Source organism: Primulina eburnea, chromosome 18 (genome assembly GCF_022965805.1).
Source record: "Primulina eburnea isolate SZY01 chromosome 18, ASM2296580v1, whole genome shotgun sequence".
Lineage (NCBI taxonomy): Eukaryota > Viridiplantae > Streptophyta > Magnoliopsida > Lamiales > Gesneriaceae > Primulina > Primulina eburnea.
The window spans coordinates 29,166,403-29,229,869 of NC_133118.1; the positions used below are offsets into that span (position 1 = coordinate 29,166,403).

Consider the following 63,467-nt stretch of genomic DNA (forward strand, 5'->3'; position numbering starts at 1 on the left):
CCGGAAGAACACCTGGCCAGGTTCGAGAATATGGCTATGCTGCACTGTTACACAGATAGGATCAAGTGTAAAGTGTTTTTAACCACGCTGGTGGACTCAGCTCAGAGATGGTTTGACGGATTGGCTCCATTGAGTATTAAATCATTTGAGGATTTTCAGAAAGCCTTCTTACTCCATTTCAGCAGCAGTAAGAAATATAAGAAAACTGCTTTCAGTTTGTTCGAAGTGAGACAGGGACCAGAGGAAAGTTTGAGGATGTATATCAAGAGGTTTAACAAAGTGGCCTTGGATGTGCCAACTTGTGCGGCAGAGACAAAAACTACTGCCTTCACTCAAGGCCTAAAAGAGAGTGAGTTCTTCAAGTCATTAACGAAAAAAGTGCCTGAAGATTTTGAGGATTTGCTGTCTAGGGCAGAGAAGTATATCAATATGGAAGAAGCCCAGAAACAAAAGAGGGAAGCCATCAGGAAGGAAAGAGGGGACCGGGCACCTAAGCCCGAGGAGAGGGGACCACGGCGGGGTAATCCAGGGCACTTTTCCCCGCATGTGCCTTTGAAAATTATCCGAGAAAGAGAAGTGCAGAAATGCAGTAGGGATTCGATTCCCAGTCATCAGCTGTCCCAACCCGGGAAAAGTGGATTTTGCACCAGGCATGGTGTGTGTCAGCATAACACCGAGAATTGTAAGGCTTTGAAAAGAAGTTATGTCCCACCCACCAACCAGGGGCATGACCAGTACACCAAAAGGTCTAGAGGTCCACCTTGGACCCCCCGGCCGCCAGTATCTCATGCTCGAGTAGACTCCAGAAACAACCCGGGAAATCATATGGGTAGGAGGAGGGAGCCGGAACCTGAGAAGAGGAGCCCTTCGTCCCCTGTTGCTGGAGTGATTAAGATGATATCGGGAGGATCCACCGATGGAGATTCAAATCGGGCCAGGAAATCAAGAAGTAGGCGGGAGTGTCTGGAGGTGGAGGGATCTAGAAGGAACGAGGCCGTGATCAGTTTTGGCCCGGAGGACCTGAAGGGAATAAACATGCCCCACAATGACGCTTTGGTTATCCAAGCCCGGGTGGCCAATTACGACATCCTGAGAGTCTTCGTGGATTCCGGCAGTTCAGTCAATGTGATTTTCAAAGATGCCTTAGTGCAGATGGATTTGCAAGGGTTTAAGTTGGAAGTTGTGGAGACTGCCCTTTTTGGTTTTGCGGGACATGCAGTTTATCCGGAGGGAGAAATTGTTCTGCCACTCACTCTAGGCTCCCGGGACATCAAGAAAACGGTCATGACCACCTTCACAGTGGTGGATTCCCCATCATCTTACAATATCATTCTGGGAAGGCCGGCCATGAATGAGTTGAGGGCAGTAGCATCCACTTATCATCAAAAGATCAAATTTCCAGTGGGGAACCAGGTGGGAGAAGTTCGTGGAGATCAGCCCTCTTCCCGAAAATGTTATGTGGAAGGTATCCGGGCAGATCAGGGCAAATCAAAAAAGGAGGGGAAGAAACCCAGGGTGGAGGAAGTTTGGAAGGATGGAGTGGAGAAAGGAGAAGTCCACTTTGTGGCAGAGGAAGAACAGGAAGCTGTGGAGATAGGACCAGGCCGACAGATCCGGGTGGCCCGAGACCTCGATATATCCACCCGGGTCAGTTTACTTAACTGTTTAAAGACTAATATTCATGTGTTTGCCTGGTCCCAGCAGGAACTAACATGGATTTCACCCCTGATATCTGAGCATCAATTAAACATTCTCCCAGGAGCTCACCCGATCAAACAGAAGAAGAGACAATTTGGTCCCGAGAAAGACAAAGTTATTGAGGAGCAGGTGAAAGAGTTGCTGCAAGCCGGCCACATCCGGGAGGTACAATTTCCTACATGGCTCTCGAATGTGGTGCTGGTACCCAAAGCTGCCGGGAAATGGAGGATGTGTGTTGATTTTCGGGACCTCAATAAGGCTTGTCCCAAGGATCATTACCCATTGCCCCGGATTGACCAGTTGGTGGATTCCACCTCGGGCTTCGAGCTGTTCAGTTTCATGGACGCCTATAAGGGATATCATCAAATTCCCTTAGCAAAAAATGATCAAGATAAGGCCAGTTTCATCACCTCGGGAGGTACATTTTGTTATGTTGTGATGCCTTTCGGGTTGAAAAATGCAGGGGCCACATATCAGCGTTTAATGGATAAAGTCTTTGAGAAGCAGCTGGGAAGGAATCTGGAGGTTTATGTGGACGATATTTTGGGAAAGTTAAAAGAGGTGATGAATTTTATCGATGATTTGGAAGAAACCTTTACCACTCTGACATCTTATGGGATCAAGCTCAATCCCGCTAAATGTATTTTCGGAGTCAAGAGTGGTAAGTTCTTGGGCTTTATAGTGACAGAGCGGGGGATCGAGGTCAACCAAGAAAAAGTGAAGTCCGTCTTATGTATGCCTTCTCCCCGATCTGTCAAAGAAGTGCAGAAGCTGACCGGGAGGATTGCCTCCCTATCTCGATTTATATCTCGGTCAGCCCACAGAAGTTATCCTTTCTTTCAGGTTCTCAGAAAAGCCCAAAAATTCGGATGGGATGACAAGTGCGAGCAGGCTTTCCAAGATCTTAAAAAGCATCTAGCTGAACTTCCAGTTCTGGTAAAGCCTGAGCCCGGGGATAAATTGTTTGTCTATTTATCCACTACTGAATATGCTGTCAGCTCTGTCCTAATAAAGAAAGAAGGCTCGGATCAAAAGCCTGTCTATTATGTCAGTCACGCCCTAAGAGGTCCCGAGCTGCGGTATAGTGAAGTGGAGAAGATGGCCTTGGCCTTAGTTGTGACTGCCCGGAAATTGCGGCCTTATTTTCTATCGCATCCTATTATCGTTCTTACTAACAGCCCGCTTGGAAGAATTATGACACATTCTGAAGTATCCGGGCGGATGATCAAATGGAATGTGGAATTGGGGGAATACGATATTGAGTATAAGCCCCGGTTGGCCATAAAAGCGCAGGCTTTATCCGATTTCTTATCTGAGATGATCCAACCTGCTGAGGAAGAAAGATGGAGGGTGTTTGTAGACGGGGCTTCTTGTCTGGTTGGATGTGGAGTAGGAGTCGTGATAATCTCCCCATCGGGAGAGAAGATTAAATTGGCAGTCAAAATTGGTTCCAGGGTAACAAATAATGAGGCAGAATATGAGGCTGTTCTAGCCGGCGTCCGGGCTGCCCGAGAAATTGGAGCGGCTAGGATTATATTGTATTCCGATTCACAGTTGATTACTCAGCAGATCAAGGGCACGTATGAGGTCAAGGACGACAAAATGCTCAAATATTTGCATCTCATCAAAGCCCAGGCAGTAGTGTTTGTGGATTGGAGCATCGAACAGATACCCCGAGAAGAAAATGGAGAGGCTGATGCCCTAGCAAAAATGGCTGCTTCTTTGTCGGAAGACAGCACCCGGGAGGTTTTATTTGTTTCCCGAGCAGTTTTAACTATTGAAGAAGAAGATATGTTGACAATACCCGAGGATTCTTGGATGACCCCTCTGATCAAATTCATCCGGGACAATGAATTGCCCGAGGAGAGAGCTCGAGCACAGAAAATAAAAAGACAAGCCCCCATGTTTGTTCTCTTAAATAATATCTTATACAGGAGATCATTCCAGGGACCATTATTGAAGTGTTTGAGCGGGAAGGAAGAGATTTATGTTCTTCAAGAGATTCATGAAGGATGCTGTGGTGAGCATTTGGGGGGGACATCTTTAGCTCGGAAAGCGATGCTAGCCGGGTTCTGGTGGCCGACTCTTCACCATGACTCAGCTCGAGTGGTCCGGACTTGTGAAAGCTGTCAACATCATTCCAACTTTCAGCACAGCCCAGCCACTCCTATGAAGCCTATTTGGGCGTCTTGTCCTTTTGATCAGTGGGGTATGGATATAGTCGGCCCATTGCCAGTTGCTCGGGCCCAGAAAAAATTCCTGTTGGTGGCTGTGGATTACTTCTCCAAATGGGTGGAAGCCGAGCCCTTGGCTAAAATCACCGAGCAAGAGGTTTTGAAATTCTTATGGAAGAATATAGTATGTCGCTTCGGCATACCCCGGCGATTGATCTCGGATAATGGGAGACAGTTTCAAGGAAAAGAAATAACGTCTTGGTGCCAGGAAATGAAGATCACCCAGTCCTTCACTTCCGTTGCGTACCCTCAGGCCAATGGGCAGACAGAAGTTGTAAACAGAATCATTGTGCAGGCTTTAAAGACCAGACTGCAAAGCAAAGGGAAGGACTGGGTAGAAGAATTACCCAGTGTACTATGGGCATACAGGACTACTCCTCGGGCACCCACCCAAGAAACTCCATTCAGCTTGGTGTATGGATCTGAGGCCATCCTTCCTGTTGAGATCGGTCAAACATCTGCCCGGGTAGAATCTTACCCGAGCAACAATGAGGGTAGCCGTGCATTAGAACTGGATCTATTAGAAGAAAAGAGAGACCAAGCCATGATCCGGATGGAGGCATATCGAAACCGGGTCATGAAATCCTACAACAAAAAGGTCCGAGTTCGAGACTTGCAGATAGGGGACTTGGTGATGAAGAAGGTTAATCCAGCTGGGGACGTGGGCAAGCTCGAAGCTCGATGGGAGGGGCCTTACAAAATCATTAAGAGAGTCAGTTCAGGATCCTTTTACCTAGAAGATGCTCAGGGTAAACTTCTTAAGAGACCTTGGAATGTACTTCATTTGAAGAAATATTACGCTTAGCCAATGTACAGCTGTAATTTTCACTTTGAAGAAATAATAAAGGATCGTTTTCCTCAATCTTTTGCCTACTATAAGTGATATTGTGTAAAACTGAGTTCTACATAAGCCCAGGGTTCTACTCCCTGGCTCGGGGCTCCGTACCTCGACCATTCCAAAGTCCCGGGACCTGTTCCCCGGCCTAAGGTTCCGTACCTTAGTTCTACATAAGCCCAGGGTTCTACTCCCTGGCTCGGGGCTCCGTACCTCGACCATTCCAAAGTCCCGGGACCTGTTCCCCGGCCTAAGGTTCCGTACCTTAGTTCTACATAAGCCCAGGGTTCTACTCCCTGGCTCGGGGCTCCGTACCTCGACCATTCCAAAGTCCCGGGACCTGTTCCCCGGCCTAAGGTTCCATACCTTAGTTCTACATAAGCCCAGGGTTCTACTCCCTGGCTCGGGGCTCCGTACCTCGACCATTCCAAAGTCCCGGGACCTGTTCCCCGGCCTAAGGTTCCGTACCTTAGTTCTACATAAGCCCAGGGTTCTACTCCCTGGCTCGGGGCTCCGTACCTCGACCATTCCAAAGTCCCGGGACCTATTCCCCGGCCTAAGGTTCCGTACCTTAGTTCTACGTAAGCCCAGGGTTCTACTCCCTGGCTCGGGGCTCCGTACCTCGACCATTCCAAAGCCCCGGGACCTGTTCCCCGGCTTAAAGTTCCGCACCTTGGCTCCTCATAAACCCAGAGCACTACATCCTGTTAAGTGTCTGTTCGTTCCAGGCATTCACATCACAGATATCCATTTAAAGTGCGGAAGGCTAATACCCGTTCACATGATTTGGTATCTTAGTTAGTTCTCAACACTTGGAAAATTGTTAGATTTGTTAGAACGAGAATGTCCTGATCATATAAGGAACGAGTACTAAATTTTTGTAAATATTGCGAAGAAGGATAAAAGGAAAGAAAATATTCCATTACTACAAAGCCCGAAGGCAGGGAGTGAACTTGAAAATGAAAAGAGGACAAGCCTATTCTATATCAGCAGAGGGCTGTTTTCTGGCTCTTTCGCCTCCTCTGTCGGCTTCTCTATTTGCCCTGCTTCTCCCTCTCCAGGTTCTTCTTCTTCCTCCCCCTCTACGGACTCCTCCTGTTTCTCCTCCTCTACCGGTTCCTCTCCGTCCTCCTCTTCGGATGTACCCTCGTTGCCTCCCACCCCGGCTCCTGCAAGAGATGCAATGGCTAGCCCGAAGTCTGGAAAGTTGGTTCTATCCTTGGGGATAAGCTCGGCTTCCTGGAATTGTCGAAGGCATCTTTTGAAGCCAGTCTTAAAGAAAGGATAAGCTCGATTCTCAACGGCCGCCTTGAATTCTGAGGATTCCAGGAAGGAAGTCCGCAGTTGCTCTTTTTGGCGCTCAGACTCGGCTAGAGCCTTCTCGGCTCTTTCAGCCCGGGACATTTGTTCTTCTATGGCATCTATCAGGGAGGCGTTCTTGCGATCAAGAATCGACTGATGCCTTTGAAGAGTTTCTTCCCTGATGTGACTTTCATTTAATTCCTCCCGGGCTTTGGCCAGCTCCGCCTGAGCAGACTCCACAGAGCCTTGAAGGGTTGCCACTGTCTCCGAATGGAATCCCTTCAATTGAGCAAGCTCCGCTTGAATAAGCTCGTTCGTCTCTTGGAAGACCCGGAGTTGGGGAGCCTGGTGGTTGGCTAAGGAGGACACCTCCTCATAGGCTGACATTAACATGTGTGCACCCTATTTTTCAGAGAGAAGGCAGGGTTGGCAAGGTCATATAAAAAAAAAAAAAAAAAAAAAAGAGCGGGGAGAGAAGATAGGGGAAGAAAGAAGCTTACAGCCAGAAGTTTGTTCAGGCCACCCAGGCATCGAGGGGTTGGCGGCATGCTCTTCAGGAAGGCCTGGTCAGTAGGAAGGAGCATTCGCTTGAGGAAGTCTGCCCCAACCCGGGAGGCTCCTTCGGTGGAGAAGACAGACCCGCTGGGCTGCGAAGGGAGGAAGGGCCCCTGGAAAAATTCTGGGAGAGGCCCCTGGAAGGATTCTGGGAGAGACCCTTGGAGAGGTTCCTGTGAAGGTTCTTGGAGGGGTGCCTGGTCATCGCGCATAAGGGGAGGCGTGTCTGACTGAATCGCTTGAAAGGAAGCCTGGCCTCCCGCTTGATCATCCTCGCTGAGAGTCAACACCGGGATGGTCGTAACTCTTCTTGGCCTTTGGCTAAGGGGGAGGAGGTCCTCATCATCCTCCCTGGATTCAGGCGCCGTTCTCTTAAGTTCAAATTGCACCCGGGCCGTCTCCTTCGCCCGGGCAGCCACATCCTCCGCTCTCTTTTCAGCAGCGGCCTTTCGGGCTGCCCTTTTCTTCTCATTGGCCGCCTTCTCGGCTGCCCATCTTTTGGCAAAAGCCTCTTCCATTAAATCTGCATAAGGAGCAGGCAAGGGTAAAATCCAAATGCAAATACAAATTCAGGGAGCAATCGCACAACATGTAAAGGAAAGTTACCAGGTTGATGGCCCGAGCCAGCAACTTCATCAATCACTTGCTCAATCGGGTCCTCAACCCGGGCACTTAAACGATAAGCAACCAGTTGTTCTTGGGCGATAAGGACGGAGGAAGAAAACTTTCTACCCTCTACCAGGGCGAGGCTTCGGATGTAAAATTCTTCAGACTTGTACGCCTGAGGAAGTTCTGGCTGTTGAGGAAGAGAAGGGAGGAACTCGGTTGAACAATCAAGAGAACCCGGGAGACGAATGAAAAAATATCTTCCTTTCCACCCCTTTTGAGAGGAAGGGATGTCATCAAGAAAGCGGGCATTAAGCCGAGCAGAAAGGGAAAAGGCATTATCTCCTAATCTACAAATAAAGAAATAATGCAGAACTTTGGAATTTATTACCAGATCATGCGTACGGAAGAGAACAAAAACCGAAGCCATGATCCGGAAAGAGTTGGGATGAAATTGATTGATAGCTACACCAAAAAATTTGGCAACCTCGATGAAGAACGGAGCAATGGGAAATCGAAGACCGTTGCGGAGTTGGTCTCGAAAAAAGGTAATATAACCCGAGGGGGGTTGATCAGCCCTGTCAGAAGGTCCGGGTATAAGAATAGGATAAGAAGAAGGAATGACCCCTAGGGTTCGAAGTTCTTTTTCTGCTCCGGGTCGCAGGGAGCTTTTCAGAGAAGAGAACCATGGAATCTCGGGGGCCTCGGTTAAAGGGTGGTCGGAAGCCCGGGCTTTACCCTTACCCTTATCCTTTTTTGGGATCCGGGATATGCCCGAAGAAGAAGGTTTAGAAGGTCTCGAGGAAGATTGGGGTTTTAAGATTATAGGTTTTTGGACAGTCTGGGTAGAAGGGCGACGAGAAGTAGGAGAAGGAGACGAATCAGAACGAAGGGCGGCGGATTCATACCCTGACGAACCTCGAGCATTGGCCCCGGAAGTAGAAGAAGTAGAATTAGACATAAGGAAAAGAAAAAACTTACAAATGCGGTGGAAGATCGTCGGAGCAAGGAAACTTTGAATGCCGGAACTGCGAGAAGAGAATTTGCAAGGGCTTCGCCGAGAATACTGATTTGAAAGTGATTTTTGGGAAAACCTAGGGTCGCTATATATAGGAAATGGGGAATGATCGGAACCGTCGATTGAGTGAACGCGTGTGCGGTTTCGATGCGCCTCGAAAGTTGCGACGGGCAGAACGAAAAGACAGTTACACAGATCGAGATGTCATCATGTTTTATCTCCTCGGAATACGAAACATTACTAGCCGTCGGGATAGATGAACACGTGTCGTTGTAGTAACGTGTGGATAGGCCGGGAGGTTTAGGAGAACTCGGTAAGTTCGTTTCATAGCTCGGGAACCTAGAGACCCAGGACGGAAATTTCTAAGTCCGAATAATCCGAGACCCCGGCATCTTGTTATAGTCAAAAGGTTCGATGGCCCGGGATTATATTTTAAGTTCGGGGGGATCATGTTATTACAAATAACTGTAAGTCTATTGATTCGGTCCGCATAAATTTGCACAAGATTCATTTGCAGAAGAGTAAAGCGATAGAAGTCGATAAAATTTCCATTACATAAAATAGCGGCGAAAAGTTATGGGATCCATTATGTTAGATACAGAATCCTGTCACTCCGTTATCCAATTAGTTAATTCGTGAATGCGGAGGTCAATGAAGAATTCATTCTTCATTATCTTGTCCAGGGCATGCCACTCTTTCCACAGCATCATGTGCAGCAGAACTTCATCGTCAACTAGATCGGTCACCCGGTCTACTACGAATTCTCGGATATACTTCCTCGCTCTGGCTCTTTGCGCTCGAGTAGTGGCCAAGCGATTGCGATAGGTATAATCCAAGTCATGAACCTTGTCCCGCACGGCCATGACCTTCGCCCATATATGTTCCTCGATTTCCCTCTTCAATTCCTCCACATGAGGACGCATCTCCGGGGTCACCAGGACATGTGTACTGCTGCAGGCACTGGAACCGCTTGAATTCGACATTTTGAATTGAGAGTCACTTTACATCTATCCCCCCTTATTTATAGGTGAACGTTTTTAAATGTGGAGGAAATACAAGGGTCTCAGCCAGCGGAAGCGTCCCCTCTAGGAGTCAAAGGAAAAAGTTAATCGAAGCCATCGAATCTAAACACGTGGGCGGTCAGGATATTCCTTGAAAATTGTGCTCAGAAGGTGAAGGGGCATTGACGGTTACCAAGGCGCCCGACTGATACAGCTGGGAATACGGAACGTTCTCATTCGGTGAGAGTTTTAATGATGAGCTGTATATCATCCGGATACCACGTGAATAGTCCGGGAGGTTTGAGGCCCCGGCATATGAGAGGTTTGAGGCCCCGGCATATCATTCTAAGTCCGGGAGGTTTGAGGCCCCGGCATTTTCTCTTGAGTCCGGGAGGTTTAAGGCCTCGACATTTTATCTTAAGACCGGGAGATTCGAGGTCCCAGCATATTGTTGTAAACCCGAGAAATGCGGAGCTCGGGCGCCCTTTTAGTTTTATTAGTACGAAATCCTCACGTCTCCGTTCGTTACTTATTAGTAGTTAATCTTGTCAGTCGAGTCAGACAGTCCGTGGGATATGCATCAGATAAAATGGTAAAAGACAGTAAACTCGGATAATAATTTTATTTAACGAAATTACTTCGAATTACATCGAAATATGCCTCCTCTACGAAGGCTTTCCACAGGAACATCCAACGTCTCACTTCTCGTGTAGCCCTTCCTTCATAGCCCTTGGCGTCAGTGATATCGTTGAGAGTGTTCCTCTCTTTTCGAAGCATCAGTTCGTACATGCGGTCCTCTTCAAAAGGATCCCCCAACTCGGAAATATTTAGATATTCCCGATACTTCTCCAATTTCGCCAGAAGCCGAGGAGTATTAGCCTCACCGCAGTAGTAGAGAAGCTGTAACTCCTGCAGTGCCTCCCAGAAGGCGAGAATTTTGTGAAAGACCTCCTCCTCTATTTCCGTCTTATGCTTCTCTGAGGATGCATTCATGAACTCTTCCGCCAGATCAGGGACGCTGGGATTGCTAGCACCTGCCATTGTATCTTCCTAACAACACTTTGCTGGTATGATGACGGATCAGTAAGGCCCTATTTATAATAAGAACAAATTAATAATGACCGTTGATCTTCAAGATGCCTGAACGGTTGAGATAAGTTTTGGAAATTGTGCCGGGAGGGGAAAAGACGTGCACAGTTGTCGAGGTGTCAGACTTATCCATTTCTCGAGATGTGGAGCGTTTTCTAGTAGGAATTAATTGTGGGTGCATCTCATTATAACAAATACAACATCCAGAGGGGCTGGATAACAATTCATTAGGGTCCGGGAGACAAATCATCCAGGCGTGACATCTCTTCTACGGGATATTTAAAGGATCCGATGCTATTATACACCGTGAATTATTTCACACCAATCGGGACAGCGAGTGAGACTCTAGCCCGACTATTTTAGGGATGGGTGGTGATACCCCTATAAGGGCTCGGGTCCTGGAGGACCCGGGAAATGTCAATGAGTAGCCCCTATAGAAACCGGGAGGACGATTGTTACCCACGTGACTGGGCGCTTCGTGCATGATCGGGTATTTACTTACCTCCCGAGCAACTAGGGACCGGGTTTTCATGCTGAAGCCGAGGGCTCAATACTCGAGTAACTTACTTAGAGGATCTTACAGATTGTAAGGCAGAAAGCGACTGGGCGGGAAGTCAACGTCTTCCGCCTGAACGTATCCCCGAAAATATGGAGAAGAAAGGGACTGGACATGCAGTCAACGTCCCTTATTCTTGGAGTACCCACGAAGCTATCGGGTAGAAAGGGACCCGACAGGCCGTCAACGTCCGAGGGTACAGGTAGTAGGTGAGCACGCGCATCAAGGTAGCCCTAGCTTCTCTTCAAATAGCAGGTATCGTTGACATCACAGACAGGTCTGAAATTTCTTCACTTTCAAGCATCCATACATATTCCTTTAAGTTCCCTCTCGACAATCCGGCTGACTTAAGCATCGGAGTGGTCACGCCGGACACCCTTCCGGCGCCCATTCACGAGTTCCTTTCATTGTTTGCAGGTCACGATCGAAGCCATCTACCTTGCTCATTTTCCTAAACAACATTATAAATTCTTGATTTGATCCGGTGGAGCACCCGACCCTGCTCATCCATTTTACCCGGATCACATCAGATATAAAACTTGCCAGAGATGTATTAGTATTTCAGACGAGTTTCGTTGTTTCTTAGTTTGGCTTCGATAAATATAAGAAGTTTATGTAGTGTAATTACTTACGAGTAGGTATCTTGTGAGACGGTCTCGCGAATTTTTATCTGTGAGATGAGTCAATCTTACCGATATTCACAATAATACCCCTACCGATATTCACAATAATACTCATACCGATATTCATAATAAAAAGTAATACTCTTAGCAGAAAAAATAATATTTTTTCATGGATGACCCAAATAAGAGACCCGTCTCACGAAATACGACCCGTGAGACCGTCTCACACAAGTTTTTACCATTACTTATTGTATGATGTTTGGTGTGAATAGATTGTCAGTTTAAAAAAATCACAAGTATCTTATCAATCAAACCAGACGATAAGTTCTAACTCGGTCACGAAAATGATCATAGTTTCGATTGGAGAAAAACACAAAAAACGATTAATCGTGGGTGTATAGTGCGATTATATATCTCTGTATAATTTTTTTTAAAAAAATAAAAGATGCTGATGATAACTAATGTGGCAAAAAAAGGCGAAAAAATGAGTGACGAAAACTTCACAGGCGACAATCAATCATTGCTTTTAGTTTGTGGAACCTTTGCATGCTCTTAGATTTGCACGAGTAATTCTTTTGGGCCCCTAAAAAAATTTAATTTGATCCCCAAAGTTTCATTTTTTGATTTAATAATCCTAAAGAAGATTTCTATATTTGTGATGATTTATGACCAAATTTATAGTTTCAGATCAAGACTCATAAATTCAACTAGACTTATAGAAACATAAACCCGTAAAAATATCCGAAAATCTATAAATAAATAATGGTCTTCCATTGTCAAGATAAGCTAATCTTATTATCCCTGGGGAAGATGATCAAGTTAGCCTCGTCCGGGTCATCGCACGGAAAAATATAACCAAAATCTTTTTTATCTGACATTAACTTCATCACTTCGTATTATTTGGATCTAAAGAACCAGATAAAATATGATAAAATTGTCATATCTTATTATCAGTAAATTATACTAGTTCTTTGAGATATTTACCGAGGACTGCTAACTCGAGAGTTTATGATATATTAGCAATTTAATATTTTAAATCATAGACACTCTGTGTATCATGTTATTATTAAAATAAAAAAGAGTTTCTTAAAAATGACTAAAATACGATAATATTTATTTTACTATATATATTTTTCCAAGAAATCAAAACAAAAAAATATACCCAAAAATAAAATATTTCATCTTCCACATTTTTAGGAGTGTTTTTTTTTGGTGATTTTAGCCGAAAAAAATAGTGACAACTGAGCACTACTAATTAATTTTATGAGATGAATATATTATTTGATTCGAGTTATGAAAAAATATTATTTTTTATGTAAAAAATATTACTTATTATTTAAAGTATGAATCAAATCGACTTATCTCATAAATATAGACTCGTGAACATGTACTCTTTTATCATTTTGTGAAGAAGTAAGATCAAATCAAAAGTCACTCACTATGAGATTCTTAATAGGTTTTTGGCAAAAATTTGTGTGAAACAGTCTCACAGGTCTTATTTTGTGAGACATATATTTTATTTAGATCATTCATAAAAAAATATTACTTTTTATGCTAAGAATATTACTTTTTTATTGTGAATATCGGTCAGATTGACCCGTCTTACAGATAAAAATTCGTGAGACCGTATCACAAAAACCTCCTTTAGGTTTTTTATTTCAAAAGAAATCATTAGTTTATATAATTATTTTTTTAATGTCATATTTATTCTAATATAATAATATCAAAAAATTTAATTGTGATTCGAATGTAATTTTAAAACTCTGTTGCAGTTTAAATTTTAAAAAAAATTGATTTAAAAAATATCGAAAACATTGCTTAAACACGAATCAAATCGCAATATAAATCGATCTAATTTTTAACATCAATTTATGAACTAATCTAATCCGATTCAAAATTTAAATTTTTTAAAAATTAAATAATGCCTATTTAATAATAATAATGATTAAAACCACAATTTAAATTAATTTAATATCCATTTTTTTTAAAAAAACTTCAAAATTAAAACCCCACCAATCAAATCGCGCATTTCACCTATTTAACTTGGAACATCCTAAAGTAAAAAGACATTACTTAGCGTATAAAAATTAGTATTTTTTTTATAAATTGAGTCGAACATGATATTTATCTCACAAAACTGATTTGTAATAACATTTCATAGTAGTTTATGTGTGTACACTCTACATTTCTAGAAATAAATGTTTGCCGTTATATCAAAATCTATTATTGATGATAATAATACGATTCAAATATTGTAAACAGTTCTTCAAAACATAACGTTTCGATTGTTCTGTCGAGACAAATCATTATTATATAAGAGTAGGTTTTTTGTGAGACGGTCTCACGAATCTTTATCTGTGAGAAAACTCAACCCTACCGATATTCAAAATAAAAAGTAATATTCTTAACATAAAAAGTAATATTTTTTCATGGATGACGCAAATAAGAGATCTGTCTCATAAAATACGATCAATGAAACCGTCTCACACAAATTTTTACCCTTATATAATTTTATATTTCTCTCATGAGACTCAGGACCAGAGTAGGATGTTGTAAGTCATTAGAGTTATGACATCATACCCAGAATAGCTCACCCCATTGGGTGTGGACCTGTATCTATTACTCCCACACCACATTCCTCCGAATAAATCCTTCGTCTCCTTCGTATTCCTCTCCATCTTCTTCCACACACACACGCAAATCCGGACAAATTTGCAGATGGGAAACTGCCAAGCCATAGATAATGCCACTCTGGTAATCCAGCACCCCTCCGGCAAAGTCGATCACCTCTTCAATCCTGTCACGGTCGGCGAAATCATGAAGATGAATCCCGGTCATTACGTCGCTATCCTCCTCGCCACCACCTTGTATTCCTCCGCCTCCGCGGCCGGTTCACTGGCTGCAGGTTCTGTAAAGGACTACGCAAGTAGAGCGAGCAACAGCAACGTCCCACTTCGTGTCACGCGGATTAAGCTCCTCCGGCCGACGGATACTCTGGTTCTCGGCCATGTGTACCGACTCGTCACCACCCAAGGTTTCCACCATTTTCACTAAGGATCTTGTTTTTTTTTTCCCAGGAAGGAAATGAATTCGATTCTTGTTCTGTTTTCTTGGTTTCCGAGTTTTTGTTGATGAATTTTTTGCAATCTTTTGGGCAGAGGTGATGAAAGGGTTGGGAGCCAAGAAGTTAGCCAAGATGAAACAGGATCAGCAGCAGAAGATTACAGGGAAACAGAGTTCAGATTTTGATGCAGTTGTTCGGAGAATTGATGTGGAGAAGACAAAGCAGGTTATTCTTTTCTTTATTTTCTTTTAATTTAATAATCTATCATAAAGTTTGGAGATTGATTAATTAAATAATTGTACTGTTAAGATCCTCTCTGTTTCTTGTTTAAAAGAATATTAATAATTGGGAATTTTTTTTTTTTTGACCTTTATTCTGTGCTAATTTGTGGTTGGATTTAGATCTAGAGATCTTGAAATCTTCCATTAAGTCTTTCTGCTACTAAATAATTGATCAAGGCAGAAGCTACTGTTTTAACGAGTAAAAATTTGATCTTTTTTCCACACACCTTTTTTGCTGTCAGTTTTCAAAATTTGAATAATTTTTGAGATATAAGTTATTGTTTTAGAACACAAGAAATACATGAACAGATCATACTTCCAATAATTATCTGTTCCAACTCAAACAATTTTATTTTATTTCTAAAAAAATGTGTCTTTTTTCTTTGTGTGGTTTTATTTATAGCAGGTGAACCATGGCAGGCAAAAATCAAGAAACAACTCATCCGTAAATGCTGCATCAAGACACAGAACATGGCAGCCAGCATTAAACAGCATCTCTGAATCCGCAAGCTGATTCTGTCTTTTATATATATATATATATATAATATAAAATTTTTCCCTTTTTTTTTCCTTCATGTTTTCTGCTCTTTCTGTCTCTGTATTCAGATTCTGAAGATTAGTTAACTTACCCCCAACCCCACAAAAAAACTAAAAGAAAGAGAGATTAATTGTTGCTGATGTATCAGATAAGTTTCTGTAATAGAAATCTTCATTTGCAATCTTCTCTGGCTCTTCTTGTTGTTTTATAACCATAAATACCTTATTTTACCGTATCGACAGTTGAAAAATGATTGACACAAGTTGTTACATAAGTTCGATAAGATATATAATGCATATGATTAATTACATGTGGACAAGCGAAATCTTGAGTGGTTATTGTTAATCATTTGTACAAGTATCAATCATATATACATGGAAAACGTTCAATTATAAGGCAGTAGGAGTAAGACATTTGAAGAGTATGACTTTGTGGAACTCTCTAAATCGAAACCAAAACAGAGGGTTTACTGTCAGATGATCTCACGAATCGAGTCGTTGTTTCTTCTTGGTCATTAAACCGAGCGACTTGATTCTGATCTCATGTTCTATTAAACCAATCTTGATGGCAAGAGTTGAGCATATTCCATAGCTACCTTAATTTGACTCCAAACCAAAACTTAGTTCTCAACTAAGCTAATGAGAACAAATTGAATAGCATTCACCGATTAGTGAGATAACGTGTTCTGAAGGATTCCTAACCTTGATTAGGACATAGTTCTTAGTGTTTTTTATTTTTAAATTATGCTCCTTCTATGCTCGAATAACTTTAGTCTATCGTCAATCGTATCTCAACACCATTAAATCATATATTGTCGGGTTCTTTTTTAAATCCCCTTCACCGGGTGTAACATTGAAAAGAAAATAACAAACTCTCACACGTCTTTCTTTCTTCCTTCTACCACGATCTCTCTCAAATTCGAGACGATGTATCAAATTCGAGACACTCTTTTAAATAAGTTTTGACTTGGAAAACCTGTGATGGGAAAATAAGGCCAATATACTTTTCAAAATATCAAGAAAAATATATATCCATAATAAATGATTGTGCAGATACAGAAAAAAGTGGGGGAAGAAGGCAATAAATTTGAAATTAATAGTCTGATTTCTTATTACGTGTTGGAAACGCACTGATACCTTGTGGCCAATAAGCAAATATTAAAGAATGATATATGATGTCAGAAAAAGACGTTGTAATAATTTCCCAATTAAATTCAATCTTTATGCAAATGCAGAAGGTAAAATTATTTTGACCACAAAATTTTTCTGTGTTTTCTCACCAACAATTTGAAAGTAAACCAACCAACAAGACAAAGCCTTCCTCAAATGCCATAGTCGAAATATTGTTCATTCGGTTCGGTTCGATTCGGTTCCGTTATGTTCGATTTGAGTTGGTTTGGTCTTAGTTGATATCACAATATCATATGATATCATAAGATTGCCTAATCTATAGAAGAATGTCCTGCATGCACATGGAATGATTATTTTTTTTCAATTCTCAAGAAATTGGTCAACAAAATAGAAAAAAGGGAAGCCAATATAAATAAACTCACTCATCATTCTATGTGCATCTTTGACTTTGAGCAATAATTCTCCACCACACCATTTGAAAAAAAATTATGCAACAATTCATATACTATCTTTTTTTAATTATATCTAGCTGATTGTCATATGTCTAATTTAACGTGTTTAAAAAACTACAACACTGATAAAAACTTAACGGCAAAAATTTTTGTGAGACGGTCTCACATGTCGTATTTTGTGATACATATATCTTATTTGGGTTATCCATGAAAAATTATTACTTTTTATGCTAAGAGTATTACTTTTTATTGTGAATATCGGTAGAGTTGACCCGTTTCACATATAAAGATTCGTGATACTGTCTTACAATAAACCTACTCAAACTTAACACATGACGATTAATTGCTAATGTAATAGATAATAGATAATGATACATCAATTGATACATACACTATGTAAACTCTTCGAAAGAAGGAGCTCTTTGTTTCGTTAAAGATTCATCACATTTTTCGCATTCGACATAAGTTAATGGTTTTTTATACAATCCTTCACTATAAATTTTGTAACACAATCTTAGATATGAATCGACACGATCTAAAGTTGCACGATCGAGATTGAATTTTGTGGGAGATTGACTCTTATATCAATTATCATGTTTTCATATGTGAGTTTAAATGTCATAGAATAATGTGTATATGATTTTCTTGACGAAAATTTATAATGAATATTTCATTTTATGTCAATTGAGAGAACCCGAGATCTCGTTCCAAACTTAAAAATAGTCATCGGCCTCGTATTTAAGTTTTGAGTTGTCTACTATGACAAAACCTTTTATTAGAAAGGAGACCAACGATCCTCGCAAAATTCATATTGATTATAGATGGACCACGTATTTATTTCTTTTAAAAAGGTATTTTTAGTTAAAATTTAAAACCAGTAATCAGTGAATAAGTTGTGTACAATTAATTTTTTTGAGTAGATTATTTCTTATTGATAAATAATTTTTGTACAAAAAATTTGGAAATTAACTTGCAGGTGATTTTAATCAGATTTTTGATAATTAATCCAAATAGAAACAGGGAAATTTTTTTATTGCTTTTTATAGTATTTATTTTTTTTAGATTTGAAGTAAAACAAATTATAATATTTGTTTGTAATATTGTAACATGACATTTATTTGTAAAACATAACATGACATTATTTGTGGTTTAGTTTCATCCATTATAATATTATAATATTGATATTCACGGGAAATTTAGGGTCCGCTCCCAGCAAGTGTCACTAGTACAGACGCAGGGTTTTGAAATGATACTGGGCCTGAAATCACGAAAAAGACCGTTAAGAGGGGGCCAGGAAGGTGTCCTGGCGTAGCCCCTCCGACGCTCAAGTCAGTGACTGGGGATATAAGGGGAGCAGCTAAGGGTGCTGCTGAAAACAATATAGTGAATTTTTTATCATACGCTCAAATCTGGTATTTATAGGAGAATATCTAGGCCTTTGATGGGCCTGTCTTCCTCTTGAGCTTGGGATGGGCCAGGGGATGAGCCAGAGGTAGTGAGCCCATTCCTGAGGTATCAAATATATATAAAAACTAATGTGACACGATTTTACGAGTCTATAATATAATATACATAAAAACTTATTTGTGGCAGTTTTACGAGTAAATTTTGTGTGACAAATATTTTATTTGAGTCACTGATGAAAAAAATTATTTTTTTATATAAATATTGAGAACGTTGATATTTCACACAAATAAAAATCAATGAAATCGTCTCACGAACAGATGCGTTATGATGCATTATTATTATTATTATTCAATTTATTTAAGGGAAAAAATATGCAAAAGATGTGGGCAATTTCCAGCCAAATGTGAGCAGGCTGGACCGATGCTGCTGGCTTTGCCACGTTCGGATACCGTCGTTTCATAACAGAATAAACCTTAAGATTCACAAAAGAAGAGAAAAACGCAGGCAAAATTTGCTATGACTTTCAGAGGAGCAATCTACGTCGGGAAACAAACGAACACATGTTTGCTATCGCTTCCTCGGTATCTCCGAACCACGTGTAATGTCTCTTCTTCGAGCCGTTTTCACCAATCAAGCGTATACCCTTTGTCTCAGACAGGTATGGGGCATTTGGTTCACCGAGTGATGTTGCACGAAAATTGAGTTTCTTGTATTTCATTTCTAGCTTTTCTTGATTTTTCCCCGGCCTCACAAAGTTGTGGGTTTGATCAATTTAAGGTGTGTTAGATATTATATTTGAATTTTTTTTATGTACGAGTTTCATGAGTATTGAAGTGTAATAAGTTCATTTTCAAGCGTAAAACCGATACAATTAAAGAAAAGTTTATTTCACGTTTAAGGTTGTGTGATAAGTTTTCATGTGTTATAAGTGCATCCTCAAAGTACGATGAAATCAAGGTTTTCCGGCCTACTAGTATGTTTTGAATGTTGAGATTCCATCTGTGAGTTCATTTGTTTACATTTATGGGATTGAGGATATGGTCGTGAAGGTATGTTTGGTATCAATCTGGGAAATGTGTTGATCTCTTGTAAATGTTCAGGAGAGAACTGTCGAATTCGGGCTGTAAGTGGGGTGACAGTTGATCCGGTGGCTCCCAAGAAAGAAACAGAGGAGCCATCTAAAGAGAATTGGAAGATTAAGATGCTTTATGATGGAGAATGCCCACTATGTATGCGAGAGGTCGGTCTTGGATTTTGATAATTTAATTGTAAGACCGAGGTAATTGTATCTGTGGTACAAATCTGGTAACTTGTGGAAAATTAGAAGCGAAACTTGAAAATTTTTCTATGACATGCGCTTGGAAGTCAAATATACTAGCTTTGTTGATTTCGAAGTAGTATGTGCATATATTTCATGATTTATCGCTCTTATCTTTAGGTTGAAGCGATTTTTTTGTCCTCATAGGTTAACATGCTACTTGAGAGGAATAGAAGTTATGGAGCTATAAAATTTGTGGACATAAGTTCGGATACATATCGTGCGGAGGATAATCAAGGCCTTGATTACAAAACTGTATGTTCCCTTAAATTCTTGCGAGTTGCGACAATATTTTCTGTGATTTGACATTTGTCTTGTGATGTTTTGAAATGTGTGGATCTTTATTGACGATTTACGTCCTGCTTAGTGGGTTGCATATGTCTAATTTGCTTCTCCATTCCTCTACAACTGACATATGACAGTAATAAAATTAAAATTTTTAAATCTAGACAAATTAGTATATCTTATTAAATGCCGGATCTCCTCAATGACTCTTAAGGATTTTTCGAAAAAATAAGTTGTAAAAGGCTGTTACGAGAATGATGCAGTAGTGTATTGTACACTTAAATCACATGCATTGGTGCGCACATTTCATTGATGGTAGCTGAGTTTTTTTTTTTTTTATTTTCAAAATTCAGGCAATGGGACGTATTCATGCAATTCTATCTGACAACACTGTGGTAACAGATGTTGAGGTATACCCCCATCTATATTTCTATTTCAAAGCTATGAATTATATTGCCTTTTGTGGTAGTTTTTCTGTATCTTTTTCTCCTGTTTTGTGTGTTATAATTGAGTTCCTTGCATTGTTTGCTGGTATTTCTCATCAAATTTACTTGTTCACATAGATAGTCTTACTTCAAATGTTCTGTATCGTGCATTTATTGATAATTTGTTGCGTATTGCCTTCTTGAAACACCGATTATTTCTGAACTTTTTTAAGAAAACATTTGAAGCTGTTAAGTCCTGAGTCAGTTAATGTTGTTTATGCTGCAATCACGAACATTAGGAATGATCTGATATCAAGCAAAATCGTGGTGACTTTTATTGTTAGCTCTACGTAAAATGTAAATTGAGAAAATTTACCACGACCTTAAAGTAAAATGTCCCAAAGAAGTGTCTCCATCTCGAGGTCATTGGATTCGGAGTTTGTCGCCTGTGTACAGGAACCTGAACCACAAAATTGCCATTTCCTTCCAGGTAGCAATACTTTTCGAGATTCAAGCAAGATCATATTATATAATTTAGCTGTACGACTAGGTAGGAAGTATCACAACTTCACTGGATTCTAAAACCACACATGATGTGTCGGCCCTCGGGCCCTTTCTGAGACCGTTAGACATTATAATTTCATCGAATCTTACCAAGTGCAGCTTGATTCCGTCATTCTCAGTAAATGGATGATTGCAGGCATTCAGAAAACTTTATGAAGCTGTTGGCTTGGGATGGGTGTATGCCATTACTAAATATGAACCTGTATGTCCACCTTCAATATAGTCCAACATTTTATATCCTATCGCCATTTTTTGTCTCTTTCTTACATGGAAGGTTCCTTAAGTTCTCAGCTGTGGGCATGTATTTGACACTTCGCAGATTGCAAGTATCGCGGATGCTATTTATGGTGTTTGGGCTAAGTATCGTCTTCCTATTACAGGTCAGTACAGCTCTTGTTTGAACTTGATTCCAGTCTTGATATTTTGATGCACAGAAGTAACTTCATTTGTTCAGAGCCGGAGAACATGAATTGAATTTATCATCTGTTAGGCCATAAATTTGAAAGAAGATTCATACCTAAGCAACTAGTTTTCTGGGTGAGAGAGCCTCCCAATAGTATAAGCCACTCGAACAATTGCTTTCTGAAACCATGTGTTAGCACATTTCGTCGCCAATGTCTTCATGTTTGGTTTATGCTGCCACTGGCTTCCATAAACATTTAAGGGCAATTCCCTTGTTTATCCTTTACGGTTTGGCATTATTTTAGACAGTAATCGTAAAGAAATTACGCGTGATGTTTCAGGTCGACCGCCTCTAGAACAAGTTTTAGAAGCAAGGAAGAAAAAGGTCTGCAATTTATTCGCATTCAAGATGATAACCATTTTCGTTTTCGTTTGCTGTTGCGTAATGTAATGGCACCATTCTTATTGCTCTCTTCAAAATTTTACTCCTCTCGTGTTGCAGAATGAGTTATGTGGAGACAGCAAGGTTTGTAAGACGTAGATGTTTTCGGCGCTGCGAGGATCCCGGAAATGGTTATTGAAGAGCAAATTAAGGCAATGCTGAATAGAGGAAAATATTGTAAAATATATCCTTTGGAGGAAAACAAAGGTGTTTGTTGATACATTTTTTTTTTCAATAAATAAAAATACATCACTCAATCAAAGAAGATAGGTGTTTTTTTGTAAATATGTGAATGATGGTGTTATTTTAGAACTTAAACACATATATTATTTAATAAAAATAGACTTGAGATCACATAAAAAAAAGTTTAAAATAAATTCTTTATTTATTTAAATATGTAATGGTTTAGCTTTCAAAAAAAGAAAAAGAAAAATGTATATATTAACTTATTTTTTTTTATATTTACTACTAATATTATTGATAAAAAAGTTGGAATATGAAAATTTTGAATTTTCCTATACAAAATTCTTGATTTTGTGTTTTATTTTATTTTTTAAAATTTTAAAATTTATTATTATTATTATTATTATTATTATTATTATTATTATTTAATCATAGTAAAAATATGATAAAACGAAATAAACTTATACACATAATTTCTTTATTTTTTAAAAATTATATCAATATATATTAAAATAAATAATAGAATTTGTTTAAATTAATTAGAAGGGTAAAATATTTTCCGAAATTTTTCATTTTTCAAAGCAGTCCACATATCGGTCAACCAATTTTTTTTTATATTTTTGTGTGATATGTGGACTAATTTGATAAAAAGGAAATTTCGAAAAAAAATTGTTCCATTTTAATTTTTGTAAAATGTTTATTTATTTATTTATTCTAACATACATTGATATAATTTTCGAAAAAAAAATGAAATTATGTGTTTAGGTTTACTTATTTTTTATTTTATTTTTATTTGTAATATGATTAATAAATAACGATCATAATATTAATAAATATTTTTTTTAAAAAAGAACACAAATTAAAGAATTTTGCACAAAAAATTCATATTCCAATTATTATTATTATTATTATTATTATTATTATTATTATTATTAATTATTAGTAGTAAAAATAAAATAAAAAATAAGTAAATCGATACACGTATACATTTTTTTTCCGAAAACTAAAACTCTCGTTTTTCTCATATAGTCTCAAGTCCTATTTTAGTTATGACAAAAACTTGTATGAGACGATCTCACAGATCGTATTTTATGAGACAGATCTTTTATTTGGATCATCCATGAAAAAATATTAATTTTTATGTTAAAAGTATTATTTTTTATTGTGAATATCGGTATAGTTGACTAGTCTCACAGATAAAAATCCGTGAGACCATCTCACAAAAACCTACTCTTTTATTAAATAAGATATGTGCCCAAAATTAGCAACGTTGGCTGCCTTTTGACAGCAGATGCTACAATATATGGTAGCCGCGCCTATGCCATTTGAAGGTAGAATTTTATCTTAATTTAGCAAAATTTCACCATTCACTTATTTTTTAAAATTAATTTTAGGAAAACCCCAGAAGATATAAAGTACTCTGGACATACTAAGATAAATACCGTCCACAACCATTAATAGCTAATATAAATAAAACAAATTATTATTTATTATTTCAAAAAATAAATAAAAAAAAACAAAACTAATATAGAACCATATCATCCAACATAATTTGGTACACTGGATAAAAGATTGATAAATAATCATTTTTATCCTACGTTTGATACTTTTTTAGAAAGCCATTGATAATACCACGGGTATGTGATAAATAATTTTATACAAAGATAAAATATCTCTTTTATGAGATGTGATGATTTTAATTTATTGATAAAAAAACACCTCAGATGAGTTAATTGTCCTCAATATATAAAAATCCTAAACCCTATCGTTCTCTCATTTCACCATCCTATCAAATAAATATTTTTATTTATTTTTATATATTATATAATATGATAATTATATAAATGAACTCGAGATAATTATATAAATGATTTTTATAAATATCAATAAAATTACTAGTATCACTCGATTAACCTTAAAAATTGATATTTGACTTGACTCACAAAATCAATGGCTCAATTATCATATTATATAATGTATAAAATTAGATAAAAATAAATAAATCATGCAAATACTGTAACACATAAACAAATAAAAAATATGAATTCAAACAACAACTTTGAAATTATAAAATTTATTATGATAAAGTTAATTTTGTCATTACAATCTAATATATAAATTTAATCACTCTTATTAAAATCATATCAAACATTAAATATAATATCATTCATCATATTTATCCTTCACTTATCCTTATATTATATATCACATGTTTATCGTATCGTACGTACCAAACTATGCTCAAATGTACATTCCATCCAAGGATATAGATTAAACATACATTGGAAAACTGAAAACATGCATTTTAATGCAGAAAAACATTATATTTAAATCAACAATAACTCCTTCAAAGATCATGGCGTTCCCAGTAGACCAACTGATGTAATAAACAGTAGCCGATAAAGCAAGCAATCTGGCTTTTGTAATCTTGGCTTCTTGAACCACTTCAATGCGCGACGACTATAAGGCTTTAGTCGTCGCGGAATAACTTAGGAAATCACAAACTCTCCCCCATAAGCATTTGCTAAAAACACACTCAAAGAAGAGATGATCCAAGCTATGAATACCTGAATCGCAAAGATGCAACCCTTTTCTAAGACAGAGGGAAGCCGATCCAGAGTGGCAAGACGTCCCTGCACACATAACCATCGTGTGAAGGCATGCTTGGGTAAAATATAGGGGGCCTGAAATACTGATAAGCACGATTAGCTCTAGGAGAGGCGTTCAAGAACAAAGAATCTAGAGTCGTTGCCGCATGAGATGGAGAATCAGCTTTCACCAAAATTTCATCTCAAATAAGAAGAACCCGCATAATTAGAGGAGAGTCCAAATGTTTCGTAGTCCCAGTCCAAATGTCGCATCTCGACAAGTGAAGATGGTGGATCCACTTGATCCAAAGAGATTGTCTATTGAATATCCCAAAGAACTTTGGAGACTAAAGATTTGTTCCAACTTCTAAGATCACGAACCTCAACACCTCCTTTCGTCTCTTTTGTGATCCACGTCCTTGATGCTTCCGTGTGAATTCAATTGCAGTAGACACATGACGTTCGAACTACTTCCTGACTTCAGGATTATTTAGTGAGTTCCAAAGATCCATTTCCTACTGTTTGCCACAGACTCAACCCTTTCAATTGCATGTTTTTGCTCTCAACTCCCCCCTCAAATATTACCCAAATCAACCTGTATCTATGCACCAGTTAGAACATGGCATACTTGATATGCACAGAAGGATTGGTAACTGGATTACTCCTACGATGGCAAACATATCTCGAAGACAGCCAAATTGCTTCAAACCTGGCACAGTCATAAACCAGTCGGCCACCACAGCTAAGCATTCTGTCTTCAATTCACCAACGGCGCCATGCAACCTCGACCGTTCTATTGATAGTGTTTCAACAATTGTTTGCTTGTGGCAATGCATCCTCAGGATTACTACAACTGTGTTGTGCTCTCTACATAAGAAAACAATATCAGACAACTAAATGAATTTAAAGGGAAAAGAAGTTAGAAAGTTTTACTGTTCACTCATGAAACACATATATAACATCCAATAATTGACTCCAAGTTACAACTAGATACAAGTGACATTTCTATAGCATACCAGAAATACCGTAAGAAACACAATATCAGCAGCTTGTTAACAGATCCTCTGCCTCTTCTGAACATCAAAATCGCAAGAACCCATAACCCTCTTTCTTACTCGAGATACCCACATCGTGAGACCCACAGCCGCAAAGAATCGGATACTGCCGGCATTACATCGTTGAACAGAATGTGATTTAGTGTGAGTTTTAGAATTTTTATTGTTATGATGGTAAAATAGAGATATCAGCTCATTGTCATCAGAATGTTCAAATAAATCATTTAGATCAGTTAATCGGTCACTTGAGGCCTGTTCAGGGACTGTCAAAGATGGGTCACTTGAGGCCTGATAAGAACCAAGAGCAATCACTGAAGAACTTGGTCCCTGATCATGGAGAGACAAAGATGCATCATGCAAGGCATGTTTAGAACCAAGAGCAAATAGTGAAGAACTCTGGCCTTGATCCCAGACAGTCGAATATGGATTGCATGAGGCTTGATAAGAACCAAGAGCAATCAATGAGTAAATTGGGCCTTGATCAGGGACAGTAAAAGATGGATCACATAAGGCCTGATTCGAACCAAGATCGTTCAGAGGATAAATTGGCCCCTGATCAGGGAGAGTCAAAGTTGAATGATATAAGGCCTGGTACAAGCCAAGATCAATTGGTGAATAAATTGGCTGATCAGGGGCAATCACAGATGGATCACATAAGGCCTGACAAGAACCAGGAGGAATCAGTGAATAACTTGGACCATTATAAGGGACAATCAAAGATGGATCACAAAACCTCTGATTAGAACCAAGAGGAATCAGTGAAGAACTTGTGCCCTGATAAGGGACAATCAAAGATGGATCGCACAACGCCTGATTAGAACCAAGAGGAATCAGCGAAGAACTTGGGCCCTGATCAGGGACAGCCAAAGATGGATCACATAAGGCTTGATTAAAACCAAGAGCAAACGGTAAAGAACTTGGGCCCTGATGAGGGACAGTCAAAGATGGATCACCTAAGGCTTGATTATAACCAAGAGCACTCGTTGAAGAACTAGGGCCCTGATCAGGCACTGGCAAAGATGGATCACATATTTGTTGCATTCTTTCTGAGACAATCAAGCTAACTTTGTTTGAAGGACACATAGAAGGACCGGTATCCGGTTCTATCGGAGCATATTCATCATTACGTACAGAATCTGTGGCAACACAAATGTCACAGGATTCATAAGGAAATTGTTGCAAGAGAGAAGTTTCATCATCAACAGAAGTTATGTCCTTTCGATTTTCAAGTGCAAGTAAAAACAACTCCCTTGCATTTGCCTATTAGAAAACAAATATAAGCAAATTAATAAAACATGACCACTTTCCTCATTTAATAAAACCTTTTAAGTAAGACGAAAGATTATATATCATAAAAGAATACCTGTTCGACTTCACACAGATTGTCAAGACGAACATAATGAGAGTCGCGGACTATCCCCAGCAGTTGGGGCACAACATCAAAAGCCACAATATAATTAAATTTAGTAGGAGAGCGATATAAAGAAATCTTTTTATCATCAATATTGCACGTTCGAGCATGTTCCACTGTGGCCTTCCACTCCTTAGAACATCCGAAAACCTGTAGATATTGCACAAGATTTATGCGGATCATGCTAAGCAATGTAGACAGTTCAGATGCACAAAACTTCCTTTTAAAAGGAAAACGAGAGAGAATAAAGACACCGACTTTATGAACTCAAAATGTCATGTATTTTCCTTTTCCATAAATCATGATTGCAAGTTATAGAAGACTAAACTGCAAAAAGGAGTATTAATGGAGTACTGATTGTTAGACTACATTTAGCTGACTAATACCTAGGAGTCTTTACTCGATAATGTACAACAACAGGCAAAAGGAAATGCATTTATAATTTATTTATTCTAGAAAGTATGACGAAGAAAAGGATAGTACAGAGCCACAGAGGTACTTACTCGTTTTAGCTTCTGAGGATCAGCAGAGAGTGAAAACAGAAAATCTCGTACTGTCTTAATGTTTTCCTCGGACAGGCGCTTACAGCGTTCCTTGCCAATTTTTTCCAATCTCCAAACCTCATCTGAAAGAAATGGTGGATGATGCTTTCCATACACTGAAAACAGGACACAGGAGTTATACTATGTTCCAACAGCTATCTTCTTTAAATGTGGCCTGCTACGGTTGATAGTGTTTGTAATTGGACAACTGTCTAAAATACAATTCAATTACTGCAGGGGACCATAACAGAATACTGGTAACACAAATCATACAGAAGTTGCGAAAAGGAATGCCCATCAAGAGAAAACGATTGTTAGCCAAACTAACAATATATTGTTTCTTCATATTCAACTTACCCGTGACACAGGGCTTTCAATATAACATAAAAATTGAGGATCGAGAAAATAAATGGAAAAAAGCGGAAGTGACTAAAGGGAAATAGAAAGAAAACTGGGAAAAAAAAGACACAGATCATGTTGGCAATAACTCCCGACGCCCATTATAAAACTTTCGATCCCTCCAACATATCTGATTATGACCTGGTGAGCTCACCCAACATACATTCTAAAAATGTCTGTTACTGGAAACAGTACTTAATAACATATGAGGAATTTCAGGAAAATCAGGGACAACAAGAAAGCCATAAAGAACAACAAACTGACAAGCAAAGCATATATGCCGCGTTGATAAACCTCTACTTGCCGGAAATCCTAATAAATGGGGTAGGGATAGGAATCATATCAGCTTCTGCATCCATTTGCCAACTACACTTTCATTTTGCGTAACAGTATTGCTATTACCTCCATATGGTTCTAATGTGAAAACATGTAAACCACCCTAAACATCCAGATTGAGCCTGCAACTCACAAATATGCAATACGAAATTCTTAAAATGAAAAGAGAATGCAAGAAAATAAAGTGAGAGCGACTTACATTTTCCTCGGCGGTCTTCGACTGTAAATGACTCCGTCCATGCTTGCTTCACCTTACTCCCATTAGAATTATCTACAAATCTTGCTCCAAGTCGGCAAGAACAGCGCTTCTTCCAGATAGAGCCATGTCCCAACTTGACATCAGATAAGATGGCCACCCCTTCCTTGAGACGCACATACATACCTTTAGCAACATGTGGTTTCTCTTCATCACTTTCCCTAATGATCTTATTATCGAAGTCTTCGGTGCTCCAATTGTGTTCATTGTCATCATCATCTGCCTGAAGAAGTAGTATCTCAACCTTTGCCGAGGCTTCGGGCCCGGAAGTAACTAGTTGCCCTGTCATATTATTGACAATAGCCAACCTCATGGCAGTGCCTCCTTTTCCTTCAATCTCCTTGCCGGTCAGAACAGGAAGAGAAACTTCATCTAAAAACTTCAGCTGTAAAGTTCTGTTTTCAGTGGACATAGTTGCTTCATGTGTACGGTTCCTAAAGAAGTACAAAGATGTATAATGAAATATAACGGTTACAATCAAATCAGCATGCACACATGTCTTCCTATGTTACCAGTCTCACATAGTATATGTATTCCAGTTAGACAATTTTCAGTTGGAATATTTATAGAGTGAAGAACTCATCAAATAACTATGCTCACCCAAGGCCATGAGTCATAACCGCAGATTGAATTTCTTCTTTCACCTGGAAAAGAAGAGCGGGGTCAGGACCAGCAAATCTAAGGGCTGAAAGAAATTTCGCATTTACGAGTAGACTAATCAATGATATCTCATTTAACAGTATGCCCTATTGTGCAGAGTTATAAATTTTCAACAATTCTACTTGAGTTTTTCTTCTTTCTTCTTTAAATTAAATTACAGCTTAAATGATTAAGCATAGCATACATCAAAGAAAACTTTTCTGAAAAGAAGGAAAGGAGATCATAGAAGGTCAAGAAAAATTATAAATCTACATGAATAAGATCAAATCGCATTTGGATGAAAGGATTTAGAGGTACATGAGTTCAAATCATTAATAAAAATCCACTTAACTAGTTCAGGCAATTTTCCAACCGATAGATCTGAAATCCTTCATTAATTGTTTTTTAGTTACCTATTTAATGAAATAATCCACTCATCCAAATTTATCCATCAAATAAAACTCATCAATTCAAATACAATTGAAAAGACATCTCTAACCAACAATATATTTTTCACAGATATACTTATTTTTTATAAATAAATTTACTTATATTAATATCGTTTTAAAGTAAAGCTAATAACAAATTTGGATCATTTTCTGAAAAATATGAGGTTCCTTGTCCAAAATCTACCAGGTTTCATAACAAATTTAAAATAAATACATACAATATTTTTTCAAATAATTGAAGTGATTAGACCCAAAAACAAAAAACCCGAAAATATAAAAAAAAATGATTTGCCGTTGGCGCTGTCCTGGTTTCACATGCCCTCAAAGGATCGAGCCATTTTACAAATAGTTATAAAATCTATAATACCAAGAAGAAGAAGAACAACAACAACAACAACAAACAACAAGAGGCGGAACGATGAATGAAAAAACCACATAAATGCATAAATACATAATGAGAAACTAAACACACAAACAATCACTTTAGCATTGTGTAATTAACTAGAAGTTGGAATAAGATATCTACTCACAACTTTACTAATCAAATCTTCCATAATGGGCAGAATGAGTCTATGGAAAGTATTTATCACCACCACTTCCATCTCCTTTTCCATCATCCTGAAAATTAACCAACAAATGAAAAGAAAAGGGAAAGACCAAAAAGGGGAGAATATTGGTTTGGTCAATATCAAAGAATATATCCACAATCAATCATAAAACACAAATTCAAAGCAAAGAAGCACAACCCATTTCGGCTCCCAATTCAAAACACCAAAGTCAGAGGGAAAACACCCAAAGAATCAAAAAAAAAAAGTACCCAAAGAAGCAGTTTTTTTGTTCAATATACTCACTTTCTCAAAGCTAAAACTAATTGCCCATCAATCTCTGAACTCCCCGGCAGCTCAGTCCCACTGTTGCTGGCGCCTTCCATCGGTAGATTCATCAACGTTTTCTCCTCCCACCACCAACTCTTACAAAAATATGTCTGATATAACTGAAGAATTTTCGAGGAATGTGGCTCATTTATAGAACCAAAGGGTCCCTCCCGTAATAGCGTGTCATTAAAAAGTTTTTTTAATAACTATTATACACTCCTCCACATGGATATTGTGGAGTCTTTGCCATGCTTTGATCACAAATGCCACAAAACATAGATTTCAAAGCATATAGTTTAATCGGATAAAATTTGTCTAACCATGAGTTCATAATCATTCCACCGTAATTCAGATGATATTAAATTTTGAGCTGGCCGTGTGAGACGGTTTCACGAATTTTTATAGACAGACCAACCTACCGATATTCAGAATTAACAGTAATATTCTTAACATAAAAAGTAATATATTTTCATGGATTATTCAAATAAAATATATATCTCATAAAATACGATCCATGAAACTATCTCGTACAAATTATTATCCTAGATTTTTTGTTGCGCATATATTTTAAAAAATGTAAAGGGTCCCAAACTAGCGTGTGAAAGAGCACTTTTCTACACTCTCCAACATGGAATTTGTGGTTGTGGTCTTGTGGAGGCTCGGCTTTGATTTAATTCTCTTTCACCCCCATGAAGTTCAAGATTTTTATTTCTGACATAAAGAATCTACAATGAGAAAAACTTATTATTTATCTTCTAACATATTAACATTATTTGTAGGTTAGTGTATTAGTCCGAAAATTTATTCAGTGAATACATTGCTCAATCGCTGCTCGACGCTGTCGTTCCAGTAATTCAAGAATTTTACGAAAACTATAGTGGATATAAATGTCTAAAATTTGGCGAACTGACAAAACCCCAACCCATTACAAGTTGCGAGTTAAGCGGACCAACCTGTCAAAAATAAAAAAAATACCAAATTTATTTTTCTTTAAGAAATCATACATAAATTACTATAGCTTCAAGCTTTCAATGTGTGTGATGAAACATTATAAAATTTATACTTTAAATTTAAAACATTTTTTAATGCATCAACCATATTTATGTATGTACTTTAATGTGACACTCATCTATTGGATGTGACGAAACATATTAAAATTTTATATCCAACAGATGAGTGTCACATAATCGGTGAATACAAAGATGAGCACAGTTGATGAACAATATAAAAAAAATGATATATATACACTCTCACACACACACACACAAACACAAAGACAAAAACTCAGACGTATTTTCGATCCAACTCGGCCTATTAAACTATTTAATGTCTAAAGTATTATTTTACACTACAAAAATATCATTTTTTGTTAGTTATATTATGAAAAAATAGTGTAATATACGATAATCTGAGCGAAAATGTAATTATGACTTTTATATTTCAAAAATATTATATTTTCACTAGAGTTATGAATCGATTGACATGTTTCATAGATATAAATCTTGAGATAGTTGTAAACGAGATCTAATAATAAATTAATGTACTGTTAGAGAATGGATTCCATTTTTGTATCTCTTGTTGAATAATGGATTTACCGATTTTTCCATCACGAAATAGACACGTGTTACTAATTTCATTAAAAATATTAATTATATCAGGTGTCAATTGAGTAATTTAATTCAGACCTTTAGAAAGCCAATGCAACAAAAAATTTAATGAAAAAAATAGGTTAATTTCAGTGTCATTTAAATATAAAATCTTTATTTTTAACGTAATTTTTTGAACGAAATTAAATTTATAATTGATTGTAATACTTCATATTGATAATTGATATAGAATCGAACTTTATTCCTTTAAGTTCTAACGATCAATAAAAAATAAATTGGCGCGACTAGTAATGAATTTATCAAATAAATAAATTTAATTTAAATTTTTTAATATAAATAAATCTAATTATTTAAGAATTATATTAATACTTTTCATTAATATTGAATTTTTAATCACTGATATTTAATAATGAAGGAAAAATTGCATTCGATTTGATTGTACGAGTCCACAATGATTACGCGTGTGTTTATATATATACATACATCCAAAGTAGTTAAATTATATATATATATATATATATATATATATATATATATATATATATATATATATATATATATATATATATATATATATATATATATATATATTTATATATATGAGACGGTCTCACGAATCTTTATCTGTGAGACGTGTCAACTTTACCAATATTCACAATAAAAGTAATATTTTTTCATTAATGACCAAAATAAGATATTCGTCTCACAAAATACGACATGTGAGACATTCTCACACAAGTTTTTGTATATATATATATACACACAGACACACACCCCCAAAGTGCTTAAATTAATTAATACAAAGTGCTTAATTAATTAATATATAACCAACGACTTGACAATCAACACATATATATATATATATATATATATATATATATATATATATATATATATATATATATAGACACACACACACACACACACTAACGTTGACAAATAACATATACGCGCTATTGCACCGAGTAGCGCTTCTTTCAGAGATTTTTGCAGCGTGTTGAGATTGTCAAATTCGGAAATGTAAATCGTAAGACTATTAAATTCAAGCCTTTTTTTTTTTGGAAAAAAAGAATGTTACAATTAAAATGTTTGCAGAAGTTAATTGTGGTACAATGACAAACATTTAAGAATTAAGCGACTTGGAATATGTGATAAAAAGAAACACATCCATTCCATCGTACTAAAAAAGAAAAAAAGGTAAAAAGAAAAAAAAATTGCTTGTTAGCCATCATATTTACACACAAAATTAATTATGAATAAATATATACGTAGGACCGAACGCTTGTCTTTTTACCAAATATTATAGCTGATAGTAATGATACAATTCAAATCTTTTTTGCACCCAATAATTTTACTCTCGATAATTATATTATTTGCTATCAATGTGAATCGAAGCCATGACATTGACACTGATGCTAATTGTAGGACCGAACGATTGTCATTTTACCAAAAACTATGACTAGTGGTAATGGTGTAACTTAAATATTTTAAACCACATAGTAACAAGAATTCATTATTTGTTACATCAGGTATGCTATATCTGATATAATTTTATATCGATGTTCTGAATTCAATAAAAATATTAATGTTCTCGTATAAAATCATAAAAAATATAGCACACTCGATATAACATAGACTAAGCTCAAGAAGTGTAAATCATTAGTAACTAAACAATTTTTTTTTTTATTGAAGAGTCCTTACGGGCCAGTTAAGAAGTTTAGCAGTCTTCGTGCTATCAAATTTGAAGAACAAAGTGCAAATTGACTTGAACACTTTCGATAATACTATGTAGATAGAGTCCTACTATGTATACATACACGAACATATATATGAATGATCCACTTCAGTAGAGTTGTTGAATTTTGCGCTTCTTTCGGGCAGGATTAGCTTCAGAATTCAATGATTTTCGGATTAAGAACCATCTTGATAAGCAGAAAAACAGCGTTTTCCATTTCCTTGGAGGTTACTACGTAGAACAACAGCCTCGGATCCAGCTGACACACTCCCAGTTCCATAATTTCTTGCCCCATATACCAAACTCCCGATATCGAAATCGTCGAACGTGGTTCCAACATCATGTAAACTTAACGGGTCATAATGTACAAGCGCAGTCATGTCTGAATTGAGGATTTCCTGATCGAACAATGGATACGGAAATTCGAAATTGCCGGATCCATCGATCATTTCATAAGCTCCGACGTTGGAGTTTGAAATAGGGTGTCCTATATTGCGAGAACAAATTTTCTGCTTCTTTCGGGCAGGATTAGCTTCAGAATTCAACAATTTTCTGATCAAGAATATGCAGAAAAGCAGCGTTTTCCACTTCTTTGGAGGCTCACTACCTGGAAGAACAGCCTCGGATTCAGCTGATACTCTCTCAGTTCCATCTATTCTTGCACTACACACCACACGTCCAATACCGGAATCAGTAAACATCAAACCATGATCCGAACTAGAGCGCTGACCAAGTAGGAAATGAAAATCATCGCTGAATTCAACATCATGTATACCTAATGAGTCACAACGTGCAAGCGAATCAGTGTCTAAAATAGGGATTCTGTTGATATTGTTGGATTCATCGACCATTTCAGAAGCTCCAGCATCAGTTGTTGTACCAGAATATTGTCCTGGAACGCAAGGATTTGACAGAATGAAAGAAGTTTTTATGGCCGCGAGGTGCTGTTGAAGAGAGTCCAGATCATCAAAAGGGAGCACATTTTCCCAGTGCTCAAAAGCAGATAATAACAACTTGTCTGCATCAACCTGCCATAAAAGTTTATTATGGTTAGTTCAATAGGTCGAAAAACGATTTTTGGTTTGGATTTTATTTACTAATATAGCATGAGCTACGGGAGCTATTTGCTCTCCTAGTTTCCTTTGGGTTAAAAGGAGCTAGATGATGTATGCCTTCTTGTTTTTGGACAACATATTGGTATCTGTGTAATAGCCTTCAGAATGCAGCCCTTGCAACCTCCCAAAAATGTCGAAAACTACGCACAAAGTTTCCTGAGAATTTGTGTAGCAGTACATCCTGTTACTCTCACATTTTCGAGCATGATTTTCAGTGGCCTTCCACTTCGTACCCCTCAAACCAGCAATCTGCAGATAAAGCCAACAAAATTATAAAGCATCCTTGTGCAACTTTCAGGTAAAAAAACTGGAAATACAAGGACAAAAAATGTTACATTTTTCAGTCCTTCAGGATTTATCAGGAGCTGGATCAGAAATTTCTCAACTGTATCGATTCCTTTAGCTTGCAGACTCTTGTCTATCTTACCACGTCGTTGTATATTTTTCAACACCCAAATGTTATCCTCACGACACGGGATCTCATTCTTCCGGGAATCTAAAGACCAGATATTGAAAAGTGTGTTCAAGAAACCGAGTATGCCATATGGTTTAATAACCATGCTTCTGAGAACAAAGCTGAGGAAACTTACATTTGTTGCGGTAACTCCGGATGACGAAAGATTCAGTTGTTGCTTCTTTTACAGTGATCCCATCAAACTTTTCAGCAATTCTTGCCCCTAACCGGAACTCTGATGGCTTCACTAATTCGGCTGCATAATGTCTAAACTTAACTTTTTTCAGAACACCTTTGCCTCCTTGTAGTGTACACTCATTTCCCATAAGAAGAGGTGGCTTCCCTTCTAATCTCACAATTTTCTCATTGAACTCTTCTCCTGTCCAATCACCAGATCCCTGTCCAAGAACAACTATTTCAACACTTGCAGATGCTACGGGTCCAACATCGACTATGTTTCCTGTGGAACTATCAAGAAGAGAGACTTCAATACAAGTGTTGCCTTCTGCTTTTATCTCATCACCCGTCAAGATTGGCTGAGAAATCTTATTCGAAAACCGGAGCTCCGTATTTTTCGGCTCTGGGGTCGGAATTGGATCCTCAAGAATCCTGTGAAGTGGAAACCGTTTCATTATTTTCATCCCAACTTACAATAATCCAAACACAATTTCTCACCTCTTGTTTTCTGTTGCTATCAAAGTCTCAACAATTCGGTTTAGTTGATGTTCGAGCTGATCAATCCGCGCCTCTCTCAACTTCCATTCTTGTTCCATACTTGCCCTTTCCGATTTGTACCCCTCCACCTAGTTGCAGGATCAAAAGTTCATATGAGGAGAAAAATAAGACTTGAAATTTTTTTCACTTTTGTGCTAATGGAAATTTATACGCTATAAAAAGTTCTTTCATCCACAGATTCTTAGGTTTGAAAACAAGAATTGAAAGATCAAGATACAACTCACAACTCTCCTCTAAAAACCTTTGATGCTGATAATTCAGTTAGTTAAAATATGTACATGGTAACTACTCACAAGTTTAAGAATCGAATCCATCTTGGGCACCATTACCTCTGTCATTATACTGCATAGGAACCAACAAACCAAAATTCTGGTCAAACCAAGATCAAGAATCATCTAATATATATATGAATCAAACAGAACATTCCATGACACTCTAAGGACATTGCCTCTGAGGATGAAGCATCTAACATATCGAATCGAACTAATACAACCTCACAAAAATACACATCCACAACCATCAGAAATCAGATTCCCGGCATAATCTTGAACCCATGCACCTACGACTTTACGGGCACAAAAGAAACAAGTACAAAACCACTTTCTAAGATGATGCTTCAGCGACAATTCAAAGTACACAGGCACAACCCATTATAGTTCCAAACCCAAAACACCAAATTCGGAGGGAAAACACAAAAAAAGAAGAAGCAATTAAAAGGTCAGTATGCTTACTTTCTTACATCCAAAACCAACTGCCCAACAATATCTGAACTCCCCGCTGGCAGTTCCGACCCACCGTTACCGAAGCCTTCCATTGGTAGTCTGGGTTGAATTTTCTGAGATTTAAAAAACCCATAAAACCGTGTGAAATAGAAAGTCTGTATTTACCACCCTCGCACAGTCCTTGACATTACTCTTGTGGAGGCCTTGTGAATATGGAATGCGTCTTTGAAACAATTATAAGACTTCGTCTTAATAAACATGTTTAATAGACTTCACTCGACAAATATCATTCGACTTTGAAGATTCATCTAGTTAAACTTCTTTCGAAATTGCGGATTGTTTTTTTTTTTTTTGTTAGAACTAGCATGATGCACGTGCGTTGCACGTAATTTCAATTATATTATAAAAATAAAAAAAATATGATTTTCTAAAAAATAATTTGAATCATTTTGTTATTTATCTGAACTTAATTTCTTATAAAAATAGACGATTTATAAGAACTTATATAACTTACTTTCAAAATTGTTTCCCAAATTAAATTCAAGCAATTGATTTTATGTTATGTAATAATTGTAATGAACATAATATATAGAACAAAATAAACTGAAACAAAATTTTTTAAAAAAATTATATATTCAAACACAACGTATAAATCATAATATCCTAAAAATCAATCAAATTATGTATTTTACCAATGTATAAAGCATAATCTATAAAAGTGAAGCGTACTAAAGACAAATAATTATCAATTTAAAATCACTATGACTAACTCATAAAAACAATATTAATACAAATGAAATAGTAATATTGATAGTAAAATATAACTCATAATATTAATTTAACCTCTTAATTTTTTTTAACTTTTTATTTTTACAATTCTATATCATGGATAATAAATTCTATATATCGATCTTTCGTAGAATAACATTGATTACTATTAATTTTTGTTAAATAAATTTTAAAATAATAAATAAATCAATATATGTAAAGATGACTTTTTTTCCTTATCAATTTTCATTATAATATTTAATTATGTCATATTTCATTTAAAAAAAATTATTTCATTCTATGTACATATAAACGTGTGGACGATAGAAAAATTTTCCAATTATAAATTTAAAATCACCGTGATTAAATCATAAAAAACAATATTAAAACAAATGAAATGTAATATTGATAGCAAAATATAACTCATAATATTTAATCTAACCTCCTAAAGAATTTTTTTACTTTTTATTTGTACAATTATATATCATGGATAATAAATTCTATATATCGATCTTTCGTAGACTAACATTGATGACTATTATTTTCTTGTTAAATAAGTTTTAAAATAATAAATAAATCAACATATGTGAAAAAATACACATTCAAATAAGATTATATAGTAAATATCAAATAAACTCATATAATAATTATTAGATATAGATTTTAAACTATTAGTATGATTTTTTAGTATGCACCACGTATATTAATTTAACCTCTAATTTTTTTTTTACTTTTTATTTATACAATTCTATATATCGATCTTTCGTAGACTAACATTGATGACTGTTAATTTCTTGTTAAATAAGTTTTAAATAATAAATAAATCAATATATGTAAAGAAACACACATTCAAATAAGATTATATTGTCAATATCAAATAAACTCATATAATAATTATTAAATATAGATTTGAAACTATATGATTTTAGTATAAAGATGAGTTATTTGATAAAATTAATATAGGAGTTAAATTTTAATCTTGAAGTGTGTATACAAGGTTAATTTTGTCATTCCACAATTGAAAAACAATGCTCTTCATCCACACTTTTATAGGTATATATATATATATATATATAAACTAACATTGATGACTGTTAATTTCTTGTTAAATAAGTTTTAAAATAATAAATAAATCAATATATATAAAGAAACACACATTCAAATAAGATTATATTGTAAATATAAAATAAACTCATATAATAATTATTAAATATAGATTTGAAACTATATGATTTTAGTATAAAGATGAGTTATTTGATAAAATAAATATAGGAGTTAAATTTTAATCTTGAAGTGTGTATACAAGGTTAATTTTGTCATTGCACAATTGGAAAACAATGCTCTTCATCCACAATTTTATAGGTACTAGCATGATGTACGTGCGTTGCGCGTAATATCAATTATATTATCAAAATTTTAATTTTGATTTTCTAAAAAATAATTTGAATCATTTTGTTATTTATATAAGCTTAATTTCTTATCATATTTTCAAAATTATTTCTTCAATTAAAATTCTAGCAATTGATTTTATGTTATATAATAAATTGTAATTCACATAATATATGGAAAAAATGAATTGAAACAAATTTTTTAAAAAATTATATATTCAAACACCACGTATAAGCTGTCATTTCAAATATCACCAAATTTGTATGTTGAATTTATACATTTTTCGTATGTATAATATTTTTTGAAATTGATACTAAAATCTTTAATTTTCTTATTATAGAAACTCTCCCAAAAAATTTAAGTGATTCATATTTTATGAGATTATTAACATATTGACATTCATAATTGTTGATATAAATTCTTATAATAAATTTATTAAACTCTTTGATTTCAAGTCATTGTATCAAATAAAATAATTAAACACTATATGATACAAAGAAACTAATTGTTTATCAATTATGTTGCAAAATTTATATATTATTATAGTTGATTATGGAATTGAAACTAAGAAAATATTTAATCTGATTTTGATTCTACTGTTTTTTAAAATCATGGTCGAGTTTAGCTTTAGACATTTAATGTATAAATCTTAATCAATCTTAGTAGATATTTCAAATATCACAAAATTTTGTGTATTGAATTTATAATTGTTTCGTATGTATATATATTATGAAGTTGATTTTGGAATTGAAACGAAGAAATTTTTTACTCTAATTTTGGTTCAACTATTCTTGAAAATCATTGTATGGTTTAGCTTTAGACATTTAATGTCTAAATTTTAATCAATTTTAGCTTTAGACATTTGTATATTTAATTTATAAATTTTTCGTATGTATAATATTTTTTAAAAATAGTACTAAAATTTTTAATTTTCTTATTATAGCTCTCCAAATTTTTCTAAGAGATTCATATTTTGTGAGATTGTTAACATATTGACATTCATAAATGTTGATATAAACTCTTCTAATAAATTTATTAAGGCAAAAACTTGTGTGAGACGGTCTCACGGGTCGTATTTGTGAGACGAATTTCTTATTTGGGTCATCCATGAAAAAATATTACATTTTATGCTAAAAGTATTTCTTTTTGTTGTGAATATGAGTAGGGTTGACCCGTCTCACAGATTAAGATCCGTGAGACAGTCTCACATAAGACACACTCATTTATTAAACTATTTGCGCTCAATTCTTTGTATAAAATAAAATAGTTATATACTATATGAGACAAAGAAACTAATTGCTTATCAATTATGAAGCAAAATTTATATATATATATTATGATAGCTGATTTTGGAATTGAAACTAAGAAAATATTTACTCTGATTTTGGTTCTACTGTTCTTGAAAATCATGGTCGGGTGTAGGCGTTTCAAATATCACCAAATTTTGTGTATTGGAGTTATAATTTTTTCGTATGTATATATTATGAGAGCTGATTTTGGAATTGAAACTAAGAAATTTTTTACTATGATTTTGATTGTAATATTCTTGAAAATTATGGTCTGGTTTAGCTTTAGACATTTAATGTCTAAATCTTAATCAATTTTAGTAGATATTTCAAATATCACCAAATTTGTATATTGAATTTATAAATTTTCCGTATGTATAATATTTTATAAAAGTGCTACTAATTTTTTTTAAATTTCTTATTATAGCCAAACTCTCAAAATTTTTCTAAGAGATTCATGTTTTATGAGATTGTTAACATATTGACATTCATAATTGTTGATATACATTCTTATTATAAATTTATTAAACTCTTTATTTTCAATTATTTGTTAAAAAACCAATAAAATATGTTAGTATTAAACATCATATTGTCATATTATTTTATATCTATCATGTTATTATACTATTAAACATATAATTAATTTTATTCTACAACAATCAATGAATAGGGTAATGATAATTTATTAGTATTTATTAGAATTATATATATATAAGTGATAATTGTTAGAATTGTGCATATATATCTTTAAGGGTATGTAGGACCGAGTGCTTACCGCTTTACCAAATGCTATAGCTAGTAGTAATGGTGCAGCTCAAATCTTTTAAACCGCACAGCAGCTCAAGCACCACGGTTCGATCGCTCTATCAAGCAGGGACAATTATTGCACCTAACAATCTCCCTCCCAATAATTGCACTCTTTGCAAGTAATGGGAATCGAACCCGTGACCTTGGCTCTGATACCAATTGTAGGACCGAGTGCTTACCGCTTTACCAAAAGCTATAGCTAGTAGTAATGGTGCAGTTCAAATCTTTTAAACCGCACAGCAGCTCAAGCACCACGGTTCGATCGCTCTATCAAGCAGGGACAATTATTGCACCTAACAAGGTATTTGTGTCTTTTCACAATCGGAAAAAGGATAATGATAATTTATTAGCATTTATTAGAATTATATATATATATAAGTGATAATTGTTAGAATTGTGCATATATATCTTTAAGGGCATTTGTGTCTTTTCACAATCGGAAAACACATCAATTATCCACACTTTTATATATATATATATATATATATATATATATATATATATATATATATATATATATAGACTAACATTGATGACTGTTAATTTCTTGTTAAATAAGTTTTAAAATAATAAATAAATCAATATATGTAAAGAAACACACATTCAAATAAGATTATATTGTAAATATCAAATAAACTCATATAATAATTATTAAATATAGATTTGAAACTATATGATTTTAGTATAAAGATGAGTTATTTGAAAAAATTAATATAGGACTTAAATTTTAATCTTGAAGTGTGTATACAAGGTTAATTTTGTCATTGCACAATTGGAAAACAATGTTTTTCATCCACACTTTTATATATATATATATATATATATATATATATATATATATATATATATATATATATATATATATATATATATATATTTGCTAACTTTATGAGTTCTGCTACATCATTTTTGAAAAGAATATTCTTAAATATTTGTGGGGACGCGGACACTAATCAAGTTCTTAATCATAATTGGGACTAATTAACCAATTAAACAGGGTCTAAATTTTTTTTTTTTAAAGTGCGGAACGTAGTGAAATCAAACATATATACATCTCCGTATATAAAATACAATACAAGTCCTGTACTGCATGTATTCAAACTAAACTAAGGTTCACTACAAAAAAAAGTGTTTATAGAAGCGGTTTTTGAGGAGCACTTCTAAAACCGCTCGTGGAAACTGAACAACAAAATCAGTTTTACTTAAACCGTTTCTATTTCCTTACTTTTAGGAGTGGTCGCATTACCGCTTTAATTGCGCAATTTTTAGTACCGATTTGTATCAACCGCTGCTATCAATTGCTCCTATTGATTTAACTATTAGAATCATTCTTGAAACTACTCTAATTGAATATTTTTAACAGTGGTTTCACAAAATCGGTGTTGTGAACCGCCCTTATAGCTCTTTTTTTAGGATTGATATGAAAATTGCACCTATTAAAAACATTTTGGTTTATGCGAGAACCGTCGCTAAAATTTGCGACGGATTCATACAAACCGTCGCTTAATCAACAATGCGACAGTTTGAATGATGCCCGTCGCGATATTTAGCGACGGTATACGAAACCGTCGCTAAATATAGCGACGGTATTACTAAACTGTCGCCACATATTGCGACGGGTAGAATAAACCCGTCGCATGTATTCATTTAGCGACTGTTTCATTAAACCCGTCGCTAATACTAGCGACGATTATTGTTTTACCGTTGCTAAATATAGCGACAATCATCAGATAAAACGTCGCTAAATTTAAATTTTCAAAAAACCGCCGTCGATAAATTTAAATTTTCAAAAACCGCCATAATGGCGACGGTGTTTCTGTTAACCGTCGCTCATAGCGACGGTTAATTCATTAACCGTCGCCGAATTTTCTATAAATACCTCCACTCGGGAACCACTTTCTTACCCTTCCTTTGTACTGAATATTTTTATTTATTCTGTAAATTTGTTGTAGATTATTATTTCATTGCTAGTGGTTCAGATTGTTATTGCTTATTCTTGGGATTATATGATATGAAACTTTAAATTTTTGGTGAATTATAGCTCTTTTTCCATTAAATTTTGCTGTACTTTTTTCTTCCTTCACAACACTTAAAATTTTTCTCTTTTATACAATTTTACCATTTCATAACAATAAAATTTTTTTACACGATTTTAGTTTACATTTAATATAAATTTTTTATCTTTAATTTTTAGTAAATTTTTAAGATTTAATATAAATGTTTTCTCTTTAATTTTTAGTAATTTTTTAAGTAGTATAACGTTAATATCAGAAATTATGTTATCATATTAATATTGTAAGTTTTTTGAGCTTTATTAAATTTTTTTTTACTTTATTGAAAATATTAGCGACGGAAATCATATTTAACCCGTCGCTAAGTTAGCGCAGAATATATGACCATGTCGTCGCTAGTAGTTGCGACAGTTTTAAAGTTCCGTCGCTAAATTTGTAGACGACGGTATTGTAATCTGTCGCTACATAGCGACGGTTTCGGAAACCGTCGCTAACTTTGTCGGCGACGGTTTATCTTAAACCGTCGCAAATTGTAGCTAAAAAAACCTTTTCTTCCTAATGGGTACGACCATTATCAAACCGCACCTAAAATAAACAATAGAAGCGGTTTTTCAACTTGTACCAACGGTTAAATAAACCGCTTCTATAAGATATAAGGTCGTAGATAAGAGGAGCGCTTTTGCAACCGGTGGTACAAATGCTGGAGCGGTTAAAAACCGATCTTAAAATTGAAAAAAACCGCTTCTATAGACACTTTTTTTTGTAGTGGTTTAACAACTAATGTCAAGTGTTCAAACCCTATTATACATCAAAATCAAAGTCCGGAATCTCCACTCTAATCACGATCTTTCTTCATCTTCTCAACCCTGAACCTGTCCCACCTGTTGTCATGTACACATACAGACAAGACAACAGCCGGATAATTCCGGTGAGAATATAATCCCAGTATAAATCAACGAAACATGCAATCATATAAACAAATATAAAGCATGTAATCAGGTAACAAAGATATGTATCAATATCTGAAACATAATCAATATCAAACTGTCGACAAAGGCTCGTGACTCAACGACTCAGACTAGATTCAATCCTAGCCTAGGGATCCCGGTTTCCAGACATTGACATTCCATATCGACCAACAGTAATAGAAAAGACTACAGTTCTATCCACGTCGATATAGTATCGATCACAAGTAATAGATAAGCTCTGGTTCTATCCACATCAGTATAGTATCGATCACCAGTAATAGAAGAAACTCCAATTCTATCCACATCGATATAACATCGATCAACAGTAATAGAAGAAGTTATAATTCTATCCACATCGATACAATACTGATCACCAGTAATAGAATGAGCTATAATTCTATCCACATCGATAGCCAATTATCCAGTAGCAGACTATGACACTTCCGCCAATACAATATCTCATAACATCGTGCAATGTGCCCGTGGTGATCCCACCACTATCAGGCACTTCTGTCATAAGACTACTCGTCTAATACCTGCTATCTATAATCAAGAGAACAAGTATATCAATCAAATCAATGCAATATCAATGCAATAAAGTAAAGTATGTGATTTAGGGAAACTCAAGTCTAAACCGACTCAAGTCGATCTCCCAATACCACATTGACTTATACCTTTCTTTCGTCGATTTCTGGCTCAGTCAAATTCCTGAATTCACAGTCTGTCTGGCAATGATAATATCAATAATCTCATGTCAATATACCTTTCAAATCAATAACAATCTGATCAATCTTGATTTAATTCAAAATCAACGGCATAACGGTACAATCTCAGTATCCCCGTCAATACCAAATCAACAGACATCAATTACAAATCATAACTCATATCCATTACATTCTATAATCAATCCATAATCCAAATCCGTCCCAAAATCAATCCATATATTCTGAAAAATCATAACAATTCCATAATCAATCTGTTTCTTCATCTGACTTTGATTATACGATGTCTAACATATCAAGAACATCATATCTGAATCCTATTCAATTCTGACAATAGTATAATTTCAAAGCATGTTAAAACGTAGTAAAACTTACGTCAAGTTGTAGCCTACGTTGATAGGATTGCAGTACCGAAGTCAGATTCAAAATCAGACGGACGGATTGAAATATAAAGGCGTAAGGATTTTTCACTCTTCTCCAGAAGCTCTCTCTACGATTCTGATCTTTTCCTTCTGAAGAATTGCAAGGATATACGTATATATATATCCTAATTGCATGCAACGTATACGTGGCTACTTTTCTTGAACTTGGGTCGGCGCTCGGGCGGTAATAAACTACTGCTCGAGCGTGGCGTCCTATGTCCGATTCCTTTCGGATTACACATTGGCGCTCGGGCGGTCACAATCTACCGCCCGGGCGCCACAGCCTCTGCCCGAACATTTCCTTGTTGAACATTGGCGCTCGGGCGGTCATTTTCTACCGCTCGGGCGCCACACTCTCTGCCCAACTTTCTCGAATTTCACATGTGGTCTTATTTTCGTGTCCCGATTAATCCTTCCATAATCATATCAAATTATATATCAATAATTATAGATTATTAGGATTAAATTTCCGGGCATTACAATATTACTGATCAATAAATTACTTGTTTGTTGATAATATTGATATGTTTACTGTGAAATTTTGTCTTTCTAAACTAATTATATTTTTCTTAATTATTTGTTTTTGCTCGATAATATTGTGACAACATTATTGATGTTAACGATAAGTTCTCTGGATATTTTATTATTATTCAAAAGAATTTTTTCTTAATGAATTTTGTTTTCTAATTTTGTAGGACTTTACACAAGAAATCAAATCTAAAAAAAATGTGAAATATATAAGAAAGAATGACATAACCGTTGAGATATACAGAGAGAGACGTGCATAACTTTTGTTGTTGACTGTCGAGGTATGCAGAGAATCTGAGAAGTGAAGATTTCGCGTGATGACATAAATCAGAACGAAATGTTTATTTAATTATATTTAATATTAGTTATGTTATTGATTGACTTACGCAAATTTGTATTTCGATATGATATGTAATGCATGTATGTGTATATATTAATTTGCTTTTATCTCCTCTACACTTCATGTATATGACACTCACTTCGTTGACATGTTATAACTTTTAAATTTGACCAACGAGACGAGTGCTATATACAAAAAGTGTAGGAGATGACACTAACTTCGTCACTTATTATTTCGACAATTATTAATGATGAAGTTATATGGTAATCAACTTCGGTTATTTAACTGATAAATCAAAATAATATTTTAAACTTCACATATTATAAAATGTGCTTCAATTTTAATATCAAGTGTAAATTTACTTCCTAATATTTAGTTTTGATTTTTTATTTGTAGGAATCAAGACCGAGTCACAACTCAAAAACATAATCCTTGGAGTGACTTGTCAATTACTCAAATTAATTAAATCTAATTATTTAACAATAACAGAAAATATTTAATTTTTAATTACAAAAAATAAAATAAAATAAAGGGTGTAAAACAAGAAGTTTAAATGATATAAATAAACTGAATTATCTATTAATGGTCTTGGATTTTAAATTCAAAATCAGTTTATTAGGTCTAATTACAGCACGAGATCTTTGCAGCGTGTTGAAATGGTCAAGCCATAAAATTCGAAGGAGCATTATTTTTTTTTTTTTTGAAAAAATATTTTCAGATGTTACAACAATATTCGGAGGAGCTTTTTGAAATTTTTAAAAAAATGTGTAAATGGAGAAAAATATAGAAATCATGAAAATATAATTAAATACGGGAAAAACTGTATAAGCTTGATGAAAGCGATTAAAATTGCCAAAAAATCTGAAGATATAAGACTAAAATTGAAATTAAGTTATATAGATGACTAAAATCGGAAAGAAGCAAATATATACATAATAAAAAATGCATTTTCAGTGCAATTTGGGTGCTTGAAATAAAAATGGACAAAGAAGAGACCAAAGGACAAAGCCACATACATCAAGTAATTCAACTTTAGCAAGAGTAAAAAGGAACTTTGGCTCAAGTTTTTCAACAACAATATTATACAAACAGACAATTCTATAGAATGAACAGATGAAAAATTCACATATTTAGCATATTTTTGATTCTTTCCGGCTGGAATAGCTTTCAGAGGTTTATTTTTTTCGGTTATTAAGATTCATTTTCATACGCAGAACATCATTTTCCACTTCCTTGGATTCAGCCATGGCACTCCCAGTTCCTTCTATTCTTGGACCATGCACCTCAGATCCAATATCGAAATCGGTAAACATCTCACTGAAGAGCTGATCATCAGGTGGACAAGGGAAATCGTCGACGAATCCAATGTCATGTACACTGAACGACTCACAAAGTGCAAGTGAATTCATGTCTGAAACGGGGATTCCTTGATTGAGCAATGGATCTGGAGCTTCGATATTGTTGGATTCATGGATCGTTTCAGCAGCTCTAGTGTCGGGATTCATACCGGGATATTGTCCTGGAATGCGACCGAAATATGTTTTTACAGCCTCGAGGTGCTGTTGAAGAGAATCCGGATCATCAAAAGAGGTGACATCTTCCCAGTGCTCGAAAGCAGATGATATCAACCTGTCCGCAACAATCTGCCATAAAAATTTATTATGGTTAACTCTATCGAGGGAACCATGGCTTTTGTCAAAAAATTTAGAGGATTATACGAAGCATGCCTTCTTGTCTTGGGATAACATAGAAGTTGCTGCATACTCTCCCTGTGAATACATCCATTGCAACTTTCCGAAAATGTCGAAAACCACGCCGGAGTTTTCCTTATAATTGAAGTACCAGTACATCTTGCCGCTGTGGCATTTTCGAGCATGATTTATAGTGCCCTCCCACTTCTTTCCCTTCGAACGAGCAATCTGAAGATAAGTCAAGAAAGTTATGCATCCGTGTGCAACTTTAAGGTGAATAACCAACCGGAGAAAAGGGGAGTAAATTTTTTTACGTTTTTCAGTTCTTGAGGATTTATCAGGAGGTGGATTAGAAATTTGTCTACGTTATCGATTCCTTTGGCTTGCAGACGCTCCTCTATCTTACCACGTCGTTGTATGTTTTTCAGTACCGAAATTTTATCCGTCAGAGTTGGGACCTCCTTCTTCTCGAAATCTAAAGATATCATTCAGAGAAAATAGACAAGTTAGCTGATCAGAGTTTTCAGGTCAGTCATGTCTGGTGCTGTCACGCCCCGAGCCGGGCTTGCGCCTGCGTGATTGCATAATGGGTCCCTATAGCAACTACTTCTTATTCGTCATCGCTTTACGAAAATGATTAATTCAAGTTGCTATAGAAGTCCATTTTAAGTCATTATAAACTCATTTTAAATCTTTCATTTTTAAGATGTGTGACAAGTGTATCACAGGTGTTGACAGCTAGGATTTTGATCAAGGTTGGTGACAGAAAGGTGAAACTTACATTTGCTGCGGTAACATTTCACAGCGAAAGATTCAGTTTTCGCTTCTTTTACAATGATCCCAGCAAAGGTTCCAACAATTCTCGCCCCCAACCGGAACACCGTCGGCTTCACCTGGGTCGCATGATGTCTGAACTTAACGCCTTCCAAAACGCCGACGCCTCCTTCTAGCTTACACAGGTTTACTGTAAGAAGAGGCAACTTATTCCCTTCTACTTGTACAATTTTCTCATTAAATCCTTCTCCTGTGCAATCATCAGTTCCCTGTGCAAGAACAACTAGTTCAACATTTGCAAATGCAACCGGACCGACCTCGATGATCTTCCCCGTGGAACTATCATAGAGAACCACTTCAATGCAAGTGCTGCCTTCTCCTTTGATTTCATGGCATGCCAAGGTTGGCTGAGAAACCTTCTTCGAGAACCGAAGCTCCATAGTTTTCGGCACCGGGGTCGAATTCGAGCCCGTAACTGTAAGCATCCTGTCAAGTAGAAAATATAAAACAATCCATTATTTTCACCAAAATTTGCAGCATTCCATACATAATTTCCCACCTCTTGGTTTCTGTTAAGATTCCAGTTTCAATCCTTTCCAATCCGAACTTATCTTCCACCTAGTGAATGGGACCAAAAGTTACAAACGAAAAACGAAATTAAAATCATATATTGGTAATAATATGATGGAAAAATTATGAAATTTTGAAGTAAAACTAAGGGGGAGGGTGGGAAAAAGTGAAATTAAGTTTAAGTATTAGAACATATAATTAATCAAGAAGTACTTGCAATAAATTGTAAATAAAAAATTAAAGTTTGTTTCCTAAATTAAATTTGTATAATCTATATTCCTACCCATAAATAAAAATAAGAAACTATCTAGAAAAAGCATTTATAAATTTATAATATTTTCACATCCAAAAACAAAACACAAAAGCCTTTATCACATTGATTTTTCCCTCTAATAGGCCAAGGCTAATATTTTATGTGAGCAAAGTGAATGATATATATTAGTTTATGAAAATAAGATATTCCAAATGATTAATAATAAAATTATTTGAACATGAGAATGGTTGGTAAACTGAGTTGTACATCAGCATTTTATATATACTAGTACACTGATGTATGCGTTGCGTGCTTGTATTATATTTTTATAATTCATTTGATTTATATTAAATGATGATCAAAATATAATTATACGAAATAATGAGGGACTACACTGCAATTTTGATATATAAATTAAAAAATAAATTTAAAATAAAAGAATAAAAAAATGACCTCAATAAGAATTGAACATATAACCTAAACTCCAAAAAACAATGAATCTATCCGCTGAACTATATATAACTTGCAATAAAATTTTAACATTTAATTAATAATCGCATGATAATAAAATTAAAAATTTGTTTTTTTTATGCTATGTATATTTTAATCACAAAAACTCTTATGAAAGATAGATCCTCTCCGAGGATAGGATGGATCGAAGTCGACTCGATTACAGGACGTCGTGCATAAACTAATTAACCTTGGACTAGTAGAAATAAGGAAGAAGCCAATTAATGTTTGAGGATATATTTATTAATCAATATGAAATTTCCCTAGATATAGATCTAGATCAACACGTACAAACATAGTAATTAAATAAATGCGAAGACTTCGAGTCTTTGTTAATTAACAATGTATGGTGTTAAATAAATATGCGTACACACCGTTTTATGGACCTGGCGAGCCTCCATAGCTTACCCCACTTCACTGATCTTCAACCTCCGGAAAAACCTGATCATCAACACGGAGACAAGAATTAACTTGGTATAGACGTAAAGGCGATCGAGGCCGAGAAGAAGAAGAAGAAGAAGAAAATAAAAAAAGAAGAAGAAAGATTTTCAAAATCTTCCATGGACTAGTCCGGGCCGACCAAGTATAAACATATTATTGCCGGAAAAGACGACGGAGATCAACGGGGGTTTTGATCGCTTACAGTTTTAGAAACAAAAAGTTCCTGAGCATGATCCGATGAAATCTCTGTACAAATGTAGCGGAAATGATGGCTAGGGTTTTGGCTTCAATTTATAGACTAAATTAATTATATATTTACTTGATTTAATTTCCCAGAAGTTCCCACGATGCTTCCTCACTCACACACACAGCAACATTCTTATCCCAAGAACAGACGAAGCAGACACTGAGGAAATATGAAGTATCTTGTATTTGGACGGATACATTTGATATCCATGGATTTCGATAATATTTTTATCGTTAACAATGAAACAATAAATGAAACCTTAAATTCATCTTGTTTATTTATATATTAGTTACACAAAGTAAAATGATTTCAAATGTCTTCATTATTTGACGAACTTAAAATTCATCATAATTAATATGAAACCTTATATAAACATAGATGAGTGAGTCTCATGTGAGACCGTCTCACGGATCCTAATCTGTGAGACGGGTCAACCCTACCCATATTCATAATAAAAAGTAATACTCTTTGCATAAAAAATAATACTTTTTCATGAATGACCCAAATAAGAGATCCGTCTCACAAATACGACCCGTGAGATCGTCTCACACAAGTTTTTGCTAACATAGAATGAGTGGATTTGAAGTTTATAGTCCTGTTTTTCTAAAATTACCAAAATACATTTGAATATATTTGAAATACATCAACCAAATGCAACATTAAGGGTGTACTCGAGGAGATGAATTCAAAATTCATAAATTTCAATTATAATTCTATTGTTTAGAATGAAACAATATGTCTAATCTTAAATTCATAAATTACTTATTTACACATTAATATTATAAAAGTAGAATGAATTTCAAATGACACTGTTACTGGGTGAACTTGAAATTCATCTTAACTAACATGAAATACTATATAACTTCTCTAAAAAAACAAAAAAAAAAAATCATATAAAGTACTACATAACAAATAATATTAACATGATATTTAACATTGGATGTACCCAATATCAGTTTCATTTGAAAGTCATCACAATTACTATTAGAATTTCAAAACTTGTTCTTGCCGGTTTCGTCAATTCAAACAAGTTAAATTTGAAATTCATCGTATAGAATATCTCAAATACATCAATTAAAACAATTATATGTTAGAATTTCCTCGATTAAGGTTTCATCATGTAGTTTTAAACAAGATTTGGCGAACTTACAATTTTTTTATCCTCTGTAATTCTCATTCATTTTTGTTTCGTGGTCGTCCCAATATCTTGAATCAAATCTTTTAGGAAATATTTTGAACTCTCGGAAGTCAAAATTAGTTTATACAAGGCAATTTCAGAGGAAAGTTCCCGGATGCTTAGGTGCTTGTCGGCAGCTGGTTCAAATTAGCGAGTATTTGTAGAATCATTAATATATGGCATTAAAATAAAAATAAAAAATATGGCATTAATAAAATATTATACTATATGATACTCACGGAAAATTTAGGGTCCGATTCCAGCAAGTGTCACTAGTATAGACGCAGGTTGCAAAATTGTCCCGAGCCTGAAATCACGAATAAGACCGTTAGGAGGGGGGCCAGGAGGGTGTCCTGGCGTAGCCCCTCCGACGCTCAAGTCAGAGACTGAGGATATATGGGGGAGCAGCTAAAGGTGCTGCTGAAAACAATATATTGAATGCATAATCATACGCTCACACCTGGTATTTATAGAAGAATACTGGTGTAACGTCCCGAAAATCTGAAAGTCCACGTGAAACACTTATATGCAAGTTATTAAATTTCTTTGGTATTTTATTAAATTCTTTTAAAGCATAAAATGCATATTTATTTTATTAATTAGTGCTTAATTATTTTTATGCATTTTATGCATTACTATTGCATGATAGAATTTATTTCACGAAATTTTAAAGGTATATGCATTAAAGATTTTTAAGTTTCATTTCGCGCTCGAGCGAGGATCGGAGACCGGAGAATTTTCAGGAAAATTATTTTAATTACATGATTTGTTTTTAAATATTAATTTAAGATGCTTTAAAGGTATTTTTCAAGAAATTGATTTTTATTGGGTATTTTTACTCGCAAGATTTTAATTTTTACCGGTACGCAAATTCTAGCGAATCGGGGGACTTTTTAAGGGTGCGGCTAATATTTTCAAAACTTTTTCCACACAAAATATTTTTTTCGGGAGTGTATTTGAATTTAACGAGCCAAATTTTGAACTCATTAGACTTAAATATTATTTTAAACCTTTAATTATCAAGGTTAGAGCCCATTAACCTTTTTAATTGCAACCTCATTAAGCCTAATTAAATCCCTTAACCTCCCGTAACCCCCCACAGCTAATACACGTCCCTCTCCATTCAGATTCTCTCCCTATTCATCATTCCCCACCCTCGGTTTCAGAGCTCCACGATTGAAGGCGTCGGTTCTCTCTTGTTTTGCAAAAGAAAAGCTTCAACCGGGTCTCCCTTTGCATTGTTCTTGTTTTTCAATCTTCAAGGCACGCTCCGTACCCTTATTTCTGCATCATTTACGTCTTATACATACTGTGATGTGTTATATGCGTGTGTATATCTCGATCCAGCCATACCAGGGAAGGTTTCCGTTTGTTCTTGTCAAATACATGTATTCTTTGTTTCCACTCACGTTTTACTGTACCGTGCAAGGGGCTGCTGGTGGTATCAAGTAGTTGGCTTGGGTGTTATTTTAGTTGTGGGATGCTGCAAGGAAAGGGTCGTATCGATGGTTTCCTTGAGGAGTGGGTTCGGTTATTTCTTATCGGGAGGGAAGGGGTTAGTGCATGGAAATTCAAGCATGGGTTATTTGAGTCCAGAAGAGCCTAGAGTTGCCAAGATATGATTGGTTGAGGGATGTTTTCGGTGGAGAAGGGCCATCACAAATATTTAGAGGGGTGATTGATGGTGTACGTGTCTTGTTGGGGGGAATTAGAGTCCAACGACTTGCTGGTTCATCAGCCGTTAGTTTTAGGGGCTGAGGTGGAAGTTTTAGGAGCTTTATAGTGTGTGTAAGATGTGTTAAAAAGTTGGGAAAAATTTGGTTGTGTTTTGAGTCGATTCGGATTAAAACCGGGACCCCGGTCCAAGTTTTAAAATGAATCGATTAAATTTTGTTTTAGGCTCGAATTTACATCTAGGGAAGCTTTTAATAATGTTTTGGGATATTTTAAGGAGTTTGGTAAGCTTCGGGTCAATTTTAGAGGTCCAGAGTTGAAACGATAATTTTCGGGTTTCTAGGGGCAAAATGGTCATTTTGCACCCGGGGTGAGATTTTTGTCCTGGCAGCGCCCTGAGCACAAATTCATGATATTTTAAATGTTCATGCATTTAAATGTTCATGCATCATGTTTACGATTTTTACGCAATTATGATAAATACGGTGCATGCTTGGTTTAAAAGAAAGTTACGCGTATGCATATTTTATTAAGTGATGAAAATGATGATATTTTTGAATGATGTGAATTGGTTGTGACTGACGATGTATATGTATACGATGATATGATTGGAGATATCGTGAGGGAAAAGGCCCCAGAGGGAGCCCGTTTACGGGAGAAGGCCCCAGAGGGAGCCCGACGATCGTATTTCCATTGACATGAGATATGATGAGCTGAGGCCCGGGCTCAGTGGGCAGGTAATGCTGTCGCTGATGTCCCCCGCCGCCGGGTACCACGGTTTTTATAGATGGATCCATTGATAGAGCTGATACGAAAGTCACAACTAATGAACTGAATTCAAATAAAAAGAAAATGTATACGTATATGATGACATGAGATGACATGCTTTGAGACGATATGATTTTACACGACACGTATACGTATATGATGACATGAGATGACATGATTTGACACGACATGATTTTATACGACATGTTTATGTTCATGTTTTAAAGTTCATGAAAGGTATGTTGGCATTAAGCTTTTAAGTTCATGAAAGATATGTTGAGTATGATATTTTTCACTGCTGTGTGCTATGTATATGTACTTGTTATTAACGGTACAGGTGTGTTGAGTCTTTAGACTCACTAGGCGTGTGTGATGCAGGTGAGCTTGTTATTGAGAGGACTGGAGGTGCTGAACACTGAGTAGACAGACCTGGTGGGGTGATACGACCCGAGGACCATATGTTTTCCGCATTTTGTTTTTATGAGATTTGAGATGATATGAACATTTTTATATGCTGGTTTTGATACGCTGATGATTTTCACAATTTTTACTCGTTTACGTTTACGCACTATTTATATTGTCAAATACTTAAGACATTTTTAAATGTTATTTCTAAAATGCGAGCTTTTATTTAAAAAAAAAAAATACTTCCGCGCTTTTAAAATTAGTAGATGTTACAACTGGGCTTGTCATGGGCAATTCACCTGTGGGCCTTAGAGATGAGCCGGGAGTTTGGGCTGGATCTTAATGAGTTCATCCCTGGGGTATCACTATAAATAATCAGATATAATCAATAAATATTAAAGAAAATGATAAATTTATTTATCTAAATGGACAATAAATAATAAATCTGATCTATATATCTCATAAGTCTATAATCGTGAGACAGGTTGATCCAATCCATAACTATCATGAATAGTAACACTTTTGCTATAAAAAATAATATTTTTCATGATTTGAGACCGTCTCACATGAGTTTTTGTGTTACATATATATGTGAATTTACTTACCTTAAAATAATATTAGAAAAGTGTAGTAATCAAAGAGAGTTTAAATATATGATTGTTAAATAAGCTTTAGTATTAATAATGAGCAGTCAATTTGTCAAAATCCTGTCCCGCCATTCCATATGTCGTGACCACTCTTGATTCCGTCAATTTTCAATTTCGATATCGAACAAGAAATAATTTAGGTCTGGACTTTTTTAGCATGAGAGTTAAGACTTCAGCCTGTAAATTATTATCGTTGAAATCTTTGCATTTTGTTCGTGGTTTTTTGTATACCGTAATATGCTAATTAAATCTAATTTCGTAGAAGTTTTGATATGCTGCACATCAGGGCCGATCCTAACAATATTTGGGTTTGAGTCTAACTTTTGAAAAGAGGCCTCTGAATCATGATGTATGTTCATATTTTTTTTAGTTCCATAGCAATTTTTCAAATTTAATCAATACGTCAAAGACAATATAAAAAACTAAAAGAATAAAAATATCAAACATGTCCAAACGATCACTAAAAAACAACCCGCCTAACAGTTTTAGAGCTAAAAATACTAATCAAGTATGTATAATCAAGTTATTCAGTAATTTCTTTCTCAATAGATAACATATCAAATACATTCAATCCTTCTCGTGACATGGTTGATCAGAGAAAAGTTTTGATGAGCTTTATCTTTGAGAAACTTCGCTATGCACTTGCTACTGTGACCGGAACAGTCAACAAGATTTTATAAGCCTATGAGGATTTGAAAGCCGGATAAGCATTACATCTACCAAAATTTCAGTCAAAAAGCGTAGATTATAGATACCATATAAAGCCCGAAGAAAGTGAAAAACTACAATAAAAAATTAGAAGCCCGAACAAAGCAAATACAAGAAAATAGACTTACAGTTCTTCACTAGTCTTTCAATCAAACCTAGAGACGACGCAATGACTAGAGTCGATAAAGGCTTGTCTACATATGAATATTGGGGAAGATTGGGGAATAAATCGATAACAGACTAAGCAAGTTCCATATAATAAATACTTGGTTTTGGGCTATCTAATAACTAGTATTATATATAATAATTTTTTTAAAAAAAATTTGGGCCCTTAAAAAGATATGGGCCTGAGTCATTTGACTCATTTGCCTCTTAATAGGCACGGCCCTGCTGCACATCTACCGTGCACGGTTTTGTGAGTATCGATGATGTGTCAGTACTAAATTATTGGATGTAATGGAACAAGGAACAATTACACATACAATATATAAGTAAAAACTCACGGTGATTTCTTAGTGTTCACGGTAAGTATGCAACATATTAAAATTATATATATCGTTTATGTTGGACAATGATTCAACTCGTGTAAATCTTTAACTCACGTTGTTGTCATTTTTTATATGACGATTTTGCCTTTAAAATTCAACATGTTAGCGGACATACGAATATGATAGCTCATTCTCTTGCTCAGACGACTATTTTTTATGTTAGTTTTTTTGCTTCCTATGGTGATTGTTAAGTTTAGCTATTATTAAAGACCAGTGGATTTGTCAAACGTATGTCCTGCCGTTCCATATGTCGTGACCACTCTTGATTCCGTCAGTGCTTATACTTTTTTGACTTATAATTTATAGGCCAATGATTAATATCGAAAACTTATTTTCTAGACATTTAATTTAGTTAATGAAAGAAGAACTTAAATAAAAAAAGCTCAATTAATATTGGATTAATTTCAAATTAAAATTTGAGCATTAATTATCTATTATTTATCGGTATCTGAATCATTCCAGTTATTCCGAAAATAGGTCTTTTGAGATGTTATTATAGGTTTATATAATAAAAAATAAATTTTTTCATAAATAAGGTCGGATCGAAGAAAATTCTTACAAAATTAATCCATAAAACAATTTCATATATTTTTTTTGTTATTTTAAATATCTCAAGTTAATTAGATTTCCTAGTTTTAATGTCAAATTCTCTAATTAAAATACATAAATTTAATTTTATTGTCTCGATCCTCTGGAATCTGACAAAACCCACTCGATCCATATCTTTGTTGGATATCGAACATGAAAGAATTTAATTTTGGATTTTTAGGATTTATTAATGTTTGGGACATGCCAATCATACTTTCGAAGAAGATACCTCGTATGTCGCATCGAAATAACCAAAATATTTTTTTTTAATAATAATATAAAAATGCTTTAGCTTATTGCTTAAGTCTTGAGTAAGTGTCGCATCCGATGTTTTATATAAACAATTCAATTAGTTTGACAGTTATATTATATAAATAATAATATAATATAATAAAAAACAAATTTATTATAATTTAAAATTTAAACAAGATACATACAATCAAATATAATAATATCTATAATTTTTAGACAAAAACCAAATTAAAATAAATTATAATACTACTAAAGTAATATTTTTAACAAAGTCAAAATCTAAATAATTAAAGGGGGACGTTTATTCATAATTAATATTGGATATTATTCGAATTATAACTTTCCCTAGTGATGGAGTTCATTCAATAATAATTAAAGGGGGTTTATTCAAAACAAACAAGTAGTCACAAATGTATTACCAAAAAAATAAAAAAATCTCATGTATTTCCACAAGTACAGTTGGATTTGATTCATTTTGCTTCAATAAAATTTTTATTATAATTTTCTATTTTTATAAATGATTTTTAATTATTTGTGATATTTTAATAAAATAAAAGAATTTCTTTTATTAATAATGAGAAAATAGAAAAATTGTACAATTAAGCTAGTGACAAAAATATGCATACAAGTTACCTATATATGCTACAAATCTAAAAAGACAAGAACAAAAACAAATAATTTCAGACGTTGGATATTACTTATCCCATGGATCATAGAAAAAAATAATTTCAAATGTTCAATTTTACTTATCCTATTTAGTTTATTAATATTGAAAATGTATGAACAAAATACATACATATTTTAATTTATGTATGTTAATATATAACAACATTGAATTTATTAATTTTCATTTATAGGAAACGTGACTTCACGTATATGCGACTTCACGTGCAACACACGTGAGCATACTAGGAAACGTCACGTGCAAAACACGTGCGCAAACCAGGAAACGTGACGTCACGTGCAAAACACGTGCGCGATGCTATAGAGTTATTTATTATGCTATATAGTTCTAATTATTAATGATATCTATAGCTAAAAATCCAATCCAACAAAATAAACATATATATAGCCCTAGCTCATATATATGTACAAACATTCTTGAAACTGGAAAATTATTAGGTTTTCTTTGCAGGTATCGATCGTAACCATTGATAAACAAGCCATTCTACTTCAGAAAATTATTCATAAATACCCGAGATCTCATCCCAGCTTGATAGAAAAGCAGTAGCACTAGGGCTCACGTGAAAAGGGCTGCTGCATGGGAGTGGAGGCAGCAGATCATCAAAGGCTGGCAGAGATGCGATGTCCGAGACTGCTGAGGATTGGGTGGATGATGTGAATGCTCCCATGAGAGGTTCAACGTAATCTATATGACGCAGTGGGGCGGCGTTCATGTCACATTCGTAGACCCCTTCATACACCGGTCCAAAAACTTGTTCTTGCACAGCAGATGAAAAAGGTTTCCCAAATTCTGTCCCGTCGAAGTTTGGAAATATGGGATCAGCCATTGGTAAGTCTTGAACATAATCTTGTAATCTTTCATTAGGGCTGAAGAACTTGTTTCCATCAAGAAGCTCCGTGGATGGATTTTCAAAAGTACTTAGCATGAGGGTGTCATCTTGATTAAGGACTTGGTGGTGATTTTGGTGGAAACTTTCGAAGTTGCTTGCCATAGGCCAAGAAAAAAGCTGCTGAGAAATGACTGAATCCACCGGTGCGGGGATCGAAAAAGATGGTGGAATTGGTGGAAATGGGGCTAGTTTCTCAGTATAGCTCATGGTAGAATCAAATCCCATGTCATCAGCTGGACAAAATCCTTGAAGGATTGGTGGAGATGGGATTAATCGGTTGCAGACTGGATCGATTTCTGAATTCGGGTTTGGATTATTAATGTTCACATTCATCAAGTATAAATTTTCAGAAAAATCGCCGCCACGAGGATTTTCAAGAACAGGTGAGAATGTGGCCGGGGAAACCATATCTGCAGCTTGGAATGTTTGATTCTGTTGAGCAATGAACTTCTTCTTGATGCTTGAATTCCAAAAATTCTTCACTTCATTATCTGTTCTTCCAGGGAGATGCTTCGCTATTTGAGACCACCTACAAAAAAATTTGAACAAAATTTTTAAATAAATTATTTTCCTATTTTATATGATCAAATTAAATGACAAAACCTGTTTCCTAGGGTTCTGTGGAGCTCAATGACTATAGCTGCTTCACGGCGAGTGAAACTTCCTCTCTTCAAATCAGGCCTCAGATAATTAATCCACCTCAATCTGCAACTCTTACCACATCTTTGGAGCCCTTGTTTCACCAAAATTAATGAAATTAAATAGATGTAACATTTATATTTACATCTATATATATATATATATACACGCACGCACGCACTAGATCAAGGGATGCCTACGATCTAGCGTTTTTAAAGGTTTTTCCTTCATTTAATCACGAGGAAAATGAGTCGCAAAATCGAATCACGCATTATATTATACACACATTTGTGTTTTGTCAGTGCGTGTATATATATAAATACCAGCAAATTCGGGAACTGAACGCCAACAGACATGGCCATGGGTGGTGATGTAGTTGATGAGTTTTTCGTCTTCTTCAGGTGACCAAAGACCTCTTTTCACCATCTGTTTATTGCAGCAAGAATGTTGCGCCATCGCCGATCTTTGCTACTTAATTAATTTACAAGAAATGGAAAACTCAGATATCAAAAATCTATATAAAAACACACATATATGATCAGATCAGAGAAAAACGTGAAGATCTATATCAAGAAAAGAAAAGTTCTTGATTGAATTGATTAGCAGTATTCGAAAAATAACATGTCTGTGAGGAGTTCTTACAAAGAAGAAAGCAATTGAGAGAAGAAGAACCCTGAGGCAGCGTTTTTATAGTCACGAAAATGGACTGTCACGGGTCAGCCATGCAGTCAAATTCAAGGTTGGAGCCAAAATGTGTGTGGATCAATGAGATCACTCATATTCTTAAAATATGAAAAAATATGAAAATTAATTTTAGCTAAATAAAATTATACTTTTGTATAATCTATAAAATTCATAAATCTATGTAAACAAAGCTTTAAGATTGGCTTTTTTTTTTTAAGAAAAAGAAAATTTTGGTTTAAGTTTCTCACATACATGCAATAAGATGATGAAAATTCTTAATTAATGCTCCAGCTAGATTTCGACTCGACTTGCTTTTTATGTACGACGACCAACACAAAATATATAGTACTACATCCGTCCCAAATATAAATATTATACATATATTTTTTTATCTGAGTCACATTTTTTATACATATTATTATTTTATCTTTTTTTAATCAATATCATTATCATTAAATACATTAATGAATTTCAAAATTTTGTATGTTATTGAAAAATCTATTAAATAAGGGTAAAATGAAAATTTTCTTTGCAAAAATTACTTTTCTAATGATTTTCTTAATGAGGCAAAATACCCCATGAGTAAATTGGAGCAATATATATTTTTTCTCTTCAAATTGAAAGATATTGAATTTGGTATAATTCTTCTAAATAATATTGTATAAACTTATTAATATTTTATAAATTTCAAATATTTTAAATTTGAAAAAATATTACTTTTTATGAAAAGAGTATTACTTTTTATTGTGAATATCGGTAGGGTTGGCCCGTCTCACAGATAAAGATTCTTGAGACCGTCTTACAAGAGACCTACTCAAGTATTTTATACTAGGATCCAATCATGAAATATTTTATTTGTGTATATAATATCTAAGTTTACATTCTCAATCAATGAGCGGTTGAATAACAAGGATACTAGTGTATCGGTCACATGTTGCCTAATTGTACAATTTTTATAATTAATTCGATTTATATTAAAATCGATGTTATTATATATCTTATATATGATATTTTGGTGCCTTTATGGTTTTTTGTTTAAAAATTTAATGTGATAAAATATTTAATATCTAAAATTTAACTAATCAAAAGTTAAATTTCTCTCTAAAAAACACACGCTTAATGTGATTTAGGTTGACTATTTTTTTCATACTTAATTTTACCTGAATCAAAGCTTTTTTCGTGCTTACTTTGTGCTTAATTCATGCTTTTTCGTGCGTTTTAGAAAAATTCGATCAAGTTCAATAAAGACATTGAGTTACAGTTTTGCATCATTAATCATTACAACCTAAGATAACATTATAAATTTATATATTGGATAAACAATTCTTCCACATGGATCACAGGGTTGCAATAATATTGAATAATTGCTTGTTTATTATAATTGAGGATTTTAATGGATGGGTATTCCTATGTATTTTTTCAAGTGTATAACCGTAATATATACAATCTTCTGTATGCAGGGACGAATCAACTCAAATAATTTAAATCCTACCGCAGTTCAAGCGTTACGTTTCGATTGCTTTATCCAAAAAAGACAATTAGTACACTACCCCAACATAAAATATTCATAAGGTAAATTTTGGATAGTTTGTTGCATATATAGACATGTGTATTTGAATGTCTGTCAAAGAGATGATTACCTCATATTAAAAAGTTATATTTTGGAACAAAATATAATTAACTTATTAAATATATAATTATAAACTTATTCGTTTATATTATTATTTATATATCTAAAATAAATCTAAACGAATGTGTTTAAGAATATCTTATTAATTTTTTTTTGCGTGAAAATAGATATTTGAAAAATTATTCCATTTGAGACCAAGTCTAGAAAAGGGCCAAAAATCTGGAAATTTTTTGCAACTTTTAGTACTAATCCGGGAATCCCAACACATTTGAGACCGAACAGGAAACAGGTCAAACATATGTGATTGAAGAACGAGCTCTAAACCAGAATTTTGCAACAAATTTTCTGCTTCTTCCAGGCTGGATTAGCTTCAAATTTTGACATTTTTCGCCATTTGGATAAGCAGCGAAACAGCATCCTGTACTTCCTCCAAACTGCAGAAGAACTAGCAATAACATCGGACTCGGCTAACATAATCCCAGTTTCATCCATACTTGCAATAATATTCATGTCATCTACGAATTCTTGTTGCTGCATCCCATAACCATAAACTACACATCCGATATCTGAATCGTCTAGTATCCTGCCAAGATCCATATCAGAATATGGGTCAGCCCACAAGGGTGAATCAACCATGTAGCCCAGATCATCTGTACCGAACCAGCCATTATATACTGATGTATCTACACCTGCATTGAGATTTCCGGGATGATCGAGCAGTGGATTCAGAAATTTTCCGTCGATGGAAGAACCGATCATTGTACTAGTTCCAGTATCAGGATTTGCATCGCGATGGCCAGGAGTGCCAGAACTCGACGGCTTGAAAGAGGCTTTTATGGCGGCCATGTGCTGTTGAAGAGAATTCAGATCATCAAAAGGGGTGACATTTTCCCAGTGTTCAAGAGCATATGACAATAACTTGTCAGCATAAACCTGTAATAAAAAAGTTAAAAACTGGTTTAGTTCTACAAATCAAACCAAAACAGGGCTTTGTTTCGGATTTTCTTCATAAAATTTGCTTGGCTTTGGGCAGATATTATATTAGCAATGCTCGTTTTCCTAATAAATTAAAAGGAAGAAAACAAAACGAAGAAAGAAAGAGAATTTAGAATATTCTTTGAAGTATACCTTCTTGTTTTCAGACAACATATTCGCAGCAGCATACTGGCCTTCTGAACACAGTCCTTGCAACTTCCCGCAAATGTCAAAAACTACGGAGGAATTTTCGTGGGAATTTATGTAACAGTACATCCTGTCACTCTGGCATTTCTTAGCATGGCTCACAGTGGCTTCCCACTTCTTTCCCTTCAGACCAACAGTCTACATATAAACCAATAAAGGAAAATGCATCCATTAGCAATTTTTAAAGTTAAAAGAATAAGAAGGAAAAAAGCAGAGAAAAGGTAAGTAAAAAGAATGTTACATTTTGCAGTTCTTGATGATTTATCAGGAGCTGGATCAGAAATTTCCCGACGGTATCGATTCCTTTGGTTTTCAGGCGCTCATGTATCTTACCACG

The 63,467-nt window shown here is 35.1% G+C and overlaps 6 protein-coding genes across 11 annotated transcripts in view; 2 read left to right on the top strand and 4 right to left on the bottom strand.

Moving 5' to 3' along the window:
- Positions 1 to 14,066: 14,066 nt before the first annotated feature.
- Positions 14,067 to 15,583, top strand: LOC140819455 (uncharacterized). Of its 2 annotated transcripts, none has more exons than XM_073179557.1 (3): positions 14,067 to 14,551; positions 14,676 to 14,806; positions 15,266 to 15,583. In XM_073179557.1, the coding sequence occupies exons 1-3, from the start codon at positions 14,236 to 14,238 to the stop codon at positions 15,374 to 15,376; spliced, it is 558 nt and encodes a 185-aa protein (XP_073035658.1). In that variant the 5' UTR covers positions 14,067 to 14,235; the 3' UTR covers positions 15,377 to 15,583. The 2 variants fall into 2 exon arrangements, with proteins under 2 accessions (XP_073035658.1, XP_073035659.1); XM_073179558.1 differs by having other exon boundaries at positions 14,072 to 14,551; positions 15,269 to 15,583.
- Positions 15,584 to 18,757: 3,174 nt separating this feature from the next.
- On the top strand, positions 18,758 to 22,047 carry LOC140820000 (uncharacterized protein At5g50100, chloroplastic). Of its 2 annotated transcripts, XM_073180296.1 has the most exons (8): positions 18,761 to 19,047; positions 19,490 to 19,629; positions 19,855 to 19,962; positions 20,346 to 20,402; positions 21,118 to 21,183; positions 21,301 to 21,361; positions 21,725 to 21,768; positions 21,886 to 22,047. In XM_073180296.1, the coding sequence occupies exons 1-8, from the start codon at positions 18,906 to 18,908 to the stop codon at positions 21,922 to 21,924; spliced, it is 657 nt and encodes a 218-aa protein (XP_073036397.1). In that variant the 5' UTR covers positions 18,761 to 18,905; the 3' UTR covers positions 21,925 to 22,047. The 2 variants fall into 2 exon arrangements, with proteins under 2 accessions (XP_073036396.1, XP_073036397.1); XM_073180295.1 differs by lacking the exons at positions 21,725 to 21,768; positions 21,886 to 22,047 and adding an exon at positions 21,472 to 21,703 and having other exon boundaries at positions 18,758 to 19,047.
- Positions 22,048 to 24,441: 2,394 nt separating this feature from the next.
- LOC140819011 (uncharacterized) lies at positions 24,442 to 30,824 on the bottom strand. 3 transcript variants are annotated; one of them, XM_073178996.1, is made up of 8 exons: positions 30,535 to 30,824; positions 30,214 to 30,301; positions 29,196 to 29,239; positions 28,539 to 29,029; positions 27,566 to 27,720; positions 27,015 to 27,212; positions 25,613 to 26,911; positions 24,442 to 25,443 (listed from the first exon to the last, which is right to left on the bottom strand). In XM_073178996.1, exons 1-7 carry the CDS (start codon positions 30,624 to 30,626, stop codon positions 25,649 to 25,651), a joined length of 2,331 nt encoding a protein of 776 aa, XP_073035097.1. In that variant the 5' UTR covers positions 30,627 to 30,824; the 3' UTR covers positions 24,442 to 25,443; positions 25,613 to 25,648. The 3 variants fall into 3 exon arrangements, with proteins under 3 accessions (XP_073035097.1, XP_073035096.1, XP_073035095.1); XM_073178995.1 differs by having other exon boundaries at positions 24,442 to 25,449; XM_073178994.1 differs by having other exon boundaries at positions 24,442 to 25,463; positions 30,535 to 30,823.
- Positions 30,825 to 33,711: 2,887 nt separating this feature from the next.
- Positions 33,712 to 37,150, bottom strand: LOC140820099 (uncharacterized). The gene is made up of 7 exons (XM_073180420.1): positions 36,936 to 37,150; positions 36,498 to 36,546; positions 36,145 to 36,272; positions 35,606 to 36,078; positions 35,351 to 35,511; positions 35,073 to 35,264; positions 33,712 to 34,928 (listed from the first exon to the last, which is right to left on the bottom strand). The coding sequence occupies exons 1-7, from the start codon at positions 37,016 to 37,018 to the stop codon at positions 34,077 to 34,079; spliced, it is 1,938 nt and encodes a 645-aa protein (XP_073036521.1). The 5' UTR covers positions 37,019 to 37,150; the 3' UTR covers positions 33,712 to 34,076.
- Positions 37,151 to 47,865: 10,715 nt separating this feature from the next.
- LOC140819658 (calmodulin-binding protein 60 D-like) lies at positions 47,866 to 50,805 on the bottom strand. The gene is made up of 6 exons (XM_073179834.1): positions 50,610 to 50,805; positions 50,341 to 50,407; positions 49,193 to 49,251; positions 48,641 to 49,119; positions 48,174 to 48,334; positions 47,866 to 48,087 (listed from the first exon to the last, which is right to left on the bottom strand). Exons 2-6 carry the CDS (start codon positions 50,365 to 50,367, stop codon positions 47,881 to 47,883), a joined length of 933 nt encoding a protein of 310 aa, XP_073035935.1. The 5' UTR covers positions 50,368 to 50,407; positions 50,610 to 50,805; the 3' UTR covers positions 47,866 to 47,880.
- An 11,342-nt stretch (positions 50,806 to 62,147) lies between these two features.
- The window catches only part of LOC140820243 (calmodulin-binding protein 60 D-like), a 5,087-nt gene continuing 3,767 nt past the window's right edge, over positions 62,148 to 63,467 (bottom strand). Inside the window, exons 4-7 of one of the 2 annotated variants that reach the window (XM_073180581.1) lie at positions 63,372 to 63,467; positions 63,077 to 63,268; positions 62,638 to 62,881; positions 62,341 to 62,531 (exon numbers count right to left, since the gene is read on the bottom strand). The exon at positions 63,372 to 63,467 is cut by the window's right edge and continues 65 nt beyond it. In XM_073180581.1, coding sequence (XP_073036682.1) covers positions 62,524 to 62,531; positions 62,638 to 62,881; positions 63,077 to 63,268; positions 63,372 to 63,467 — 540 coding nt within the window. In that variant the 3' untranslated portion in view covers positions 62,341 to 62,523. Of the gene's footprint in view, positions 62,882 to 63,076; positions 63,269 to 63,371 lie in introns of both variants that reach the window. The other variant, XM_073180580.1, reaches the window with a different exon arrangement.

What these genes read in the sequence shown, in the direction of transcription:
- LOC140819455 (XM_073179557.1), top strand. Translation starts at nt 14,236, where the DNA reads ATGGGAAACTGCCAAGCCATAGATAATGCCACTCTGGTAATCCAGCAC. An exon ending in CCGACTCGTCACCACCCAAG is followed by an intron (nt 14,552 to 14,675) that starts GTTTCCACCATT and finishes TCTTTTGGGCAG; the next exon opens with AGGTGATGAAAGGGTTGGGA. An exon ending in ATGTGGAGAAGACAAAGCAG is followed by an intron (nt 14,807 to 15,265) that starts GTTATTCTTTTC and finishes TTTTATTTATAG; the next exon opens with CAGGTGAACCATGGCAGGCA.
- LOC140820000 (XM_073180295.1), top strand. Translation starts at nt 18,906, where the DNA reads ATGACTTTCAGAGGAGCAATCTACGTCGGGAAACAAACGAACACATGT. An exon ending in CCATTACTAAATATGAACCT is followed by an intron (nt 21,184 to 21,300) that starts GTATGTCCACCT and finishes GACACTTCGCAG; the next exon opens with ATTGCAAGTATCGCGGATGC. An exon ending in GTATCGTCTTCCTATTACAG is followed by an intron (nt 21,362 to 21,471) that starts GTCAGTACAGCT and finishes ATCATCTGTTAG; the next exon opens with GCCATAAATTTGAAAGAAGA.
- LOC140819011 (XM_073178996.1), bottom strand. Translation starts at nt 30,626, where the DNA reads ATGAATCTACCGATGGAAGGCGCCAGCAACAGTGGGACTGAGCTGCCG. An exon ending in TTAGTTTTAGCTTTGAGAAA is followed by an intron (nt 30,302 to 30,534) that starts GTGAGTATATTG and finishes GTTAATTTTCAG; the next exon opens with GATGATGGAAAAGGAGATGG. An exon ending in GTTATGACTCATGGCCTTGG is followed by an intron (nt 29,030 to 29,195) that starts GTGAGCATAGTT and finishes GTACTTCTTTAG; the next exon opens with GAACCGTACACATGAAGCAA.
- LOC140820099 (XM_073180420.1), bottom strand. Translation starts at nt 37,018, where the DNA reads ATGGAAGGCTTCGGTAACGGTGGGTCGGAACTGCCAGCGGGGAGTTCA. An exon ending in TTGGTTTTGGATGTAAGAAA is followed by an intron (nt 36,547 to 36,935) that starts GTAAGCATACTG and finishes GTTCCTATGCAG; the next exon opens with TATAATGACAGAGGTAATGG. An exon ending in ATCCTGAAGGACTGAAAAAT is followed by an intron (nt 35,265 to 35,350) that starts GTAACATTTTTT and finishes CTTTATCTGCAG; the next exon opens with ATTGCTGGTTTGAGGGGTAC.
- LOC140819658 (XM_073179834.1), bottom strand. Translation starts at nt 50,367, where the DNA reads ATGGAGGCTCGCCAGGTCCATAAAACG. An exon ending in ATCTTAACAGAAACCAAGAG is followed by an intron (nt 49,120 to 49,192) that starts GTGGGAAATTAT and finishes TCTACTTGACAG; the next exon opens with GATGCTTACAGTTACGGGCT. An exon ending in GAAATGTTACCGCAGCAAAT is followed by an intron (nt 48,335 to 48,640) that starts GTAAGTTTCACC and finishes TGATATCTTTAG; the next exon opens with ATTTCGAGAAGAAGGAGGTC.